The following is a 72,089-nucleotide window of genomic DNA, read 5'->3' on the forward strand; positions in this document are numbered from 1 at the left end:
AAAGATGTAACTCTGTGAGATGAATTAACAGAACACAGAGCAGTTTCTCAGAAAGCTTCTTTCCAGTTTTGAACGGAAGATATTTCCTTTTTCACCATAGCCCTCTATGGGCTTCCAAATATCCCTTTGCCAATTCCACAAGAACAGCCTTAGCGAAAGGCTTCTTGAAGGGAAAGATGTGACTCCGTGAGATGAATTCAGAGAACACAGAGCAGTTTCTCAGAAAGCTTCTTTCCAGTTTTGAACGGAAGATATTTCCTTTTTCACCTTGGGCCTCTATGGGCTTCCAAATATCCCTTTGCCAATTCCACAAGAACAGCCTTAGCGCAAGGCTTCTTGAAGGGAAAGATGTAACTCTGTGAGATGAATTCACAGAACACAGAGCAGTTTCTCAGAAAGCTTCTTTCCAGTTTTGAACGGAAGATATTTCCTTTTTCACCATAGCCCTCTATGGGCTTCCAAATATCCCTTTGCCAATTCCACAAGAACAGCCTTAGCGAAAAGCTTCTTGAAGGGAAAGATATAACTCCGTGAGATGAATTCAGAGAACACAGAGCAGTTTCTCAGAAAGCTTCTTTCCAGTTTTGAACGGAAGATATTTCCTTTTTCACCATAGGCCTCTATGGGCTTCCAAATATCCCTTTGCCAATTCCACAAGAACAGCCTTAGCGAAAGGCTTCTTGAAGGGAAAGATGTAACTCTGTGAGATGAATTCACAGAACACAGAGCAGTTTCTCAGAAAGCTTCTTTCCAGTTTTGAACGGAAGATATTTCCTTTTTCACCATAGCCCTCTATGGGCTTCCAAATATCCCTTTGCCAATTCCACAAGAACAGCCTTAGCGAAAGGCTTATTGAAGGGAAAGATGTACCTCCGTGAGATGAATTCAGAGAACACAGAGCAGTTTCTCAGAAAGCTTCTTTCCAGTTTTGAACGGAAGATATTTCCTTTTTCACCATAGGCCTCTATGGGCTTCCAAATATCCCTTTGCCAATTCCACAAGAACAGCCTTAGCGAAAGGCTTCTTGAAGGGAAAGATGTAACTCTGTGAGATGAATTCACAGAACACAGAGCAGTTTCTCAGAAAGCTTCTTTCCAGTTTTGAACGGAAGATATTTCCTTTTTCACCATAGCCGTCTATGGGCTTCCAAATATCCTTTGCCAATTCCACAAGAACAGCCTTAGCGAAAGGCTTCTTGAAGGGAAAGATGTAACTCTGTGAGATGAATTAACAGAACACAGAGCAGTTTCTCAGAAAGCTTCTTTCCAGTTGTGAACGGAAGATATTTCCTTTTTCACCATAGGCCTCTATGGGCTTCCAAATATCCCTTTGCCAATTCCACAAGAACAGCCTTAGCGAAAGGCTTCTTGAAGGGAAAGATGTAACTCTGTGAGATGAATTCACAGAACACAGAGCAGTTTCTGAGAATGCTTCTTTCCAGTTTTGAACGGAAGATATTTCCTTTTTCACCATAGGCCTCTATGGGCTTCCAAATATCCCTTTGCCAATTCCACAAGAACAGCCTTAGCGAAAGGCTTCTTGAAGGGAAAGATGTAACTCTGTGAGATGAATTCACAGAACACAGAGCAGTTTTTCAGAAAGCTTCTTTCCAGTTTTGAACGGAAGATATTTCCTTTTTCACCATAGCCCTCTGTGGGCTTCCAAATATCCCTTTGCCAATTCCACAAGAACAGCCTTAGCGAAAGGCTTCTTGAAGGGAAAGATGTAACTCTGTGAGATGAATTCACAGAAAACAGAGCAGTTTCTCAGAAAGCTTCTTTCCAGTTTTGAACGGAAGATATTTCCTTTTTCACCATAGCCCTCTATGGGTTTCCAAATATCGCTTTGCAAATTCCACAAGAACAGCCTTAGCGAAAGGCTTCTTGAAGGGAAAGATGTAACTCTGTGAGATGAATTTACAGAACACAGAGCAGTTTCTCAGAAAGCTTCTTTCCCGTTTTGAAAGGAAGATAATTCCTTCTTCACCATAGGCCTCTATGGGCTTCCAAATACCCCTTTGCCAATTCCACAAGAACAGCCTTAGCGAAAGGCTTCTTGAAGGGAAAGATGTAACTCTGTGAGATGAATTCACAGAACACAGAGCAGTTTCTCAGAAAGCTTCTTTCCAGTTTTGAACGGAAGATATTTCCTTTTTCACCATAGCCCTCTAAGGGCTTCCAAATATCCCTTTGCCAATTCCACAAGAACAGCCTTAGAGAAAGGATTCTTGAAGGGAAAGATGTGACTCCGTGAGATGAATTCAGAGAACACAGAGCAGTTTCTCAGAAAGCTTCTTTCCAGTTTTGAACGGAAGATATTTCCTTTTTCACCTTAGGCCTCTATGGGCTTCCAAATATCCCTTTGCCAATTCCACAAGAACAGCCTTAGCGCAAGGCTTCTTGAAGGGAAAGATGTAACTCTGTGAGATGAATTCACAGAACACAGAGCAGTTTCTCAGAAAGCTTCTTTCCAGTTTTGAACGGAAGATATTTCCTTTTTCACCATAGGCCTCTATGGGCTTCCAAATATCCCTTTGCCAATTCCACAAGAACAGCCTTAGCGAAAGGCTTCTTGAAGGGAAAGATATAACTCCGTGAGATGAATTCAGAGAACACAGAGCAGTTTCTCAGAAAGCTTCTTTCCAGTTTTGAACGGAAGATATTTCCTTTTTCACCATAGGACCCTTTGGGCTTCCAAATATCCCTTTGCCAATTCCACAAGAACAGCCTTAGCGAAAGGCTTCTTGAAGGGAAAGATGTAACTCTGTGAGATGAATTAACAGAACACAGAGCAGTTTCTCAGAAAGCTTCTTTCCAGTTTTGAACGGAAGATATTTCCTTTTTCACCGTAGCCCTCTATGGGCTTCCAAATATCCCTTTGCCAATTCCACAAGAACAGCCTTAGCGAAAGGCTTATTGAAGGGAAAGATGTAACTCCGTGAGATGAATTCAGAGAACACAGAGCAGTTTCTCAGAAAGCTTCTTTCCAGTTTTGAACGGAAGATATTTCCTTTTTCACCATAGGCCTCTATGGGCTTCCAAATATCTCTTTGCCAATTCCACAAGAACAGCCTTAGCGAAAGGCTTCTTGAAGGGAAAGATGTAACTCTGTGAGATGAATTCACAGAACACAGAGCAGTTTCTCAGAAAGCTTCTTTCCAGTTTTGAACGGAAGATATTTCCTTTTTCACCATAGCCGTCTATGGGCTTCCAAATATCCTTTGCCAATTCCACAAGAACAGCCTTAGAGAAAGGCTTCTTGAAGGGAAAGATGTAACTCTGTGATATGAATTAACAGAACACAGAGCAGTTTCTCAGAAAGCTTCTTTCCAGTTTTGAACAGAAGATATTTCCTTTTTCACCATAGGCCCCTATGGGCTTCCAAATATCCCTTTGCCAATTCCACAAGAACAGCCTTAGCGAAAGGCTTCTTGAATGGAAAGATATAACTCTGTGAGATGAATTAACAGGACACAGAGACGTTTCTCAGAAAGCTTCTTTCCAGTTTTGAACGGAAGATATTTCCTTTTTCACCATAGCCCTCTAAGGGCTTCCAAATATCCCTTTGCCAATTCCACAAGAACAGCCTTAGCGAAAGGCTTCTTGAAGGGAAAGATGTAACTCTGTGAGATGAATTCAGAGAACACAGAGCAGTTTCTCAGAAAGCTTCTTTCCAGTTTTGAACGGAAGATATTTCCTTTTTCACCATAGGCCTCTATGGGCTACCAAATATCCCTTTGCCAATTCCACAAGAACAGCCTTAGCGAAAGGCTTCTTGAAGGGAAAGATGTAACTCTGTGAGATGAATTCACAGAAAACAGAGCAGTTTCTCAGAAAGCTTCTTTCCAGTTTTGAACGGAAGATATTTCCTTTTTCACCATAGCCCTCTATGGGTTTCCAAATATCGGTTTGCAAATTCCACAAGAACAGCCTTAGCGAAAGGCTTCTTGAAGGGAAAGATGTAACTCTGTGAGATGAATTCACAGAACACAGAGCAGTTTCTCAGAAAGCTTCTTTCCAGTTTTGAACGGAAGATATTTCCTTTTTCACCATAGCCCTCTATGGGCTTCCGAATATCCCTTTGCCAATTCCACAAGAACAGCCTTAGCGAAAGGCTTCTTGAAGGGAAAGATGTAACTCTGTGAGATGAATTCACAGAACACAGAGCAGTTTCTCAGAGAGCTTCTTTCCAGTTTTGAACGGAAGATATTTCCTTTTTCACCATAGCCCTCTATGGGCTTCCAAATATCCCTTTGCCAATTCCACAAGAACAGCCTTAGCGAAAGGCTTCTTGAAGGGAAAGATGTAACTCTGTGAGAAGAATTCACAGAACACAGAGCAGTTTCTCAGAAAGCTTCTTTCCAGTTTTGAACGGAAGATATTTCCTTTTTCACCATAGGCCTCTATGGGCTTCCAAATATCCCTTTGCCAATTCCACAAGAACAGCCTTAGCGAAAGGCTTCTTGAAGGGAAAGATGTAACTCTGTGAGATAAATTAACAGAACACAGGGCAGTTTCTCAGAAAGCTTCTTTCCAGTTTTGAACGGAAGATATTTCCTTTTTCACCATAGCCGTCTATGGGCTTCCAAATATCCCTTTGCCAATTCCACAAGAACAGCCTTAGCGAAAGGCTTCTTGAAGGGAAAGATGTAACTCTGTGAGATGAATTCACAGAACACAGAGCAGTTTTTCAGAAAGCTTCTTTCCAGTTTTGAACGGAAGATATTTCCTTTTTCACCATAGCCCTCTGTGGGCTTCCAAATATCCCTATGCCAATTCCACAAGAACAGCCTTAGCGAAAGGCTTCTTGAAGGGAAAGATGTAACTCTGTGAGATGAATTAACAGAACACAGAGCAGTTTCTCAGAAAGCTTCTTTCCAGTTTTGAACGGAAGATATTTCCTTTTTCACCATAGCCCTCTATGGGCTTCCAAATATCCCTTTGCCAATTCCACAAGAACAGCCTTAGCGAAAGGCTTCTTGAAGGGAAAGATGTGACTCCGTGAGATGAATTCAGAGAACACAGAGCAGTTTCTCAGAAAGCTTCTTTCCAGTTTTGAACGGAAGATATTTCCTTTTTCACCTTGGGCCTCTATGGGCTTCCAAATATCCCTTTGCCAATTCCACAAGAACAGCCTTAGCGCAAGGCTTCTTGAAGGGAAAGATGTAACTCTGTGAGATGAATTCACAGAACACAGAGCAGTTTCTCAGAAAGCTTCTTTCCAGTTTTGAACGGAAGATATTTCCTTTTTCACCATAGCCCTCTATGGGCTTCCAAATATCCCTTTGCCAATTCCACAAGAACAGCCTTAGCGAAAAGCTTCTTGAAGGGAAAGATATAACTCCGTGAGATGAATTCAGAGAACACAGAGCAGTTTCTCAGAAAGCTTCTTTCCAGTTTTGAACGGAAGATATTTCCTTTTTCACCATAGGCCTCTATGGGCTTCCAAATATCCCTTTGCCAATTCCACAAGAACAGCCTTAGCGAAAGGCTTCTTGAAGGGAAAGATGTAACTCTGTGAGATGAATTCACAGAACACAGAGCAGTTTCTCAGAAAGCTTCTTTCCAGTTTTGAACGGAAGATATTTCCTTTTTCACCATAGCCCTCTATGGGCTTCCAAATATCCCTTTGCCAATTCCACAAGAACAGCCTTAGCGAAAGGCTTATTGAAGGGAAAGATGTACCTCCGTGAGATGAATTCAGAGAACACAGAGCAGTTTCTCAGAAAGCTTCTTTCCAGTTTTGAACGGAAGATATTTCCTTTTTCACCATAGGCCTCTATGGGCTTCCAAATATCCCTTTGCCAATTCCACAAGAACAGCCTTAGCGAAAGGCTTCTTGAAGGGAAAGATGTAACTCTGTGAGATGAATTCACAGAACACAGAGCAGTTTCTCAGAAAGCTTCTTTCCAGTTTTGAACGGAAGATATTTCCTTTTTCACCATAGCCGTCTATGGGCTTCCAAATATCCTTTGCCAATTCCACAAGAACAGCCTTAGCGAAAGGCTTCTTGAAGGGAAAGATGTAACTCTGTGAGATGAATTAACAGAACACAGAGCAGTTTCTCAGAAAGCTTCTTTCCAGTTGTGAACGGAAGATATTTCCTTTTTCACCATAGGCCTCTATGGGCTTCCAAATATCCCTTTGCCAATTCCACAAGAACAGCCTTAGCGAAAGGCTTCTTGAAGGGAAAGATGTAACTCTGTGAGATGAATTCACAGAACACAGAGCAGTTTCTGAGAATGCTTCTTTCCAGTTTTGAACGGAAGATATTTCCTTTTTCACCATAGGCCTCTATGGGCTTCCAAATATCCCTTTGCCAATTCCACAAGAACAGCCTTAGCGAAAGGCTTCTTGAAGGGAAAGATGTAACTCTGTGAGATGAATTCACAGAACACAGAGCAGTTTTTCAGAAAGCTTCTTTCCAGTTTTGAACGGAAGATATTTCCTTTTTCACCATAGCCCTCTGTGGGCTTCCAAATATCCCTTTGCCAATTCCACAAGAACAGCCTTAGCGAAAGGCTTCTTGAAGGGAAAGATGTAACTCTGTGAGATGAATTCACAGAACACAGAGCTGTTTCTCAGAAAGCTTCTTTCCAGTTTTGAACGGAAGATATTTCCTTTTTCACCATAGGACCCTTTGGGCTTCCAAATATCCCTTTGCCAATTCCACAAGAACAGCCTTAGCGAAAGGCTTCTTGAAGGGAAAGATGTAACTCTGTGAGATGAATTAACAGAACACAGAGCAGTTTCTCAGAAAGCTTCTTTCCAGTTTTGAACGGAAGATATTTCCTTTTTCACCATAGCCCTCTATGGGCTTCCAAATATCCCTTTGCCAATTCCACAAGAACAGCCTTAGCCAAAGGCTTATTGAAGGGAAAGATGTAACTCCGTGAGATGAATTCAGAGAACACAGAGCAGTTTCTCAGAAAGCTTCTTTCCAGTTTTGAACGGAAGATATTTCCTTTTTCACCATAGGCCTCTATGGGCTTCCAAATATCCCTTTGCCAATTCCACAAGAACAGCCTTAGCGAAAGGCTTCTTGAAGGGAAAGATGTAACTCTGTGAGATGAATTCACAGAACACAGAGCAGTTTCTCAGAAAGCTTCTTTCCAGTTTTGAACGGAAGATATTTCCTTTTTCACCATAGCCGTCTATGGGCTTCCAAATATCCTTTGCCAATTCCACAAGAACAGCCTTAGAGAAAGGCTTCTTGAAGGGAAAGATGTAACTCTGTGATATGAATTAACAGAACACAGAGCAGTTTCTCAGAAAGCTTCTTTCCAGTTTTGAACAGAAGATATTTCCTTTTTCACCATAGGCCTCTATGGGCTTCCAAATATCCCTTTGCCAATTCCACAAGAACAGCCTTAGCGAAAGGCTTCTTGAATGGAAAGATATAACTCTGTGAGATGAATTAACAGGACACAGAGAAGTTTCTCAGAAAGCTTCTTTCCAGTTTTGAACGGAAGATATTTCCTTTTTCACCATAGCCCTCTAAGGGCTTCCAAATATCCCTTTGCCAATTCCACAAGAACAGCCTTAGCGAAAGGCTTCTTGAAGGGAAAGATGTAACTCTGTGAGATGAATTCAGAGAACACAGAGCAGTTTCTCAGAAAGCTTCTTTCCAGTTTTGAACGGAAGATATTTCCTTTTTCACCATAGGCCTCTATGGGCTTCCAAATATCCCTTTGCCAATTCCACAAGAACAGCCTTAGCGAAAGGCTTCTTGAAGGGAAAGATGTAACTCTGTGAGATGAATTCACAGAAAACAGAGCAGTTTCTCAGAAAGCTTCTTTCCAGTTTTGAACGGAAGATATTTCCTTTTTCACCATAGCCCTCTATGGGTTTCCAAATATCGCTTTGCAAATTCCACAAGAACAGCCTTAGCGAAAGGCTTCTTGAAGGGAAAGATGTAACTCTGTGAGATGAATTCACAGAACACAGAGCAGTTTCTCAGAAAGCTTCTTTCCAGTTTTGAACGGAAGATATTTCCTTTTTCACCATAGCCCTCTATGGGCTTCCGAATATCCCTTTGCCAATTCCACAAGAACAGCCTTAGCGAAAGGCTTCTTGAAGGGAAAGATGTAACTCTGTGAGATGAATTCACAGAACACAGAGCAGTTTCTCAGAAAGCTTCTTTCCAGTTTTGAACGGAAGATATTTCCTTTTTCACCATAGCCCTCTATGGGCTTCCAAATATCCCTTTGCCAATTCCACAAGAACAGCCTTAGCGAAAGGCTTCTTGAAGGGAAAGATGTAACTCTGTGAGAAGAATTCACAGAACACAGAGCAGTTTCTCAGAAAGCTTCTTTCCACTTTTGAACGGAAGATATTTCCTTTTTCACCATTGGCCTCTATGGGCTTCCAAATATCCCTTTGCCAATTCCACAAGAACAGCCTTAGCGAAAGGCTTCTTGAAGGGAAAGATGTAACTCTGTGAGATAAATTAACAGAACACAGGGCAGTTTCTCAGAAAGCTTCTTTCCAGTTTTGAACGGAAGATATTTCCTTTTTCACCATAGCCGTCTATGGGCTTCCAAATATCCCTTTGCCAATTCCACAAGAACAGCCTTAGCGAAAGGCTTCTTGAAGGGAAAGATGTAACTCTGTGAGATGAATTCACAGAACACAGAGCAGTTTTTCAGAAAGCTTCTTTCCAGTTTTGAACGGAAGATATTTCCTTTTTCACCATAGCCCTCTGTGGGCTTCCAAATATCCCTATGCCAATTCCACAAGAACAGCCTTAGCGAAAGGCTTCTTGAAGGGAAAGATGTAACTCTGTGAGATGAATTAACAGAACACAGAGCAGTTTCTCAGAAAGCTTCTTTCCAGTTTTGAACGGAAGATATTTCCTTTTTCACCATAGCCCTCTATGGGCTTCCAAATATCCCTTTGCCAATTCCACAAGAACAGCCTTAGCGAAAGGCTTCTTGAAGGGAAAGATGTGACTCCGTGAGATGAATTCAGAGAACACAGAGCAGTTTCTCAGAAAGCTTCTTTCCAGTTTTGAACGGAAGATATTTCCTTTTTCACCTTAGGCCTCTATGGGCTTCCAAATATCCCTTTGCCAATTTCACAAGAACAGCCTTAGCGCAAGGCTTCTTGAAGGGAAAGATGTAACTCTGTGAGATGAATTCACAGAACACAGAGCAGTTTCTCAGAAAGCTTCTTTCCAGTTTTGAACGGAAGATATTTCCTTTTTCACCATAGCCCTCTATGGGCTTCCAAATATCCCTTTGCCAATTCCGCAAGAACAGCCTTAGCGAAAGGCTTCTTGAAGGGAAAGATATAACTCCGTGAGATGAATTCAGAGAACACAGAGCAGTTTCTCAGAAAGCTTCTTTCCAGTTTTGAACGGAAGATATTTCCTTTTTCACCATAGGCCTCTATGGGCTTCCAAATATCCCTTTGCCAATTCCACAAGAACAGCCTTAGCGAAAGGCTTCTTGAAGGGAAAGATGTAACTCTGTGAGATGAATTCACAGAACACAGAGCAGTTTCTCAGAAAGCTTCTTTCCAGTTTTGAACGGAAGATATTTCCTTTTTCACCATAGCCGTCTATGGGCTTCCAAATATCCCTTTGCCAATTCCACAAGAACAGCCTTAGCGAAAGGCTTCTTGAAGGGAAAGAAGTAACTCTGTGAGATGAATTCAGAGAACACAGAGCAGTTTCTCAGAAAGCTTCTTTCCAGTTTTGAACGGAAGATATTTCCTTTTTCACCATAGGCCTCTATGGGCTTCCAAATATCCCTTTACCAATTCCACAAGAACAGCCTTAGCGAAAGGCTTCTTGAAGGGAAAGATGTAACTCTGTGAGATGAATTCACAGAACACAGAGCAGTTTCTGAGAAAGCTTCTTTCCAGTTTTGAACGGAAGATATTTCCTTTTTCACCATAGGACCCTTTGGGCTTCCAAATATCCCTTTGCCAATTCCACAAGAACAGCCTTAGCGCAAGGCTTCTTGAAGGGAAAGATGTAACTCTGTGAGATGAATTCACAGAACACAGAGCAGTTTCTCAGAAAGCTTCTTTCCAGTTTTGAACGGAAGATATTTCCTTTTTCACCATAGCCCTCTATGGGCTTCCAAATATCCCTTTGCCAATTCCACAAGAACAGCCTTAGCGAAAGGCTTCTTGAAGGGAAAGATGTAACTCCGTGAGATGAATTCAGAGAACACAGAGCAGTTTCTCAGAAAGCTTCTTTCCAGTTTTGAACGGAAGATATTTCCTTTTTCACCATAGGCCTCTATGGGCTTCCAAATATCCCTTTGCCAATTCCACAAGAACAGCCTTAGCGAAAGGCTTCTTGAAGGGAAAGATGTAACTCTGTGAGATGAATTCACAGAACACAGAGCAGTTTCTCAGAAAGCTTCTTTCCAGTTTTGAACGGAAGATATTTCCTTTTTCACCATAGCCGTCTATGGGCTTCCAAATATCCCTTTGCCAATTCCACAAGAACAACCTTAGCGAAAGGCTTCTTGAAGGGAAAGATGTAACTCTGTGAGATGAATTCACAGAACACAGAGCAGTTTCTCAGAAAGCTTCTTTCCAGTTTTGAACGGAAGATATTTCCTTTTTCACCGTAGCCCTCTATGGTCATCCAAATATCGCTTTGCCAATTCCACAAGAACAGCCTTAGCGAAAGGCTTCTTGAAGGGAAAGATGTAACTCTGTGAGATGAATTCACAGAACACAGAGCAGTTTCTCAGAAAGCTTCTTTCCAGTTTTGAACGGAAGATATTTCCTTTTTCACCATAGGCCTCTATGGGCTTCCAAATATCCCTTTGCCAATTCCACAAGAACAGCCTTAGCCAAAGGCTTCTTGAAGGGAAAGATGTAACTCTGTGAGATAAATTAACAGAACACAGAGCAGTTTCTCAGAAAGCTTCTTTCCAGTTTTGAACGGAAGATATTTCCTTTTTCACCGTAGCCCTCTATGGGCTTCCAAATATCCCTTTGCCAATTCCACAAGAACAGCCTTAGTGAAAGGCTTCTTGAAGGGAAAGATGTAACTCTGTGAGATGAATTCACAGAACACAGAGCAGTTTTTCAGAAAGCTTCTTTCCAGTTTTGAACGGAAGATATTTCCTTTTTCACCATAGCCCTCTGTGGGCTTCCAAATATCCCTTTGCCAATTCCACAAGAACAGCCTTAGCGAAAGGCTTCTTGAAGGGAAAGATGTAACTCTGTGAGATGAATTCACAGAACACAGAGCTGTTTCTCAGAAAGCTTCTTTCCAGTTTTGAACGGAAGATATTTCCTTTTTCACCATAGGACCCTTTGGGCTTCCAAATATCCCTTTGCCAATTCCACAAGAACAGCCTTAGCGAAAGGCTTCTTGAAGGGAAAGATGTAACTCTGTGAGATGAATTAACAGAACACAGAGCAGTTTCTCAGAAAGCTTCTTTCCAGTTTTGAACGGAAGATATTTCCTTTTTCACCATAGCCCTCTATGGGCTTCCAAATATCCCTTTGCCAATTCCACAAGAACAGCCTTAGCGAAAGGCTTATTGAAGGGAAAGATGTACCTCCGTGAGATGAATTCAGAGAACACAGAGCAGTTTCTCAGAAAGCTTCTTTCCAGTTTTGAACGGAAGATATTTCCTTTTTCACCATAGGCCTCTATGGGCTTCCAAATATCCCTTTGCCAATTCCACAAGAACAGCCTTAGCGAAAGGCTTCTTGAAGGGAAAGATGTAACTCTGTGAGATGAATTCACAGAACATAGAGCAGTTTCTCAGAAAGCTTCTTTCCAGTTTTGAACGGAAGATATTTCCTTTTTCACCATAGCCGTCTATGGGCTTCCAAATATCCTTTGCCAATTCCACAAGAACAGCCTTAGCGAAAGGCTTCTTGAAGGGAAAGATGTAACTCTGTGAGATGAATTAACAGAACACAGAGCAGTTTCTCAGAAAGCTTCTTTCCAGTTTTGAACGGAAGATATTTGCTTTTTCACCATAGGCCTCTATGGGCTTCCAAATATCCCTTTGCCAATTCCACAAGAACAGCCTTAGCGAAAGGCTTCTTGAAGGGAAAGATGTAACTCTGTGAGATGAATTCACAGAACACAGAGCAGTTTCTGAGAAAGCTTCTTTCCAGTTTTGAACGGAAGATATTTCCTTTTTCACCATAGGCCTCTATGGGCTTCCAAATATCCCTTTGCCAATTCCACAAGAACAGCCTTAGCGAAAGGCTTCTTGAAGGGAAAGATGTAACTCTGTGAGATGAATTCACAGAACACAGAGCAGTTTTTCAGAAAGCTTCTTTCCAGTTTTGAACGGAAGATATTTCCTTTTTCACCATAGCCCTCTAGGGCTTCCAAATATCCCTTTGCCAATTCCACAAGAACAGCCTTAGCGAAAGGCTTCTTGAAGGGAAAGATGTAACTCTGTGAGATGAATTCACAGAACACAGAGCTGTTTCTCAGAAAGCTTCTTTCCAGTTTTGAACGGAAGATATTTCCTTTTTCACCATAGGACCCTTTGGGCTTCCAAATATCCCTTTGCCAATTCCACAAGAACAGCCTTAGCGAAAGGCTTCTTGAAGGGAAAGATGTAACTCTGTGAGATGAATTAACAGAACACAGAGCAGTTTCTCAGAAAGCTTCTTTCCAGTTTTGAACGGAAGATATTTCCTTTTTCACCATAGCCCTCTATGGGCTTCCAAATATCCCTTTGCCAATTCCACAAGAACAGCCTTAGCGAAAGGCTTATTGAAGGGAAAGATGTAACTCCGTGAGATGAATTCAGAGAACACAGAGCAGTTTCTCAGAAAGCTTCTTTCCAGTTTAGAACGGAAGATATTTCCTTTTTCACCATAGGCCTCTATGGGCTTCCAAATATCGCTTTGCCAATTCCACAAGAACAGCCTTAGCGAAAGGCTTCTGGAAGGGAAAGATATAACTCTGTGAGATGAATTCACAGAACACAGAGCAGTTTCTCAGAAAGCTTCTTTCCAGTTTTGAACGGAAGATATTTCCTTTTTCACCATAGCCGTCTATGGGCTTCCAAATATCCTTTGCCAATTCCACAAGAACAGCCTTAGCGAAAGGCTTCTTGAAGGGAAAGATGTAACTCTGTGAGATGAATTAACAGAACACAGAGCAGTTTCTCAGAAAGCTTCTTTCCAGTTTTGAACGGAAGATATTTCCTTTTTCACCATAGGCCTGTATGGGCTTCCAAATATCCCTTTGCCAATTCCACAAGAACAGCCTTAGCGAAAGGCTTCTTGAAGGGAAAGATGTAACTCTGTGAGATGAATTCACAGAACACAGAGCAGTTTCTGAGAAAGCTTCTTTCCAGTTTTGAACGGAAGATATTTCCTTTTTCACCATAGGCCTCTATGGGCTTCCAAATATCCCTTTGCCAATTCCACAAGAACAGCCTTAGCGAAAGGCTTCTTGAAGGGAAAGATGTAACTCTGTGAGATGAATTCACAGAACACAGAGCTGTTTCTCAGAAAGCTTCTTTCCAGTTTTGAACGGAAGATATTTCCTTTTTCACCATAGGACCCTTTGGGCTTCCAAATATCCCTTTGCCAATTCCACAAGAACAGCCTTAGCGAAAGGCTTCTTGAAGGGAAAGATGTAACTCTGTGAGATGAATTAACAGAACACAGAGCAGTTTCTCAGAAAGCTTCTTTCCAGTTTTGAACGGAAGATATTTCCTTTTTCACCATAGCCGTCTATGGGCTTCCAAATATCCCTTTGCCAATTCCACAAGAACAGCCTTAGCGAAAGGCTTCTTGAAGGGAAAGATGTAACTCTGTGAGATGAATTAACAGAACACAGAGCAGTTTCTCAGAAAGCTTCTTTCCAGTTTTGAACGGAAGATATTTCCTTTTTCACCATAGGCCTCTATGGGCTTCCAAATATCCCTTTGCCAATTCCACAAGAACAGCCTTAGCGAAAACCTTCTTGAAGGGAAAGATGTAACTCTGTGAGATGAATTCACAGAACACAGAGCAGTTTCTGAGAAAGCTTCTTTCCAGTTTTGAACGGAAGATATTTCCTTTTTCACCATAGGCCTCTATGGGCTTCCAAATATCCCTTTGCCAATTCCACAAGAACAGCCTTAGCCAAAGGCTTGTTGAAGGGAAAGATGTAACTCTGTGAGATGAATTAACAGAACACAGAGCAGTTTCTCAGAAAGCTTCTTTCCAGTTTTGAACGGAAGATATTTCCTTTTTCACCATAGCCCTCTATGGGCTTCCAAATATCCCTTTGCCAATTCCACAAGAACAGCCTTAGCGAAAGGCTTCTTGAAGGGAAAGATGTAACTCTGTGAGATGAATTCACAGAACACAGAGCAGTTTCTCAGAAAGCTTCTTTCCAGTTTTGAAGGGAAGATATTTCCTTTTTCACCGTAGCCCTCTATGGGCTTCCAAATATCGCTTTGCCAATTCCACAAGAACAGCCTTAGCGAAAGGCTTCTTGAAGGGAAAGATGTAACTCTGTGAGATGAATTAACAGAACACAGAGCAGTTTCTCAGAAAGCTTCTTTCCGGTTTTGAAAGGAAGATATTTCCTTTTTCACCATAGGACTCTATGGGCTTCCAAATATCCCTTTGCCAATTCCACAAGAACAGCCTTAACGAAAGGCTTCTTGAAGGGAAAGATGTAACTCTGTGAGATGAATTCACAGAACACAGAGCAGTTTCTCAGAAAGCTTCTTTCCAGTTTTGAACGGAAGATATTTCCTTTTTCACCATAGCCCTCTATGGGCTTCCAAATATCGCTTTGCCAATTCCACAAGAACAGCCTTAGCGAAAGGCTTCTTGAAGGGAAAGATGTAACTCTGTGAGATGAATTAACAGAACACAGAGCAGTTTCTCAGAAAGCTTCTTTCCAGTTTTGAACGGAAGATATTTCCTTTTTCACCATAGCCCTCTATGGGCTTCCAAATATCCCTTTGCCAATTCCACAAGAACAGCCTTAGAGAAAGGCTTCTTGAAGGGAAAGATGTAACTCTGTGAGATGAATTAACAGAACACAGAGCAGTTTCTCAGAAAGCTTCTTTCCAGTTTTGAACGGAAGATATTTCCTTTTTCACCATAGGCCTCTATGGGCTTCCAAATATCCCTTTGCCAATTCCACAAGAACAGCCTTAGCGAAAGGCTTCTTGAATGGAAAGATATAACTCTGTGAGATGAATTAACAGGACACAGAGAAGTTTCTCAGAAAGCTTCTTTCCAGTTTTGAACCGAAGATATTTCCTTTTTCACCATAGCCCTCTATGGGCTTCCAAATATCCCTTTGCCAATTCCACAAGAACAGCCTTAGCGAAAGGCTTCTTGAAGGGAAAGATGTAACTCTGTGAGATGAATTCACAGAACGCAGAGCAGTTTCTCAGAAAGCTTCTTTCCAGTTTTGAACGGAAGATATTTCCTTTTTCACCATAGCCCTCTAAGGGCTTCCAAATATCCCTTTGCCAATTCCACAAGAACAGCCTTAGCGAAAGGCTTCTTGAAGGGAAAGATGTAACTCTGTGAGATGAATTCAGAGAACACAGAGCAGTTTCTCAGAAAGCTTCTTTCCAGTTTTGAACGGAAGATATTTCCTTTTTCACCATAGGACCCTTAGGGCTTCCAAATATCCCTTTGCCAATTCCACAAGAACAGCCTTAGCGAAAGGCTTCTTGAAGGGAAAGATGTAACTCTGTGAGATGAATTCACAGAACACAGAGCAGTTTCTCAGAAAGCTTCTTTCCAATTTTGAACGGAAGATATTTCCTTTTTCACCATAGCCGTCTATGGGCTTCCAAATATCACTTTGCCAATTCCACAAGAACAGACTTAGCGAAAGGCTTCTTGAAGGGAAAGATGTAACTCTGTGAGATGAATTCACAGAAAACAGAGCAGTTTCTCAGAAAGCTTCTTTCCAGTTTTGAACGGAAGATATTTCCTTTTTCACCATAGCCCTCTATGGGCTTCCAAATATCGCTTTGCCAATTCCACAAGAACAGCCTTAGCGAAAGGCTTCTTGAAGGGAAAGATGTAACTCTGTGAGATGAATTAACAGAACACAGAGCAGTTTCTCAGAAAGCTTCTTTCCAGTTTTGAACGGAAGATATTTCCTTTTTCACCATAGCCCTCTATGGGCTTCCAAATATCCCTTTGCCAATTCCACAAGAACAGCCTTAGAGAAAGGCTTCTTGAAGGGAAAGATGTAACTCTGTGAGATGAATTAACAGAACACAGAGCAGTTTCTCAGAAAGCTTCTTTCCAGTTTTGAACGGAAGATATTTCCTTTTTCACCATAGGCCTCTATGGGCTTCCAAATATCCCTTTGCCAATTCCACAAGAACAGCCTTAGCGAAAGGCTTCTTGAATGGAAAGATATAACTCTGTGAGATGAATTAACAGGACACAGAGAAGTTTCTCAGAAAGCTTCTTTCCAGTTTTGAACCGAAGATATTTCCTTTTTCACCATAGCCCTCTATGGGCTTCCAAATATCCCTTTGCCAATTCCACAAGAACAGCCTTAGCGAAAGGCTTCTTGAAGGGAAAGATGTAACTCTGTGAGATGAATTCACAGAACGCAGAGCAGTTTCTCAGAAAGCTTCTTTCCAGTTTTGAACGGAAGATATTTCCTTTTTCACCATAGGACCCTTAGGGCTTCCAAATATCCCTTTGCCAATTCCACAAGAACAGCCTTAGCGAAAGGCTTCTTGAAGGGAAAGATGTAACTCTGTGAGATGAATTCACAGAACACAGAGCAGTTTCTCAGAAAGCTTCTTTCCAATTTTGAACGGAAGATATTTCCTTTTTCACCATAGCCGTCTATGGGCTTCCAAATATCACTTTGCCAATTCCACAAGAACAGACTTAGCGAAAGGCTTCTTGAAGGGAAAGATGTAACTCTGTGAGATGAATTAACAGAACACAGAGCAGTTTCTCAGAAAGCTTCTTTCCAGTTTTGAACGGAAGATATTTCCTTTTTCACCATAGGCCTCTATGGGCTTCCAAATATCCCTTTGCCAATTCCACAAGAACAGCCTTAGCGAAAGGCTTCTTGAAGGGAAAGATGTAACTCTGTGAGATGAATTCACAGAACACAGAGCTGTTTCTCAGAAAGCTTCTTTCCAGTTTTGAACGGAAGATATTTCCTTTTTCACCATAGGACCCTTTGGGCTTCCAAATATCCCTTTGCCAATTCCACAAGAACAGCCTTAGCGAAAGGCTTCTTGAAGGGAAAGATGTAACTCTGTGAGATGAATTAACAGAACACAGAGCAGTTTCTCAGAAAGCTTCTTTCCAGTTTTGAACGGAAGATATTTCCTTTTTCACCATAGCCGTCTATGGGCTTCCAAATATCCCTTTGCCAATTCCACAAGAACAGCCTTAGCGAAAGGCTTCTTGAAGGGAAAGATGTAACTCTGTGAGATGAATTAACAGAACACAGAGCAGTTTCTCAGAAAGCTTCTTTCCAGTTTTGAACGGAAGATATTTCCTTTTTCACCATAGGCCTCTATGGGCTTCCAAATATCCCTTTGCCAATTCCACAAGAACAGCCTTAGCGAAAGGCTTCTTGAAGGGAAAGATGTAACTCTGTGAGATGAATTCACAGAACACAGAGCAGTTTCTCAGAAAGCTTCTTTCCAGTTTTGAAGGGAAGATATTTCCTTTTTCACCGTAGCCCTCTATGGGCTTCCAAATATCGCTTTGCCAATTCCACAAGAACAGCCTTAGCGAAAGGCTTCTTGAAGGGAAATATGTAACTCTGTGAGATGAATTAACAGAACACAGAGCAGTTTCTCAGAAAGCTTCTTTCCAGTTTTGAAAGGAAGATATTTCCTTTTTCACCATAGGACTCTATGGGCTTCCAAATATCCCTTTGCCAATTCCACAAGAACAGCCTTAGCGAAAGGCTTCTTGAAGGGAAAGATGTAACTCTGTGAGATGAATTCACAGAACACAGATCAGTTTCTCAGAAAGCTTCTTTCCAGTTTTGAACGGAAGATATTTCCTTTTTCACCATAGCCCTCTATGGGCTTCCAAATATCGCTTTGCCAATTCCACAAGAACAGCCTTAGCGAAAGGCTTCTTGAAGGGAAAGATGTAACTCTGTGAGATGAATTAACAGAACACAGAGCAGTTTCTCAGAAAGCTTCTTTCCAGTTTTGAACGGAAGATATTTCCTTTTTCACCATAGCCCTCTATGGGCTTCCAAATATCCCTTTGCCAATTCCACAAGAACAGCCTTAGAGAAAGGCTTCTTGAAGGGAAAGATGTAACTCTGTGAGATGAATTAACAGAACACAGAGCAGTTTCTCAGAAAGCTTCTTTCCAGTTTTGAACGGAAGATATTTCCTTTTTCACCATAGGCCTCTATGGGCTTCCAAATATCCCTTTGCCAATTCCACAAGAACAGCTTTAGCGAAAGGCTTCTTGAATGGAAAGATATAACTCTGTGAGATGAATTAACAGGACACAGAGAAGTTTCTCAGAAAGCTTCTTTCCAGTTTTGAACCGAAGATATTTCCTTTTTCACCATAGCCCTCTATGGGCTTCCAAATATCCCTTTGCCAATTCCACAAGAACAGCCTTAGCGAAAGGCTTCTTGAAGGGAAAGATGTAACTCTGTGAGATGAATTCACAGAACGCAGAGCAGTTTCTCAGAAAGCTTCTTTCCAGTTTTGAACGGAAGATATTTCCTTTTTCACCATAGGACCCTTAGGGCTTCCAAATATCCCTTTGCCAATTCCACAAGAACAGCCTTAGCGAAAGGCTTCTTGAAGGGAAAGATGTAACTCTGTGAGATGAATTCACAGAACACAGAGCAGTTTCTCAGAAAGCTTCTTTCCAGTTTTGAACGGAAGATATTTCCTTTTTCACCATAGCCGTCTATGGGCTTCCAAATATCACTTTGCCAATTCCACAAGAACAGACTTAGCGAAAGGCTTCTTGAAGGGAAAGATGTAACTCTGTGAGATGAATTAACAGAACACAGAGCAGTTTCTCAGAAAGCTTCTTTCCAGTTTTGAACGGAAGATATTTCCTTTTTCACCATAGGCCTCTATGGGCTTCCAAATATCCCTTTGCCAATTCCACAAGAACAGCCTTAGCGAAAGGCTTCTTGAAGGGAAAGATGTAACTCTGTGAGATGAATTCACAGAACACAGAGCAGTTTCTCAGAAAGCTTCTTTCCAGTTTTGAACGGAAGATATTTCCTTTTTCACTATAGGCCTCTATGGGCTTCCAAATATCCCTTTTCCAATTCCACAAGAACAGCCTTAGCGAAAGGCTTCTTGAAGGGAAAGAAGTAACTCTGTGAGATGAATTCAGAGAACACAGAGCAGTTTCTCAGAAAGCTTCTTTCCAGTTTTGAACGGAAGATATTTCCTTTTTCACCATAGGCCTCTATGGGCTTCCAAATATCCCTTTGCCAATTCCACAAGAACAGCCTTAGCGAAAGGCTTCTTGAAGGGAAAGATGTAACTCTGTGAGATAAATTAACAGAACACAGAGCAGTTTCTCAGAAAGCTTCTTTCCAGTTTTGAACGGAAGATATTTCCTTTTTCACCATAGCCGTCTATGGGCTTCCAAATATCCCTTTGCCAATTCCACAAGAACAGCCTTAGCGAAAGGCTTCTTGAAGGGAAAGATGTAACTCTGTGAGATGAATTCACAGAACACAGAGCAGTTTTTCAGAAAGCTTCTTTCCAGTTTTGAACGGAAGATATTTCCTTTTTCACCATAGCCCTCTGTGGGCTTCCAAATATCCCTTTGCCAATTCCACAAGAACAGCCTTAGCGAAAGGCTTCTTGAAGGGAAAGATGTAACTCTGTGAGATGAATTCACAGAACACAGAGCTGTTTCTCAGAAAGCTTCTTTCCAGTTTTGAACGGAAGATATTTCCTTTTTCACCATAGGACCCTTTGGGCTTCCAAATATCCCTTTGCCAATTCCACAAGAACAGCCTTAGCGAAAGGCTTCTTGAAGGGAAAGATGTAACTCTGTGAGATGAATTCACAGAACACAGAGCAGTTTCTCAGAAAGCTTCTTTCCAGTTTTGAACGGAAGATATTTCCTTTTTCACCATAGCCCTCTATGGGCTTCCAAATATCCCTTTGCCAATTCCACAAGAACAGCCTTAGCGAAAGGCTTCTTGAAGGGAAAGATGTAACTCCGTGAGATGAATTCAGAGAACACAGAGCAGTTTCTCAGAAAGCTTCTTTCCAGTTTTGAACGGAAGATGTTTCCTTTTTCACCATAGGCCTCTATGGGCTTCCAAATATCCCTTTGCCAATTCCACAAGAACAGCCTTAGCGAAAGGCTTCTTGAAGGGAAAGATGTAACTCTGTGAGGTGAATTCACAGAACACAGAGCAGTTTCTCAGAAAGCTTCTTTCCTGTTTTGAACGGAAGATATTTCCTTTTTCACCATAGCCGTCTATGGGCTTCCAAATATCCCTTTGCCAATTCCACAAGAACAGCCTTAGCGAAAGGCTTCTTGAAGGGAAAGATGTAACTCTGTGAGATGAATTCACAGAACACAGAGCAGTTTCTCAGAAAGCTTCTTTCCAGTTTTGAACGGAAGATATTTCCTTTTTCACCATAGGCCTCTATGGGCTTCCAAATATCCCTTTGCCAATTCCACAAGAACAGCCTTAGCGAAAGGCTTCTTGAAGGGAAAGATGTAACTCTGTGAGATGAATTCACAGAACACAGAGCAGTTTCTCAGAAAGCTTCTTTCCAGTTTTGAACGGAAGATATTTCCTTTTTCACCATAGGCCTCTATGGGCTTCCAAATATCCCTTTGCCAATTCCACAAGAACAGCCTTAGCGAAAGGCTTCTTGAAGGGAAAGAAGTAACTCTGTGAGATGAATTCACAGAACACAGAGCAGTTTCTCAGAAAGCTTCTTTCCAGTTTTGAACGGAAGATATTTCCTTTTTCACCATAGCCCTCTATGGGCTTCCAAATATCCCTTTGCCAATTCCACAAGAACAGCCTTAGCGAAAGGCTTCTTGAAGGGAAAGATGTAACTCTGTGAGATGAATTAACAGAACACAAAGCAGTTTCTCAGAAAGCTTCTTTCCAGTTTTGAACGGAAGATATTTCCTTTTTCACCATAGCCCTCTATGGGCTTCCAAATATCCCATTGCCAATTCCACAAGAACAGCCTTAGCGAAAGGCTTCTTGAAGGGAAAGATGTAACTCTGTGAGATGAATTAACAGAACACAGAGCAGTTTCTCAGAAAGCTTCTTTCCAGTTTTGAACGGAAGATATTTCCTTTTTCACCATAGCCCTCTATGGGCTTCCAAATATCCCTTTGCCAATTCCACAAGAACAGCCTTAGCGAAAGGCTTCTTGAAGGGAAAGATGTAACTCTGTGAGATGAATTAACAGAACACAGAGCAGTTTCTGAGAAAGCTTCTTTCCAGTTTTGAACGGAAGATATTTCCTTTTTCACCATAGGCCTCTATGGGCTTCCAAATATCCCTTTGCCAATTCCACAACAACAGCCTTAGCGAAAGGCTTCTTGAAGGGAAAGAAGTAACTCTGTGAGATGAATTCACAGAACACAGAGCAGTTTCTCAGAAAGCTTCTTTCCAATTTTGAACGGAAGATATTTCCTTTTTCACCATAGCCGTCTATGGGCTTCCAAATATCCCTTTGCCAATTCCACAAGAACAGCCTTAGCCAAAGGCTTCTTGAAGGGAAAGATGTAACTCTGTGAGATGAATTAACAGAACACAGAGCAGTTTCTCAGAAAGCTTCTTTCCAGTTTTGAACGGAAGATATTTCCTTTTTCACTATAGCCCTCTATTGGCTTCCAAATATCCCTTTGCCAATTCCACAAGAACAGCCTTAGCGAAAGGCTTCTTGAAGGGAAAGATGTAACTCTGTGAGATGAATTCACAGAACACAGAGCAGTTTCTCAGAAAGCTTCTTTCCAGTTTTGAACGGAAGATATTTCCTTTTTCACCATAGGCCTCTATGGGCTTCCAAATATCCCTTTGCCAATTCCACAAGAACAGCCTTAGCGAAAGGCTTCTTGAATGGAAAGATATAACTCTGTGAGATGAATTAACAGGACACAGAGAAGTTTCTCAGAAAGCTTCTTTCCAGTTTTGAACCGAAGATATTTCCTTTTTCACCATAGCCCTCTATGGGCTTCCAAATATCCCTTTGCCAATTCCACAAGAACAGCCTTAGCGAAAGGCTTCTTGAAGGGAAAGATGTAACTCTGTGAGATGAATTCACAGAACGCAGAGCAGTTTCTCAGAAAGCTTCTTTCCAGTTTTGAACGGAAGATATTTCCTTTTTCACCATAGGACCCTTAGGGCTTCCAAATATCCCTTTGCCAATTCCACAAGAACAGCCTTAGCGAAAGGCTTCTTGAAGGGAAAGATGTAACTCTGTGAGATGAATTCACAGAACACAGAGCAGTTTCTCAGAAAGCTTCTTTCCAATTTTGAACGGAAGATATTTCCTTTTAAACCATAGCCGTCTATGGGCTTCCAAATATCACTTTGCCAATTCCACAAGAACAGACTTAGCGAAAGGCTTCTTGAAGGGAAAGATGTAACTCTGTGAGATGAATTAACAGAACACAGAGCAGTTTCTCAGAAAGCTTCTTTCCAGTTTTGAACGGAAGATATTTCCTTTTTCACCATAGGCCTCTATGGGCTTCCAAATATCCCTTTTCCAATTCCACAAGAACAGCCTTAGCCAAAGGCTTCTTGAAGGGAAAGATGTAACTCTGTGACATGAATTCACAGAACACAGAGCAGTTTCTCAGAAAGCTTCTTTCCAGTTTTGAACGGAAGATATTTCCTTTTTCACCATAGCCCTCTATGGTCATCCAAATATCGCTTTGCCAATTCCACAAGAACAGCCTTAGCGAAAGGCTTCTTGAAGGGAAAGATGTAACTCTGTGAGATGAATTAACAGAACACAGAGCAGTTTCTCAGAAAGCTTCTTTCCAGTTTTGAACGGAAGATATTTCCTTTTTCACCATAGGCCTCTATGGGCTACCAAATATCCCTTTGCCAATTCCACAAGAACAGCCTTAGCGAAAGGCTTCTTGAAGGGAAAGATGTAACTCTGTGAGATAAATTAACAGAACACAGAGCAGTTTCTCAGAAAGCTTCTTTCCAGTTTTGAACGGAAGATATTTCCTTTTTCACCATAGCCGTCTATGGGCTTCCAAATATCCCTTTGCCAATTCCACAAGAACAGCCTTAGCGAAAGGCTTCTTGAAGGGAAAGATGTAACTCTGTGAGATGAATTCACAGAACACAGAGCAGTTTTTCAGAAAGCTTCTTTCCAGTTTTGAACGGAAGATATTTCCTTTTTCACCGTAGCCCTCTATGGGCTTCCAAATATCCCTTTGCCAATTCCACAAGAACAGCCTTAGCGAAAGGCTTCTTGAAGGGAAAGATGTAACTCTGTGAGATGAATTCACAGAACACAGAGCTGTTTCTCAGAAAGCTTCTTTCCAGTTTTGAACGGAAGATATTTCCTTTTTCACCATAGGACCCTTTGGGCTTCCAAATATCCCGTTGCCAATTCCACAAGAACAGCCTTAGCGAAAGGCTTCTTGAAGGGAAAGATGTAACTCTGTGAGATGAATTCACAGAACACAGAGCAGTTTCTCAGAAAGCTTCTTTCCAGTTTTGAACGGAAGATATTTCCTTTTTCACCGTAGCCCTCTATGGGCTTCCAAATATCCCTTTGCCAATTCCACAAGAACAGCCTTAGCGAAAGGCTTCTTGAAGGGAAAGATGTAACTCTGTGAGATGAATTCACAGAACACAGAGCAGTTTCTCAGAAAGCTTCTTTCCAGTTTTGAACGGAAGATATTTCCTTTTTCACCATAGGCCTCTAAGGGCTTCCAGATATCCCTTTGCCAATTCCACAAGAACAGCCTTAGCGAAAGGCTTCTTGAAGGGAAAGATGTAACTCTGTGAGATGAATTCACAGAACACAGAGCAGTTTCTCAGAAAGCTTCTTTCCAGTTTTGAACGGAAGATATTTCCTTTTTCACCATAGGCCTCTATGGGCTTCCAAATATCCCTTTGCCAATTCCACAAGAACAGCCTTAGCGAAAGGCTTCTTGAAGGGAAAGAAGTAACTCTGTGAGATGAATTCACAGAACACAGAGCAGTTTCTCAGAAAGCTTCTTTCCAATTTTGAACGGAAGATATTTCCTTTTTCACCATAGCCCTTTATGGGCTTCCAAATATCCCTTTGCCAATTCCACAAGAACAGCCTTAGCCAAAGGCTTCTTGAAGGGAAAGATGTAACTCTGTGAGATGAATTAACAGAACACAGAGCAGTTTCTCAGAAAGCTTCTTTCCAGTTTTTAACGGAAGATATTTCCTTTTTCACCATAGCCCTCTATGGGCTTCCAAATATCCCTTTGCCAATTCCACAAGAACAGCCTTAGCGAAAGGCTTCTTGAAGGGAAAGATGTAACTCTGTGAGATGAATTCACAGAACACAGAGCAGTTTCTCAGAAAGCTTCTTTCCAGTTTTGAACGGAAGATATTTCCTTTTTCACCGTAGCCCTCTATGGTCATCCAAATATCGCTTTGCCAATTCCACAAGAACAGCCTTAGCGAAAGGCTTCTTGAAGGGAAAGATGTAACTCTGTGAGATGAATTAACAGAACACAGAGCAGTTTTTCAGAAAGCTTCTTTCCAGTTTTGAACCGAAGATATTTCCTTTTTCACCATAGCCCTCTATGGGCTTCCAAATATCCCTTTGCCAATTCCACAAGAACAGCCTTAGCGAAAGGCTTATTGAAGGGAAAGATGTAACTCCGTGAGATGAATTCAGAGAACACAGAGCAGTTTCTCAGAAAGCTTCTTTCCAGTTTTGAACGGAAGATATTTCCTTTTTCACCATAGTCCTCTATGGGCTTCCAAATATCCCTTTGCCAATTCCACAAGAACAGCCTTAGCGAAAGGCTTCTTGAAGGGAAAGAAGTAACTCTGTGAGATGAATTCACAGAACACAGAGCAGTTTCTCATAAAGCTTCTTTCCAATTTTGAACGGAAGATATTTCCTTTTTCACCATAGCCGTCTATGGGCTTCCAAATATCCCTTTGCCAATTCCACAAGAACAGCCTTAGCGAAAGGCTTCTTGAAGGGAAAGATGTAACTCTGTGAGATGAATTAACAGAACACAGAGCAGTTTCTCAGAAAGCTTCTTTCCAGTTTTGAACGGAAGATATTTCCTTTTTCACCATAGCCCTCTATGGGCTTCCAAATATCCCTTTGCCAATTCCACAAGAACAGCCTTAGCGAAAGGCTTCTTGAAGGGAAAGATGTAACTCTGTGAGATGAATTCACAGAACACAGAGCAGTTTCTCAGAAAGCTTCTTTCCAGTTTTGAACGGAAGATATTTCCTTTTTCACCGTAGCCCTCTAAGGGCTTCCAAATATCGCTTTTCCAATTCCACAAGAACAGCCTTAGCGAAAGGCTTCTTGAAGGGAAAGATGTAACTCTGTGAGATGAATTAACAGAACACAGAGCAGTTTCTCAGAAAGCTTCTTTTCAGTTTTGAACGGAAGATATTTCCTTTTTCACCATAGCCCTCTATGGGCTTCCAAATATCCCTTTGCCAATTCCACAAGAACAGCCTTAGCGAAAGGCTTCTTGAAGGGAAAGATGTAACTCTGTGAGATGAATTCACAGAACACAGAGCAGTTTCTCAGAAAGCTTCTTTCCAGTTTTGAACGGAAGATATTTCCTTTTTCACCATAGCCCTCTAAGGGCTTCCAAATATCGCTTTGCCAATTCCACAAGAACAGCCTTAGCGAAAGGCTTCTTGAAGGGAAAGATGTAACTCTGTGAGATGAATTCAGAGAACACAGAGCAGTTTCTCAGAAAGCTTCTTTCCAGTTTTGAACGGAAGATATTTCCTTTTTCACCATAGGCCTCTATGGGCTTCCAAATATCCCTTTGCCAATTCCACAAGAACAGCCTTAGCGAAAGGCTTCTTGAAGGGAAAGATGTAACTCTGTGAGATGAATTCACAGAAAACAGAGCAGTTTCTCAGAAAGCTTCTTTCCAGTTTTGAACGGAAGATATTTCCTTTTTCACCATAGCCCTCTATGGGTTTCCAAATATCGCTTTGCAAATTCCACAAGAACAGCCTTAGCGAAAGGCTTCTTGAAGGGAAAGATGTAACTCTGTGAGATGAATTTACAGAACACAGAGCAGTTTCTCAGAAAGCTTCTTTCCAGTTTTGAAAGGAAGATAATTCCTTCTTCACCATAGGCCTCTATGGGCTTCCAAATATCCCTTTGCCAATTCCACAAGAACAGCCTTAGCGAAAGGCTTCTTGAAGGGAAAGACGTAACTCTGTGAGATGAATTCACAGAACACAGAGCAGTTTCTCAGAAAGCTTCTTTCCAGTTTTGAACGGAAGATATTTCCTTTTTCACCATAGCCCTCTATGGGCTTCCAAATATCCCTTTGCCAGTTCCACAAGAACAGCCTTAGCGAAAGGCTTCTTGAAGGGAAAGATGTGACTCCGTGAGATGAATTCAGAGAACACAGAGCAGTTTCTCAGAAAGCTTCTTTCCAGTTTTGAACGGAAGATATTTCCTTTTTCACCATAGGACCCTTTGGGCTTCCAAATATCCCTTTGCCAATTCCACAAGAACAGCCTTAGCGAAAGGCTTCTTGAAGGGAAAGATGTAACTCTGTGAGATGAATTAACAGAACACAGAGCAGTTTCTCAGAAAGCTTCTTTCCAGTTTTGAACGGAAGATATTTCCTTTTTCACCATAGCCCTCTATGGGCTTCCAAATATCCCTTTGGAATTCCACAAGAACAGCCTTAGCGAAAGGCTTCTTGAAGGGAAAGATGTAACTCTGTGAGATGAATTCACAGAACACAGAGCAGTTTCTCAGAAAGCTTCTTTCCAGTTTTGAACGGAAGATATTTCCTTTTTCACCATAGCCCTCTATGGGCTTCCAAATATCCCTTTGCCAATTCCACAAGAACAGCCTTAGCGAAAGGCTTCTTGAAGGGAAAGATGTGACTCCGTGAGATGAATTCAGAGAACACAGAGCAGTTTCTCAGAAAGCTTCTTTCCAGTTTTGAACGGAAGATATTTCCTTTTTCACCTTAGGCCTCTATGGGCTTCCAAATATCCCTTTGCCAATTCCACAAGAACAGCCTTAGCGCAAGGCTTCTTGAAGGGAAAGATGTAACTCTGTGAGATGAATTCACAGAACACAGAGCAGTTTCTCAGAAAGCTTCTTTCCAGTTTTGAACGGAAGATATTTCCTTTTTCACCATAGGCCTCTATGGGCTTCCAAATATCCCTTTGCCAATTCCACAAGAACAGCCTTAGCGAAAGGCTTCTTGAAGGGAAAGATATAACTCCGTGAGATGAATTCAGAGAACACAGAGCAGTTTCTCAGAAAGCTTCTTTCCAGTTTTGAACGGAAGATATTTCCTTTTTCACCATAGGACCCTTTGGGCTTCCAAATATCCCTTTGCCAATTCCACAAGAACAGCCTTAGCGAAAGGCTTCTTGAAGGGAAAGATGTAACTCTGTGAGATGAATTAACAGAACACAGAGCAGTTTCTCAGAAAGCTTCTTTCCAGTTTTGAACGGAAGATATTTCCTTTTTCACCATAGCCCTCTATGGGCTTCCAAATATCCCTTTGCCAATTCCACAAGAACAGCCTTAGCGAAAGGCTTCTTGAAGGGAAAGATGTAACTCCGTGAGATGAATTCAGAGAACACAGAGCAGTTTCTCAGAAAGCTTCTTTCCAGTTTTGAACGGAAGATATTTCCTTTTTCACCATAGGCCTCTATGGGCTTCCAAATATCCCTTTGCCAATTCCACAAGAACAGCCTTAGCGAAAGGCTTCTTGAAGGGAAAGATGTAACTCTGTGAGATGAATTCACAGAACACAGAGCAGTTTCTCAGAAAGCTTCTTTCCAGTTTTGAACGGAAGATATTTCCTTTTTCACCATAGCCGTCTATGGGCTTCCAAATATCCTTTGCCAATTCCACAAGAACAGCCTTAGAGAAAGGCTTCTTGAAGGGAAAGATGTAACTCTGTGATATGAATTAACAGAACACAGAGCAGTTTCTCAGAAAGCTTCTTTCCAGTTTTGAACAGAAGATATTTCCTTTTTCACCATAGGCCTCTATGGGCTTCCAAATATCCCTTTGCCAATTCCACAAGAACAGCCTTAGCGAAAGGCTTCTTGAATGGAAAGATATAACTCTGTGAGATGAATTAACAGGACACAGAGACGTTTCTCAGAAAGCTTCTTTCCAGTTTTGAACGGAAGATGTTTCCTTTTTCACCATAGCCCTCTATGGGCTTCCAAATATCCTTTGCCAATTCCACAAGAACAGCCTTAGCGAAAGGCTTCTTGAAGGGAAAGATGTAACTCTGTGAGATGAATTCAGAGAACACAGAGCAGTTTCTCAGAAAGCTTCTTTCCAGTTTTGAACGGAAGATATTTCCTTTTTCACCATAGGCCTCTATGGGCTTCCAAATATCCCTTTGCCAATTCCACAAGAACAGCCTTAGCGAAAGGCTTCTTGAAGGGAAAGATGTAACTCTGTGAGATGAATTCACAGAAAACAGAGCAGTTTCTCAGAAAGCTTCTTTCCAGTTTTGAACGGAAGATATTTCCTTTTTCACCATAGCCCTCTATGGGTTTCCAAATATCGCTTTGCAAATTCCACAAGAACAGCCTTAGCGAAAGGCTTCTTGAAGGGAAAGATGTAACTCTGTGAGATGAATTCACAGAACACAGAGCAGTTTCTCAGAAAGCTTCTTTCCAGTTTTGAACGGAAGATATTTCCTTTTTCACCATAGCCCTCTATGGGCTTCCGAATATCCCTTTGCCAATTCCACAAGAACAGCCTTAGCGAAAGGCTTCTTGAAGGGAAAGATGTAACTCTGTGAGATGAATTCACAGAACACAGAGCAGTTTTTCAGAAAGCTTCTTTCCAGTTTTGAACGGAAGATATTTCCTTTTTCACCATAGCCCTCTGTGGGCTTCCAAATATCCCTATGCCAATTCCACAAGAACAGCCTTAGCGAAAGGCTTCTTGAAGGGAAAGATGTAACTCTGTGAGATGAATTAACAGAACACAGAGCAGTTTCTCAGAAAGCTTCTTTCCAGTTTTGAACGGAAGATATTTCCTTTTTCACCGTAGCCCTCTATGGGCTTCCAAATATCCCTTTGCCAATTCCACAAGAACAGCCTTAGCGAAAGGCTTCTTGAAGGGAAAGATGTGACTCCGTGAGATGAATTCAGAGAACACAGAGCAGTTTCTCAGAAAGCTTCTTTCCAGTTTTGAACGGAAGATATTTCCTTTTTCACCTTGGGCCTCTATGGGCTTCCAAATATCCCTTTGCCAATTCCACAAGAACAGCCTTAGCGCAAGGCTTCTTGAAGGGAAAGATGTAACTCTGTGAGATGAATTCACAGAACACAGAGCAGTTTCTCAGAAAGCTTCTTTCCAGTTTTGAACGGAAGATATTTCCTTTTTCACCATAGCCCTCTATGGGCTTCCAAATATCCCTTTGCCAATTCCACAAGAACAGCCTTAGCGAAAGGCTTCTTGAAGGGAAAGATATAACTCCGTGAGATGAATTCAGAGAACACAGAGCAGTTTCTCAGAAAGCTTCTTTCCAGTTTTGAACGGAAGATATTTCCTTTTTCACCATAGGCCTCTATGGGCTTCCAAATATCCCTTTGCCAATTCCACAAGAACAGCCTTAGCGAAAGGCTTCTTGAAGGGAAAGATGTAACTCTGTGAGATGAATTCACAGAACACAGAGCAGTTTCTCAGAAAGCTTCTTTCCAGTTTTGAACGGAAGATATTTCCTTTTTCACCATAGCCCTCTATGGGCTTCCAAATATCCCTTTGCCAATTCCACAAGAACAGCCTTAGCGAAAGGCTTATTGAAGGGAAAGATGTACCTCCGTGAGATGAATTCAGAGAACACAGAGCAGTTTCTCAGAAAGCTTCTTTCCAGTTTTGAACGGAAGATATTTCCTTTTTCACCATAGGCCTCTATGGGCTTCCAAATATCCCTTTGCCAATTCCACAAGAACAGCCTTAGCGAAAGGCTTCTTGAAGGGAAAGATGTAACTCTGTGAGATGAATTCACAGAACACAGAGCAGTTTCTCAGAAAGCTTCTTTCCAGTTTTGAACGGAAGATATTTCCTTTTTCACCATAGCCGTCTATGGGCTTCCAAATATCCTTTGCCAATTCCACAAGAACAGCCTTAGCGAAAGGCTTCTTGAAGGGAAAGATATAACTCCGTGAGATGAATTCAGAGAACACAGAGCAGTTTCTCAGAAAGCTTCTTTCCAGTTTTGAACGGAAGATATTTCCTTTTTCACCATAGGCCTCTATGGGCTTCCAAATATCCCTTTGCCAATTCCACAAGAACAGCCTTAGCGAAAGGCTTCTTGAAGGGAAAGATGTAACTCTGTGAGATGAATTCACAGAACACAGAGCAGTTTCTCAGAAAGCTTCTTTCCAGTTTTGAACGGAAGATATTTCCTTTTTCACCATAGCCCTCTATGGGCTTCCAAATATCCCTTTGCCAATTCCACAAGAACAGCCTTAGCGAAAGGCTTATTGAAGGGAAAGATATAACTCCGTGAGATGAATTCAGAGAACACAGAGCAGTTTCTCAGAAAGCTTCTTTCCAGTTTTGAACGGAAGATATTTCCTTTTTCACCATAGGACCCTTTGGGCTTCCAAATATCCCTTTGCCAATTCCACAAGAACAGCCTTAGCGAAAGGCTTCTTGAAGGGAAAGATGTAACTCTGTGAGATGAATTCACAGAACACAGAGCAGTTTCTCAGAAAGCTTCTTTCCAGTTTTGAACGGAAGATATTTCCTTTTTCACCATAGCCCTCTAAGGGCTTCCAAATATCCCTTTGCCAATTCCACAAGAACAGCCTTAGCGAAAGGCTTCTTGAAGGGAAAGATGTAACTCCGTGAGATGAATTCAGAGAACACAGAGCAGTTTCTCAGAAAGCTTCTTTCCAGTTTTGAACGGAAGATATTTCCTTTTTCACCATAGGCCTCTATGGGCTTCCAAATATCCCTTTGCCAATTCCACAAGAACAGCCTTAGCGAAAGGCTTCTTGAAGGGAAAGATGTAACTCTGTGAGATGAATTCAGAGAACACAGAGTAGTTTCTCAGAAAGCTTCTTTCCAGTTTTGAACGGAAGATATTTCCTTTTTCACCATAACCCTCTATGGGCTTCCAAATATCCCTTTGCCAATTCCACAAGAACAGCCTTAGAGAAAGGCTTCTTGAAGGGAAAGATGTAACTCTGTGATATGAATTAACAGAACACAGAGCAGTTTCTCATAAAGCTTCTTTCCAGTTTTGAACAGAAGATATTTCCTTTTTCACCATAGGCCTCTATGGGCTTCCAAATATCCCTTTGCCAATTCCACAAGAACAGCCTTAGCGAAAGGCTTCTTGAATGGAAAGATATAACTCTGTGAGATGAATTAACAGGACACAGAGAAGTTTCTCAGAAAGCTTCTTTCCAGTTTTGAACGGAAGATATTTCCTTTTTCACCATAGCCCTCTAAGGGCTTCCAAATATCCCTTTGCCAATTCCACAAGAACAGCCTTAGCGAAAGGCTTCTTGAAGGGAAAGATGTAACTCTGTGAGATGAATTCACAGAACACAGAGCAGTTTCTCAGAAAGCTTCTTTCCAGTTTTGAACGGAAGATATTTCCTTTTTCACCATAGGCCTCTATGGGCTTCCAAATATCCCTTTGCCAATTCCACAAGAACAGCCTTAGCGAAAGGCTTCTTGAAGGGAAAGATGTAACTCTGTGAGATGAATTCACAGAAAACAGAGCAGTTTCTCAGAAAGCTTCTTTCCAGTTTTGAACGGAAGATATTTCCTTTTTCACCATAGCCCTCTATGGGTTTCCAAATATCGCTTTGCAAATTCCACAAGAACAGCCTTAGCGAAAGGCTTCTTGAAGGGAAAGATGTAACTCTGTGAGATGAATTTACAGAACACAGAGCAGTTTCTCAGAAAGCTTCTTTCCAGTTTTGAAAGGAAGATAATTCCTTCTTCACCATAGGCCTCTATGGGCTTCCAAATATCCCTTTGCCAATTCCACAAGAACAGCCTTAGCGAAAGGCTTCTTGAAGGGAAAGACGTAACTCTGTGAGATGAATTCACAGAACACAGAGCAGTTTCTCAGAAAGCTTCTTTCCAGTTTTGAACGGAAGATATTTCCTTTTTCACCATAGCCCTCTATGGGCTTCCAAATATCCCTTTGCCAGTTCCACAAGAACAGCCTTAGCGAAAGGCTTCTTGAAGGGAAAGATGTGACTCCGTGAGATGAATTCAGAGAACACAGAGCAGTTTCTCAGAAAGCTTCTTTCCAGTTTTGAACGGAAGATATTTCCTTTTTCACCATAGGACCCTTTGGGCTTCCAAGTATCCCTTTGCCAATTCCACAAGAACAGCCTTAGCGAAAGGCTTCTTGAAGGGAAAGATGTAACTCTGTGAGATGAATTAACAGAACACAGAGCAGTTTCTCAGAAAGCTTCTTTCCAGTTTTGAACGGAAGATATTTCCTTTTTCACCATAGCCCTCTATGGGCTTCCAAATATCCCTTTGGAATTCCACAAGAACAGCCTTAGCGAAAGGCTTCTTGAAGGGAAAGATGTAACTCTGTGAGATGAATTCACAGAACACAGAGCAGTTTCTCAGAAAGCTTCTTTCCAGTTTTGAACGGAAGATATTTCCTTTTTCACCATAGCCCTCTATGGGCTTCCAAATATCCCTTTGCCAATTCCACAAGAACAGCCTTAGCGAAAGGCTTCTTGAAGGGAAAGATGTGACTCCGTGAGATGAATTCAGAGAACACAGAGCAGTTTCTCAGAAAGCTTCTTTCCAGTTTTGAACGGAAGATATTTCCTTTTTCACCTTAGGCCTCTATGGGCTTCCAAATATCCCTTTGCCAATTCCACAAGAACAGCCTTAGCGCAAGGCTTCTTGAAGGGAAAGATGTAACTCTGTGAGATGAATTCACAGAACACAGAGCAGTTTCTCAGAAAGCTTCTTTCCAGTTTTGAACGGAAGATATTTCCTTTTTCACCATAGGCCTCTATGGGCTTCCAAATATCCCTTTGCCAATTCCACAAGAACAGCCTTAGCGAAAGGCTTCTTGAAGGGAAAGATATAACTCCGTGAGATGAATTCAGAGAACACAGAGCAGTTTCTCAGAAAGCTTCTTTCCAGTTTTGAACGGAAGATATTTCCTTTTTCACCATAGGACCCTTTGGGCTTCCAAATATCCCTTTGCCAATTCCACAAGAACAGCCTTAGCGAAAGGCTTCTTGAAGGGAAAGATGTAACTCTGTGAGATGAATTAACAGAACACAGAGCAGTTTCTCAGAAAGCTTCTTTCCAGTTTTGAACGGAAGATATTTCCTTTTTCACCATAGCCCTCTATGGGCTTCCAAATATCCCTTTGCCAATTCCACAAGAACAGCCTTAGCGAAAGGCTTCTTGAAGGGAAAGATGTAACTCCGTGAGATGAATTCAGAGAACACAGAGCAGTTTCTCAGAAAGCTTCTTTCCAGTTTTGAACGGAAGATATTTCCTTTTTCACCATAGGCCTCTATGGGCTTCCAAATATCCCTTTGCCAATTCCACAAGAACAGCCTTAGCGAAAGGCTTCTTGAAGGGAAAGATGTAACTCTGTGAGATGAATTCACAGAACACAGAGCAGTTTCTCAGAAAGCTTCTTTCCAGTTTTGAACGGAAGATATTTCCTTTTTCACCATAGCCGTCTATGGGCTTCCAAATATCCTTTGCCAATTCCACAAGAACAGCCTTAGAGAAAGGCTTCTTGAAGGGAAAGATGTAACTCTGTGATATGAATTAACAGAACACAGAGCAGTTTCTCAGAAAGCTTCTTTCCAGTTTTGAACAGAAGATATTTCCTTTTTCACCATAGGCCTCTATGGGCTTCCAAATATCCCTTTGCCAATTCCACAAGAACAGCCTTAGCGAAAGGCTTCTTGAATGGAAAGATATAACTCTGTGAGATGAATTAACAGGACACAGAGACGTTTCTCAGAAAGCTTCTTTCCAGTTTTGAACGGAAGATGTTTCCTTTTTCACCATAGCCCTCTAAGGGCTTCCAAATATCCCTTTGCCAATTCCACAAGAACAGCCTTAGCGAAAGGCTTCTTGAAGGGAAAGATGTAACTCTGTGAGATGAATTCAGAGAACACAGAGCAGTTTCTCAGAAAGCTTCTTTCCAGTTTTGAACGGAAGATATTTCCTTTTTCACCATAGGCCTCTATGGGCTTCCAAATATCCCTTTGCCAATTCCACAAGAACAGCCTTAGCGAAAGGCTTCTTGAAGGGAAAGATGTAACTCTGTGAGATGAATTCACAGAAAACAGAGCAGTTTCTCAGAAAGCTTCTTTCCAGTTTTGAACGGAAGATATTTCCTTTTTCACCATAGCCCTCTATGGGTTTCCAAATATCGCTTTGCAAATTCCACAAGAACAGCCTTAGCGAAAGGCTTCTTGAAGGGAAAGATGTAACTCTGTGAGATGAATTCACAGAACACAGAGCAGTTTCTCAGAAAGCTTCTTTCCAGTTTTGAACGGAAGATATTTCCTTTTTCACCATAGCCCTCTATGGGCTTCCGAATATCCCTTTGCCAATTCCACAAGAACAGCCTTAGCGAAAGGCTTCTTGAAGGGAAAGATGTAATTCTGTGAGATGAATTCACAGAACACAGAGCAGTTTTTCAGAAAGCTTCTTTCCAGTTTTGAACGGAAGATATTTCCTTTTTCACCATAGCCCTCTGTGGGCTTCCAAATATCCCTATGCCAATTCCACAAGAACAGCCTTAGCGAAAGGCTTCTTGAAGGGAAAGATGTAACTCTGTGAGATGAATTAACAGAACACAGAGCAGTTTCTCAGAAAGCTTCTTTCCAGTTTTGAACGGAAGATATTTCCTTTTTCACCATAGCCCTCTATGGGCTTCCAAATATCCCTTTGCCAATTCCACAAGAACAGCCTTAGCGAAAGGCTTCTTGAAGGGAAAGATGTGACTCCGTGAGATGAATTCAGAGAACACAGAGCAGTTTCTCAGAAAGCTTCTTTCCAGTTTTGAACGGAAGATATTTCCTTTTTCACCTTGGGCCTCTATGGGCTTCCAAATATCCCTTTGCCAATTCCATAAGAACAGCCTTAGCGCAAGGCTTCTTGAAGGGAAAGATGTAACTCTGTGAGATGAATTCACAGAACACAGAGCAGTTTCTCAGAAAGCTTCTTTCCAGTTTTGAACGGAAGATATTTCCTTTTTCACCATAGCCCTCTATGGGCTTCCAAATATCCCTTTGCCAATTCCACAAGAACAGCCTTAGCGAAAGGCTTCTTGAAGGGAAAGATATAACTCCGTGAGATGAATTCAGAGAACACAGAGCAGTTTCTCAGAAAGCTTCTTTCCAGTTTTGAACGGAAGATATTTCCTTTTTCACCATAGGCCTCTATGGGCTTCCAAATATCCCTTTGCCAATTCCACAAGAACAGCCTTAGCGAAAGGCTTCTTGAAGGGAAAGATGTAACTCTGTGAGATGAATTCACAGAACACAGAGCAGTTTCTCAGAAAGCTTCTTTCCAGTTTTGAACGGAAGATATTTCCTTTTTCACCATAGCCCTCTATGGGCTTCCAAATATCCCTTTGCCAATTCCACAAGAACAGCCTTAGCGAAAGGCTTATTGAAGGGAAAGATGTACCTCCGTGAGATGAATTCAGAGAACACAGAGCAGTTTCTCAGAAAGCTTCTTTCCAGTTTTGAACGGAAGATATTTCCTTTTTCACCATAGGCCTCTATGGGCTTCCAAATATCCCTTTGCCAATTCCACAAGAACAGCCTTAGCGAAAGGCTTCTTGAAGGGAAAGATGTAACTCTGTGAGATGAATTCACAGAACACAGAGCAGTTTCTCAGAAAGCTTCTTTCCAGTTTTGAACGGAAGATATTTCCTTTTTCACCATAGCCGTCTATGGGCTTCCAAATATCCTTTGCCAATTCCACAAGAACAGCCTTAGCGAAAGGCTTCTTGAAGGGAAAGATATAACTCCGTGAGATGAATTCAGAGAACACAGAGCAGTTTCTCAGAAAGCTTCTTTCCAGTTTTGAACGGAAGATATTTCCTTTTTCACCATAGGCCTCTATGGGCTTCCAAATATCCCTTTGCCAATTCCACAAGAACAGCCTTAGCGAAAGGCTTCTTGAAGGGAAAGATGTAACTCTGTGAGATGAATTCACAGAACACAGAGCAGTTTCTCAGAAAGCTTCTTTCCAGTTTTGAACGGAAGATATTTCCTTTTTCACCATAGCCCTCTATGGGCTTCCAAATATCCCTTTGCCAATTCCACAAGAACAGCCTTAGCGAAAGGCTTATTGAAGGGAAAGATATAACTCCGTGAGATGAATTCAGAGAACACAGAGCAGTTTCTCAGAAAGCTTCTTTCCAGTTTTGAACGGAAGATATTTCCTTTTTCACCATAGGACCCTTTGGGCTTCCAAATATCCCTTTGCCAATTCCACAAGAACAGCCTTAGCGAAAGGCTTCTTGAAGGGAAAGATGTAACTCTGTGAGATGAATTAACAGAACACAGAGCAGTTTCTCAGAAAGCTTCTTTCCAGTTTTGAACGGAAGATATTTCCTTTTTCACCATAGCCCTCTATGGGCTTCCAAATATCCCTTTGCCAATTCCACAAGAACAGCCTTAGCGAAAGGCTTCTTGAAGGGAAAGATGTAACTCCGTGAGATGAATTCAGAGAACACAGAGCAGTTTCTCAGAAAGCTTCTTTCCAGTTTTGAACGGAAGATATTTCCTTTTTCACCATAGGCCTCTATGGGCTTCCAAATATCCCTTTGCCAATTCCACAAGAACAGCCTTAGCGAAAGGCTTCTTGAAGGGAAAGATGTAACTCTGTGAGATGAATTCACAGAACACAGAGCAGTTTCTCAGAAAGCTTCTTTCCAGTTTTGAACGGAAGATATTTCCTTTTTCACCATAGCCGTCTATGGGCTTCCAAATATCCTTTGCCAATTCCACAAGAACAGCCTTAGAGAAAGGCTTCTTGAAGGGAAAGATGTAACTCTGTGATATGAATTAACAGAACACAGAGCAGTTTCTCAGAAAGCTTCTTTCCAGTTTTGAACAGAAGATATTTCCTTTTTCACCATAGGCCTCTATGGGCTTCCAAATATCCCTTTGCCAATTCCACAAGAACAGCCTTAGCGAAAGGCTTCTTGAATGGAAAGATATAACTCTGTGAGATGAATTAACAGGACACAGAGACGTTTCTCAGAAAGCTTCTTTCCAGTTTTGAACGGAAGATGTTTCCTTTTTCACCATAGCCCTCTAAGGGCTTCCAAATATCCCTTTGCCAATTCCACAAGAACAGCCTTAGCGAAAGGCTTCTTGAAGGGAAAGATGTAACTCTGTGAGATGAATTCAGAGAACACAGAGCAGTTTCTCAGAAAGCTTCTTTCCAGTTTTGAACGGAAGATATTTCCTTTTTCACCATAGGCCTCTATGGGCTTCCAAATATCCCTTTGCCAATTCCACTAGAACAGCCTTAGCGAAAGGCTTCTTGAAGGGAAAGATGTAACTCTGTGAGATGAATTCACAGAAAACAGAGCAGTTTCTCAGAAAGCTTCTTTCCAGTTTTGAACGGAAGATATTTCCTTTTTCACCATAGCCCTCTATGGGTTTCCAAATATCGCTTTGCAAATTCCACAAGAACAGCCTTAGCGAAAGGCTTCTTGAAGGGAAAGATGTAACTCTGTGAGATGAATTCACAGAACACAGAGCAGTTTCTCAGAAAGCTTCTTTCCAGTTTTGAACGGAAGATATTTCCTTTTTCACCATAGCCCTCTATGGGCTTCCGAATATCCCTTTGCCAATTCCACAAGAACAGCCTTAGCGAAAGGCTTCTTGAAGGGAAAGATGTAACTCTGTGAGATGAATTCACAGAACACAGAGCAGTTTTTCAGAAAGCTTCTTTCCAGTTTTGAACGGAAGATATTTCCTTTTTCACCATAGCCCTCTGTGGGCTTCCAAATATCCCTATGCCAATTCCACAAGAACAGCCTTAGCGAAAGGCTTCTTGAAGGGAAAGATGTAACTCTGTGAGATGAATTAACAGAACACAGAGCAGTTTCTCAGAAAGCTTCTTTCCAGTTTTGAACGGAAGATATTTCCTTTTTCACCATAGCCCTCTATGGGCTTCCAAATATCCCTTTGCCAATTCCACAAGAACAGCCTTAGCGAAAGGCTTCTTGAAGGGAAAGATGTGACTCCGTGAGATGAATTCAGAGAACACAGAGCAGTTTCTCAGAAAGCTTCTTTCCAGTTTTGAACGGAAGATATTTCCTTTTTCACCTTGGGCCTCTATGGGCTTCCAAATATCCCTTTGCCAATTCCACAAGAACAGCCTTAGCGCAAGGCTTCTTGAAGGGAAAGATGTAACTCTGTGAGATGAATTCACAGAACACAGAGCAGTTTCTGAGAAAGCTTCTTTCCAGTTTTGAACGGAAGATATTTCCTTTTTCACCATAGCCCTCTATGGGCTTCCAAATATCCCTTTGCCAATTCCACAAGAACAGCCTTATCGAAAGGCTTCTTGAAGGGAAAGATATAACTCCGTGAGATGAATTCAGAGAACACAGAGCAGTTTCTCAGAAAGCTTCTTTCCAGTTTTGAACGGAAGATATTTCCTTTTTCACCATAGGCCTCTATGGGCTTCCAAATATCCCTTTGCCAATTCCACAAGAACAGCCTTAGCGAAAGGCTTCTTGAAGGGAAAGATGTAACTCTGTGAGATGAATTCACAGAACACAGAGCAGTTTCTCAGAAAGCTTCTTTCCAGTTTTGAACGGAAGATATTTCCTTTTTCACCATAGCCCTCTATGGGCTTCCAAATATCCCTTTGCCAATTCCACAAGAACAGCCTTAGCGAAAGGCTTATTGAAGGGAAAGATGTACCTCCGTGAGATGAATTCAGAGAACACAGAGCAGTTTCTCAGAAAGCTTCTTTCCAGTTTTGAACGGAAGATATTTCCTTTTTCACCATAGGCCTCTATGGGCTTCCAAATATCCCTTTGCCAATTCCACAAGAACAGCCTTAGCGAAAGGCTTCTTGAAGGGAAAGATGTAACTCTGTGAGATGAATTCACAGAACACAGAGCAGTTTCTCAGAAAGCTTCTTTCCAGTTTTGAACGGAAGATATTTCCTTTCTCACCATAGCCGTCTATGGGCTTCCAAATATCCTTTGCCAATTCCACAAGAACAGCCTTAGCGAAAGGCTTCTTGAAGGGAAAGATATAACTCCGTGAGATGAATTCAGAGAACACAGAGCAGTTTCTCAGAAAGCTTCTTTCCAGTTTTGAACGGAAGATATTTCCTTTTTCACCATAGGCCTCTATGGGCTTCCAAATATCCCTTTGCCAATTCCACAAGAACAGCCTTAGCGAAAGGCTTCTTGAAGGGAAAGATGTAACTCTGTGAGATGAATTCACAGAACACAGAGCAGTTTCTCAGAAAGCTTCTTTCCAGTTTTGAACGGAAGATATTTCCTTTTTCACCATAGCCCTCTATGGGCTTCCAAATATCCCTTTGCCAATTCCACAAGAACAGCCTTAGCGAAAGGCTTATTGAAGGGAAAGATGTACCTCCGTGAGATGAATTCAGAGAACACAGAGCAGTTTCTCAGAAAGCTTCTTTCCAGTTTTGAACGGAAGATATTTCCTTTTTCACCATAGGCCTCTATGGGCTTCCAAATATCCCTTTGCCAATTCCACAAGAACAGCCTTAGCGAAAGGCTTCTTGAAGGGAAAGATGTAACTCTGTGAGATGAATTCACAGAACACAGAGCAGTTTCTCAGAAAGCTTCTTTCCAGTTTTGAACGGAAGATATTTCCTTTTTCACCATAGCCATCTATGGGCTTCCAAATATCCTTTGCCAATTCCACAAGAACAGCCTTAGCGAAAGGCTTCTTGAAGGGAAAGATGTAACTCTGTGAGATGAATTAACAGAACACAGAGCAGTTTCTCAGAAAGCTTCTTTCCAGTTGTGAACGGAAGATATTTCCTTTTTCACCATAGGCCTCTATGGGCTTCCAAATATCCCTTTGCCAATTCCACAAGAACAGCCTTAGCGAAAGGCTTCTTGAAGGGAAAGATGTAACTCTGTGAGATGAATTCACAGAACACAGAGCAGTTTCTGAGAATGCTTCTTTCCAGTTTTGAACGGAAGATATTTCCTTTTTCACCATAGGCCTCTATGGGCTTCCAAATATCCCTTTGCCAATTCCACAAGAACAGCCTTAGCGAAAGGCTTCTTGAAGGGAAAGATGTAACTCTGTGAGATGAATTCACAGAACACAGAGCAGTTTTTCAGAAAGCTTCTTTCCAGTTTTGAACGGAAGATATTTCCTTTTTCACCATAGCCCTCTGTGGGCTTCCAAATATCCCTTTGCCAATTCCACAAGAACAGCCTTAGCGAAAGGCTTCTTGAAGGGAAAGATGTAACTCTGTGAGATGAATTCACAGAACACAGAGCTGTTTCTCAGAAAGCTTCTTTCCAGTTTTGAACGGAAGATATTTCCTTTTTCACCATAGGACCCTTTGGGCTTCCAAATATCCCTTTGCCAATTCCACAAGAACAGCCTTAGCGAAAGGCTTCTTGAAGGGAAAGATGTAACTCTGTGAGATGAATTAACAGAACACAGAGCAGTTTCTCAGAAAGCTTCTTTCCAGTTTTGAACGGAAGATATTTAATTTTTCACCATAGCCCTCTATGGGCTTCCAAATATCCCTTTGCCAATTCCACAAGAACAGCCTTAGCCAAAGGCTTATTGAAGGGAAAGATGTAACTCCGTGAGATGAATTCAGAGAACACAGAGCAGTTTCTCAGAAAGCTTCTTTCCAGTTTTGAACGGAAGATATTTCCTTTTTCACCATAGGCCTCTATGGGCTTCCAAATATCCCTTTGCCAATTCCACAAGAACAGCCTTAGCGAAAGGCTTCTTGAAGGGAAAGATGTAACTCTGTGAGATGAATTCACAGAACACAGAGCAGTTTCTCAGAAAGCTTCTTTCCAGTTTTGAACGGAAGATATTTCCTTTTTCACCATAGCCCTCTATGGGCTTCCAAATATCCTTTGCCAATTCCACAAGAACAGCCTTAGAGAAAGGCTTCTTGAAGGGAAAGATGTAACTCTGTGATATGAATTAACAGAACGCAGAGCAGTTTCTCAGAAAGCTTCTTTCCAGTTTTGAACGGAAGATATTTCCTTTTTCACCATAGCCCTCTATGGGCTTCCAAATATCCCTTTGCCAATTCCACAAGAACAGCCTTAGCGAAAGGCTTCTTGAAGGGAAAGATGTAACTCTGTGAGAAGAATTCACAGAACACAGAGCAGTTTCTCAGAAAGCTTCTTTCCAGTTTTGAACGGAAGATATTTCCTTTTTCACCATAGGCCTCTATGGGCTTCCAAATATCCCTTTGCCAATTCCACAAGAACAGCCTTAGCGAAAGGCTTCTTGAAGGGAAAGATGTAACTCTGTGAGATAAATTAACAGAACACAGGGCAGTTTCTCAGAAAGCTTCTTTCCAGTTTTGAACGGAAGATATTTCCTTTTTCACCATAGCCGTCTATGGGCTTCCAAATATCCCTTTGCCAATTCCACAAGAACAGCCTTAGCGAAAGGCTTCTTGAAGGGAAAGATGTAACTCTGTGAGATGAATTCACAGAACACAGAGCAGTTTTTCAGAAAGCTTCTTTCCAGTTTTGAACGGAAGATATTTCCTTTTTCACCATAGCCCTCTGTGGGCTTCCAAATATCCCTATGCCAATTCCACAAGAACAGCCTTAGCGAAAGGCTTCTTGAAGGGAAAGATGTAACTCTGTGAGATGAATTAACAGAACACAGAGCAGTTTCTCAGAAAGCTTCTTTCCAGTTTTGAACGGAAGATATTTCCTTTTTCACCATAGCCCTCTATGGGCTTCCAAATATCCCTTTGCCAATTCCACAAGAACAGCCTTAGCGAAAGGCTTCTTGAAGGGAAAGATGTGACTCCGTGAGATGAATTCAGAGAACACAGAGCAGTTTCTCAGAAAGCTTCTTTCCAGTTTTGAACGGAAGATATTTCCTTTTTCACCTTAGGCCTCTATGGGCTTCCTAATATCCCTTTGCCAATTCCACAAGAACAGCCTTAGCGCAAGGCTTCTTGAAGGGAAAGATGTAACTCTGTGAGATGAATTCACAGAACACAGAGCAGTTTCTCAGAAAGCTTCTTTCCAGTTTTGAACGGAAGATATTTCCTTTTTCACCATAGCCCTCTATGGGCTTCCAAATATCCCTTTGCCAATTCCACAAGAACAGCCTTAGCGAAAGGCTTCTTGAAGGGAAAGATATAACTCCGTGAGATGAATTCAGAGAACACAGAGCAGTTTCTCAGAAAGCTTCTTTCCAGTTTTGAACGGAAGATATTTCCTTTTTCACCATAGGCCTCTATGGGCTTCCAAATATCCCTTTGCCAATTCCACAAGAACAGCCTTAGCGAAAGGCTTCTTGAAGGGAAAGATGTAACTCTGTGAGATGAATTCACAGAACACAGAGCAGTTTCTCAGAAAGCTTCTTTCCAGTTTTGAACGGAAGATATTTCCTTTTTCACCATAGCCGTCTATGGGCTTCCAAATATCCCTTTGCCAATTCCACAAGAACAGCCTTAGCGAAAGGCTTCTTGAAGGGAAAGAAGTAACTCTGTGAGATGAATTCAGAGAACACAGAGCAGTTTCTCAGAAAGCTTCTTTCCAGTTTTGAACGGAAGATATTTCCTTTTTCACCATAGGCCTCTATGGGCTTCCAAATATCCCTTTACGAATTCCACAAGAACAGCCTTAGCGAAAGGCTTCTTGAAGGGAAAGATGTAACTCTGTGAGATGAATTCACAGAACACAGAGCAGTTTCTGAGAAAGCTTCTTTCCAGTTTTGAACGGAAGATATTTCCTTTTTCACCATAGGACCCTTTGGGCTTCCAAATATCCCTTTGCCAATTCCACAAGAACAGCCTTAGCGCAAGGCTTCTTGAAGGGAAAGATGTAACTCTGTGAGATGAATTCACAGAACACAGAGCAGTTTCTCAGAAAGCTTCTTTCCAGTTTTGAACGGAAGATATTTCCTTTTTCACCATAGCCCTCTATGGTCATCCAAATATCGCTTTGCCAATTCCACAAGAACAGCCTTAGCGAAAGGCTTCTTGAAGGGAAAGATGTAACTCTGTGAGATGAATTCACAGAACACAGAGCAGTTTCTCAGAAAGCTTCTTTCCAGTTTTCAACGGAAGATATTTCCTTTTTCACCGTAGGCCTCTATGGGCTTCCAAATATCCCTTTGCCAATTCCACAAGAACAGCCTTAGCCAAAGGCTTCTTGAAGGGAAAGATGTAACTCTGTGAGATAAATTAACAGAACACAGAGCAGTTTCTCAGAAAGCTTCTTTCCAGTTTTGAACGGAAGATATTTCCTTTTTCACCATAGCCCTCTATGGGCTTCCAAATATCCCTTTGCCAATTCCACAAGAACAGCCTTAGTGAAAGGCTTCTTGAAGGGAAAGATGTAACTCTGTGAGATGAATTCACAGAACACAGAGCAGTTTTTCAGAAAGCTTCTTTCCAGTTTTGAACGGAAGATATTTCCTTTTTCACCATAGGCCTCTATGGGCTTCCAAATATCCCTTTGCCAATTCCACAAGAACAGCCTTAGAGAAAGGCTTCTTGAAGGGAAAGATGTAACTCTGTGAGATGAATTCACAGAACACAGAGCTGTTTCTCAGAAAGCTTCTTTCCAGTTCTGAACGGAAGATATTTCCTTTTTCACCATAGGACCCTTTGGGCTTCCAAATATCCCTTTGCCAATTCCACAAGAACAGCCTTAGCGAAAGGCTTCTTGAAGGGAAAGATGTAACTCTGTGAGATGAATTAACAGAACACAGAGCAGTTTCTCAGAAAGCTTCTTTCCAGTTTTGAACGGAAGATATTTCCTTTTTCACCATAGCCCTCTATGGGCTTCCAAATATCCCTTTGCCAATTCCACAAGAACAGCCTTAGCGAAAGGCTTATTGAAGGGAAAGATGTAACTCCGTGAGATGAATTCAGAGAACACAGAGCAGTTTCTCAGAAAGCTTCTTTCCAGTTTTGAACGGAAGATATTTCCTTTTTCACCATAGGCCTCTATGGGCTTCCAAATATCCCTTTGCCAATTCCACAAGAACAGCCTTAGCGAAAGGCTTCTTGAAGGGAAAGATGTAACTCTGTGAGATGAATTCACAGAACACAGAGCAGTTTCTCAGAAAGCTTCTTTCCAGTTTTGAACGGAAGATATTTCCTTTTTCACCATAGCCGTCTATGGGCTTCCAAATATCCTTTGCCAATTCCACAAGAACAGCCTTAGCGAAAGGCTTCTTGAAGGGAAAGATGTAACTCTGTGAGATGAATTAACAGAACACAGAGCAGTTTCTCAGAAAGCTTCTTTCCAGTTTTGAACGGAAGATATTTGCTTTTTCACCATAGGCCTCTATGGGCTTCCAAATATCCCTTTGCCAATTCCACAAGAACAGCCTTAGCGAAAGGCTTCTAGAAGGGAAAGATGTAACTCTGTGAGATGAATTCACAGAACACAGAGCAGTTTCTGAGAAAGCTTCTTTCCAGTTTTGAACGGAAGATATTTCCTTTTTCACCATAGGCCTCTATGGGCTTCCAAATATCCCTTTGCCAATTCCACAAGAACAGCCTTAGCGAAAGGCTTCTTGAAGGGAAAGATGTAACTCTGTGAGATGAATTCAAAGAACACAGAGCAGTTTTTCAGAAAGCTTCTTTCCAGTTTTGAACGGAAGATATTTCCTTTTTCACCATAGCCCTCTATGGGCTTCCAAATATCCCTTTGCCAATTCCACAAGAACAGCCTTAGCGAAAGGCTTCTTGAAGGGAAAGATGTAACTCTGTGAGATGAATTCACAGAACACAGAGCTGTTTCTCAGAAAGCTTCTTTCCAGTTTTGAACGGAAGATATTTCCTTTTTCACCATAGGACCCTTTGGGCTTCCAAATATCCCTTTGCCAATTCCACAAGAACAGCCTTAGCGAAAGGCTTCTTGAAGGGAAATATGTAACTCTGTGAGATGAATTCACAGAACACAGAGCAGTTTCTCAGAAAGCTTCTTTCCAGTTTTGAACGGAAGATATTTCCTTTTTCACCATAGCCCTCTATGGGCTTCCAAATATCCCTTTGCCAATTCCACAAGAACAGCCTTAGCGAAAGGCTTCTTGAAGGGAAAGATGTAACTCCGTGAGATGAATTCAGAGAACACAGAGCAGTTTCTCAGAAAGCTTCTTTCCAGTTTAGAACGGAAGATATTTCCTTTTTCACCATAGGCCTCTATGGGATTCCAAATATCGCTTTGCCAATTCCACAAGAACAGCCTTAGCGAAAGGCTTCTTGAAGGGAAAGATATAACTCTGTGAGATGAATTCACAGAACACAGAGCAGTTTCTCAGAAAGCTTCTTTCCAGTTTTGAACGGAAGATATTTCCTTTTTCACCATAGCCGTCTATGGGCTTCCAAATATCCTTTGCCAATTCCACAAGAACAGCCTTAGCGAAAGGCTTCTTGAAGGGAAAGATGTAACTCTGTGAGATGAATTAACAGAACACAGAGCAGTTTCTCAGAAAGCTTCTTTCCAATTTTGAACGGAAGATATTTCCTTTTTCACCATAGGCCTGTATGGGCTTCCAAATATCCCTTTTCCAATTCCACAAGAACAGCCTTAGCGAAAGGCTTCTTGAAGGGAAAGATGTAACTCTGTGAGATGAATTCACAGAACACAGAGCAGTTTCTGAGAAAGCTTCTTTCCAGTTTTGAACGGAAGATATTTCCTTTTTCACCATAGGCCTCTATGGGCTTCCAAATATCCCTTTGCCAATTCCACAAGAACAGCCTTAGCGAAAGGCTTCTTGAAGGGAAAGATGTAACTCTGTGAGATGAATTCACAGAACACAGAGCTGTTTCTCAGAAAGCTTCTTTCCAGTTTTGAACGGAAGATATTTCCTTTTTCACCATAGGACCCTTTGGGCTTCCAAATATCCCTTTGCCAATTCCACAAGAAGAGCCTTAGCGAAAGGCTTCTTGAAGGGAAAGATGTAACTCTGTGAGATGAATTAACAGAACACAGAGCAGTTTCTCAGAAAGCTTCTTTCCAGTTTTGAACGGAAGATATTTCCTTTTTCACCATAGCCGTCTATGGGCTTCCAAATATCCCTTTGCCAATTCCACAAGAACAGCCTTAGCGAAAGGCTTCTTGAAGGGAAAGATGTAACTCTGTGAGATGAATTAACAGAACACAGAGCAGTTTCTCAGAAAGCTTCTTTCCAGTTTTGAACGGAAGATATTTCCTTTTTCACCATAGGCCTCTATGGGCTTCCAAATATCCCTTTGCCAATTCCACAAGAACAGCCTTAGCGAAAGGCTTCTTGAAGGGAAAGATGTAACTCTGTGAGATGAATTCACAGAACACAGAGCAGTTTCTGAGAAAGCTTCTTTCCAGTTTTGAACGGAAGATATTTCCTTTTTCACCATAGGCCTCTATGGGCTTCCAAATATCCCTTTGCCAATTCCACAAGAACAGCCTTAGCCAAAGGCTTCTTGAAGGGAAAGATGTAACTCTGTGAGATGAATTAACAGAACACAGAGCAGTTTCTCAGAAAGCTTCTTTCCAGTTTTGAACGGAAGATATTTCCTTTTTCACCATAGCCCTCTATGGGCTTCCAAATATCCCTTTGCCAATTCCACAAGAACAGCCTTAGCGAAAGGCTTCTTGAAGGGAAAGATGTAACTCTGTGAGATGAATTCACAGAACACAGAGCAGTTTCTCAGAAAGCTTCTTTCCAGTTTTGAAGGGAAGATATTTCCTTTTTCACCGTAGCCCTCTATGGGCTTCCAAATATCGCTTTGCCAATTCCACAAGAACAGCCTTAGCGAAAGGCTTCTTGAAGGGAAAGATGTAACTCTGTGAGATGAATTAACAGAACACAGAGCAGTTTCTCAGAAAGCTTCTTTCCAGTTTGAAAGGAAGATATTTCCTTTTTCACCATAGGACTCTATGGGCTTCCAAATATCCCTTTGCCAATTCCACAAGAACAGCCTTAGCGAAAGGCTTCTTGAAGGGAAAGGTGTAACTCTGTGAGATGAATTCACAGAACACAGAGCAGTTTCTCAGAAAGCTTCTTTCCAGTTTTGAACCGAAGATATTTCCTTTTTCACCATAGCCCTCTATGGGCTTCCAAATATCCCTTTGCCAATTCCACAAGAACAGCCTTAGCGAAAGGCTTCTTGAGGGGAAAGATGTAACTCTGTGAGATGAATTCACAGAACACAGAGCAGTTTCTCAGAAAGCTTCTTTCCAGTTTTGAACGGAAGATATTTCCTTTTTCACCATAGCCCTCTATGGGTTTCCAAATATCGCTTTGCCAATTCCACAAGAACAGCCTTAGCGAAAGGCTTCTTGAAGGGAAAGATGTAACTCTGTGAGATGAATTAACAGAACACAGAGCAGTTTCTCAGAAAGCTTCTTTCCAGTTTTGAACGGAAGATATTTCCTTTTTCACCATAGCCCTCTATGGGCTTCCAAATATCCCTTTGCCAATTCCACAAGAACAGCCTTAGAGAAAGGCTTCTTGAAGGGAAAGATGTAACTCTGTGAGATGAATTAACAGAACACAGAGCAGTTTCTCAGAAAGCTTCTTTCCAGTTTTGAACGGAAGATATTTCCTTTTTCACCATAGGCCTCTATGGGCTTCCAAATATTCCTTTGCCAATTCCACAAGAACAGCCTTAGCGAAAGGCTTCTTGAATGGAAAGATATAACTCTGTGAGATGAATTAACAGGACACAGAGAAGTTTCTCAGAAAGCTTCTTTCCAGTTTTGAACCGAAGATATTTCCTTTTTCACCATAGCCCTCTAAGGGCTTCCAAATATCCCTTTGCCAATTCCACAAGAACAGCCTTAGAGAAAGGCTTCTTGAAGGGAAAGATGTAACTCTGTGAGATGAATTCAGAGAACACAGAGCAGTTTCTCAGAAAGTTTTTTCCAGTTTTGAACGGAAGATATTTCCTTTTTCACCATAGGCCTCTAAGGGCTTCCAAATATCCCTTTGCCAATTCCACAAGAACAGCCTTAGCGAAAGGCTTCTTGAAGGGAAAGATGTAACTCTGTGAGATGAATTCACAGAAAACAGAGCAGTTTCTCAGAAAGCTTCTTTCCAGTTTTGAACGGAAGATATTTCCTTTTTCACCGTAGCCCTCTATGGGCTTCCAAATATCCCTATGCCAGTTTCACAAGAACAGCCTTAGCGAAAGGCTTCTTGAAGGGAAAGATGTAACTCTGTGAGATGAATTAACAGAACACAGAGCAGTTTCTCAGAAAGCTTCTTTCCAGTTTTGAAAGGAAGATATTTCCTTTTTCACCATAGGCCTCTATGGGCTTCCAAATATCCCTTTGCCAATTCCACAAGAACAGCCTTAGCGAAAGGCTTCTTGAAGGGAAAGGTGTCACGCTGTGAGATGAATTCACAGAACACAGAGCAGTTTGTCAGAAAGCTTCTTTCCAGTTTTGAACCGAAGATATTTCCTTTTTCACCATAGCCCTCTATGGGCTTCCAAATATCCCTTTGCCAATTCCACAAGAACAGCCTTAGCGAAAGGCTTCTTGAAGGGAAAGATGTAACTCTGTGAGATGAATTCACAGAACGCAGAGCAGTTTCTCAGAAAGCTTCTTTCCAGTTTTGAACGGAAGATATTTCCTTTTTCACCATAGGACCCTTAGGGCTTCCAAATATCCCTTTGCCAATTCCACAAGAACAGCCTTAGCGAAAGGCTTCTTGAAGGGAAAGATGTAACTCTGTGAGATGAATTCACAGAACACAGAGCAGTTTCTCAGAAAGCTTCTTTCCAGTTTTGAACGGAAGATATTTCCTTTTTCACCATAGCCGTCTATGGGCTTCCAAATATCACTTTGCCAATTCCACAAGAACAGACTTAGCGAAAGGCTTCTTGAAGGGAAAGATGTAACTCTGTGAGATGAATTAACAGAACACAGAGCAGTTTCTCAGAAAGCTTCTTTCCAGTTTTGAACGGAAGATATTTCCTTTTTCACCATAGGCCTCTATGGGCTTCCAAATATCCCTTTGCCAATTCCACAAGAACAGCCTTAGCGAAAGGCTTCTTGAAGGGAAAGATGTAACTCTGTGAGATGAATTCACAGAACACAGAGCAGTTTCTCAGAAAGCTTCTTTCCAGTTTTGAACGGAAGATATTTCCTTTTTCACTATAGGCCTCTATGGGCTTCCAAATATCCCTTTTCCAATTCCACAAGAACAGCCTTAGCGAAAGGCTTCTTTAAGGGAAAGAAGTAACTCTGTGAGATGAATTCAGAGAACACAGAGCAGTTTCTCAGAAAGCTTCTTTCCAGTTTTGAACGGAAGTTATTTCCTTTTTCACCATAGGCCTCTATGGGCTTCCAAATATCCCTTTGCCAATTCCACAAGAACAGCCTTAGCGAAAGGCTTCTTGAAGGGAAAGATGTAACTCTGTGAGATAAATTAACAGAACACAGAGCAGTTTCTCAGAAAGCTTCTTTCCAGTTTTGAACGGAAGATATTTCCTTTTTCACCATAGCCGTCTATGGGCTTCCAAATATCCCTTTGCCAATTCCACAAGAACAGCCTTAGCGAAAGGCTTCTTGAAGGGAAAGATGTAACTCTGTGAGATGAATTCACAGAACACAGAGCAGTTTTTCAGAAAGCTTCTTTCCAGTTTTGAACGGAAGATATTTAATTTTTCACCATAGCCCTCTGTGGGCTTCCAAATATCCCTTTGCCAATTCCACAAGAACAGCCTTAGCGAAAGGCTTCTTGAAGGGAAAGATGTAACTCTGTGAGATGAATTCACAGAACACAGAGCTGTTTCTCAGAAAGCTTCTTTCCAGTTTTGAACGGAAGATATTTCCTTTTTCACCATAGGACCCTTTGGGCTTCCAAATATCCCTTTGCCAATTCCACAAGAACAGCCTTAGCGAAAGGCTTCTTGAAGGGAAAGATGTAACTCTGTGAGATGAATTCACAGAACACAGAGCAGTTTTTCAGAAAGCTTCTTTCCAGTTTTGAACGGAAGATATTTCCTTTTTCACCATAGCCCTCTATGGGCTTCCAAATATCCCTTTGCCAATTCCACAAGAACAGCCTTAGCGAAAGGCTTCTTGAAGGGAAAGATGTAACTCCGTGAGATGAATTCAGAGAACACAGAGCAGTTTCTCAGAAAGCTTCTTTCCAGTTTTGAACGGAAGATGTTTCCTTTTTCACCATAGGCCTCTATGGGCTTCCAAATATCCCTTTGCCAATTCCACAAGAACAGCCTTAGCGAAAGGCTTCTTGAAGGGAAAGATGTAACTCTGTGAGGTGAATTCACAGAACACAGAGCAGTTTCTCAGAAAGCTTCTTTCCTGTTTTGAACGGAAGATATTTCCTTTTTCACCATAGCCGTCTATGGGCTTCCAAATATCCCTTTGCCAATTCCACAAGAACAGCCTTAGCGAAAGGCTTCTTGAAGGGAAAGATGTAACTCTGTGAGATGAATTCACAGAACACAGAGCAGTTTCTCAGAAAGCTTCTTTCCAGTTTTGAACGGAAGATATTTCCTTTTTCACCATAGGCCTCTATGGGCTTCCAAATATCCCTTTGCCAATTCCACAAGAACAGCCTTAGCGAAAGGCTTCTTGAAGGGAAAGATGTAACTCTGTGAGATGAATTCACAGAAAACAGAGCAGTTTCTCAGAAAGCTTCTTTCCAGTTTTGAACGGAAGATATTTCCTTTTTCACCATAGGCCTCTATGGGCTTCCAAATATCCCTTTGCCAATTCCACAAGAACAGCCTTAGCGAAAGGCTTCTTGAAGGGAAAGAAGTAACTCTGTGAGATGAATTCACAGAACACAGAGCAGTTTCTCAGAAAGCTTCTTTCCAGTTTTGAACGGAAGATATTTCCTTTTTCACCATAGGACCCTCAGGGCTTCCAAATATCCCTTTGCCAATTCCACAAGAACAGCCTTAGCGAAAGGCTTCTTGAAGGGAAAGATGTAACTCTGTGAGATGAATTCACAGAACACAGAGCAGTTTCTCAGAAAGCTTCTTTCCAGTTTTGAACGGAAGATATTTCCTTTTTCACCATAGCCGTCTATGGGCTTCCAAATATCACTTTGCCAATTCCACAAGAACAGACTTAGCGAAAGGCTTCTTGAAGGGAAAGATGTAACTCTGTGAGATGAATTCAGAGAACACAGAGCAGTTTCTCAGAAAGCTTCTTTCCAGTTTTGAACGGAAGATATTTCCTTTTTCACCACAGGCCTCTATGGGCTTCCAAATATCCCTTTGCCAATTCCACAAGAACAGCCTTAGCGAAAGGCTTCTTGAAGGGAAAGATGTAACTCTGTGAGATGAATTCACAGAACACAGAGCAGTTTCTCAGAAAGCTTCTTTCCAGTTTTGAACGGAAGATATTTCCTTTTTCACTATAGGCCTCTATGGGCTTCCAAATATCCCTTTTCCAATTCCACAAGAACAGCCTTAGCGAAAGGCTTCTTGAAGGGAAAGAAGTAACTCTGTGAGATGAATTCAGAGAACACAGAGCAGTTTCTCAGAAAGCTTCTTTCCAGTTTTGAACGGAAGATATTTCCTTTTTCACCATAGGCCTCTATGGGCTTCCAAATATCCCTTTGCCAATTCCACAAGAACAGCCTTAGCGAAAGGCTTCTTGAAGGGAAAGATGTAACTCTGTGAGATAAATTCACAGAACACAGAGCAGTTTCTCAGAAAGCTTCTTTCCAGTTTTGAACGGAAGATATTTCCTTTTTCACCATAGCCGTCTATGGGCTTCCAAATATCCCTTTTCCAATTCCACAAGAACAGCCTTAGCGAAAGGCTTCTTGAAGGGAAAGAAGTAACTCTGTGAGATGAATTCAGAGAACACAGAGCAGTTTCTCAGAAAGCTTCTTTCCAGTTTTGAACGGAAGATATTTCCTTTTTCACCATAGGCCTCTATGGGCTTCCAAATATCCCTTTGCCAATTCCACAAGAACAGCCTTAGCGATAGGCTTCTTGAAGGGAAAGATGTAACTCTGTGAGATAAATTAACAGAACACAGAGCAGTTTCTCAGAAAGCTTCTTTCCAGTTTTGAACGGAAGATATTTCCTTTTTCACCATAGCCCTCTGTGGGCTTCCAAATATCCCTTTGCCAATTCCACAAGAACAGCCTTAGCGAAAGGCTTCTTGAAGGGAAAGATGTAACTCTGTGAGATGAATTCACAGAACACAGAGCTGTTTCTCAGAAAGCTTCTTTCCAGTTTTGAACGGAAGATATTTCCTTTTTCACCATAGGACCCTTTGGGCTTCCAAATATCCCTTTGCCAATTCCACAAGAACAGCCTTAGCGAAAGGCTTCTTGAAGGGAAAGATGTAACTCTGTGAGATGAATTCACAGAACACAGAGCAGTTTCTCAGAAAGCTTCTTTCCAGTTTTGAACGGAAGATATTTCCTTTTTCACCATAGCCCTCTATGGGCTTCCAAATATCCCTTTGCCAATTCCACAAGAACAGCCTTAGAGAAAGGCTTCTTGAAGGGAAAGATGTAATTCCGTGAGATGAATTCAGAGAACACAGAGCAGTTTCTCAGAAAGCTTCTTTCCAGTTTTGAACGGAAGATGTTTCCTTTTTCACCATAGGCCTCTATGGGCTTCCAAATATCCCTTTGCCAATTCCACAAGAACAGCCTTAGCGAAAGGCTTCTTGAAGGGAAAGATGTAACTCTGTGAGGTGAATTCACAGAACACAGAGCAGTTTCTCAGAAAGCTTCTTTCCTGTTTTGAACGGAAGATATTTCCTTTTTCACCATAGCCGTCTATGGGCTTCCAAATATCCCTTTGCCAATTCCACAAGAACAGCCTTAGCGAAAGGCTTCTTGAAGGGAAAGATGTAACTCTGTGAGATGAATTCACAGAACACAGAGCAGTTTCTCAGAAAGCTTCTTTCCAGTTTTGAACGGAAGATATTTCCTTTTTCACCATAGGCCTCTATGGGCTTCCAAATATCCCTTTGCCAATTCCACAAGAACAGCCTTAGCGAAAGGCTTCTTGAAGGGAAAGATGTAACTCTGTGAGATGAATTCACAGAACACAGAGCAGTTTCTCAGAAAGCTTCTTTCCAGTTTTGAACGGAAGATATTTCCTTTTTCACCATAGGCCTCTATGGGCTTCCAAATATCCCTTTGCCAATTCCACAAGAACAGCCTTAGCGAAAGGCTTCTTGAAGGGAAAGAAGTAACTCTGTGAGATGAATTCACAGAACACAGAGCAGTTTCTCAGAAAGCTTCTTTCCAGTTTTGAACGGAAGATATTTCCTTTTTCACCATAGCCCTCTATGGGCTTCCAAATATCCCTTTGCCAATTCCACAAGAACAGCCTTAGCGAAAGGCTTCTTGAAGGGAAAGATGTAACTCTGTGAGGTGAATTCACAGAACACAGAGCAGTTTCTCAGAAAGCTTCTTTCCTGTTTTGAACGGAAGATATTTCCTTTTTCACCATAGCCGTCTATGGGCTTCCAAATATCCCTTTGCCAATTCCACAAGAACAGCCTTAGCGAAAGGCTTCTTGAAGGGAAAGATGTAACTCTGTGAGATGAATTCACAGAACACAGAGCAGTTTCTCAGAAAGCTTCTTTCCTGTTTTGAACGGAAGATATTTCCTTTTTCACCGTAGGCCTCTATGGGCTTCCAAATATCCCTTTGCCAATTCCACAAGAACAGCCTTAGCGAAAGGCTTCTTGAAGGGAAAGATGTAACTCTGTGAGATGAATTCACAGAACACAGAGCAGTTTCTCAGAAAGCTTCTTTCCAGTTTTGAACGGAAGATATTTCCTTTTTCACCATAGGCCTCTATGGGCTTCCAAATATCCCTTTGCCAATTCCACAAGAACAGCCTTAGCGAAAGGCTTCTTGAAGGGAAAGAAGTAACTCTGTGAGATGAATTCACAGAACACAGAGCAGTTTCTCAGAAAGCTTCTTTCCAGTTTTGAACGGAAGATATTTCCTTTTTCATCATAGCCCTCTATGGGCTTCCAAATATCCCTTTGCCAATTCCACAAGAACAGCCTTAGCGAAAGGCTTCTTGAAGGGAAAGATGTAACTCTGTGAGATGAATTAACAGAACACAGAGCAGTTTCTCAGAAAGCTTCTTTCCAGTTTTGAACGGAAGATATTTCCTTTTTCACCATAGCCCTCTATGGGCTTCCAAATATCCCTTTGCCAATTCCACAAGAACAGCCTTAGCGAAAGGCTTCTTGAAGGGAAAGATGTAACTCTGTGAGATGAATTAACAGAACACAGAGCAGTTTCTCAGAAAGCTTCTTTCCAGTTTTGAACGGAAGATATTTCCTTTTTCACCATAGCCCTCTATGGGCTTCCAAATATCCCTTTGCCTATTCCACAAGAACAGCCTTAGCGAAAGGCTTCTTGAAGGGAAAGATGTAACTCTGTGAGATGAATTAACAGAACACAGAGCAGTTTCTGAGAAAGCTTCTTTCCAGTTTTGAACGGAAGATATTTCCTTTTTCACCATAGGCCTCTATGGGCTTCCAAATATCCCATTGCCAATTCCACAAGAACAGCCTTAGCGAAAGGCTTCTTGAAGGGAAAGAAGTAACTCTGTGAGATGAATTCACAGAACACAGAGCAGTTTCTCAGAAAGCTTCTTTCCAATTTTGAACGGAAGATATTTCCTTTTTCACCATAGCCGTTTATGGGCTTCCAAATGTCCCTTTGCCAATTCCACAAGAACAGCCTTAGCGAAAGGCTTCTTGAAGGGAAAGATGTAACTCTGTGAGATGAATTAATAGAACACAGAGCAGTTTCTCAGAAAGCTTCTTTCCAGTTTTGAACGGAAGATATTTCCTTTTTCACCATAGCCCTCTATTGGCTTCCAAATATCCCTTTGCCAATTCCACAAGAACAGCCTTAGCGAAAGGCTTCTTGAAGGGAAAGATGTAACTCTGTGAGATGAATTCACAGAACACAGAGCAGTTTCTCAGAAAGCTTCTTTCCAGTTTTGAACGGAAGATAATTCCTTTTTCACCGTAGCCCTCTATGGGCTTCCAAATATCGCTTTGCCAATTCCACAAGAACAGCCTTAGCGAAAGGCTTCTTGAAGGGAAAGATGTAACTCTGTGAGATGAATTAACAGAACACAGAGCAGTTTCTCAGAAAGCTTCTTTCCAGTTTTGAACCGAAGATATTTCCTTTTTCACCATAGCCCTCTATGGGCTTCCAAATATCCCTTTGCCAATTCCACAAGAACAGCCTTAGCGAAAGGCTTATTGAAGGGAAAGATGTAACTCCGTGAGATGAATTCAGAGAACACAGAGCAGTTTCTCAGAAAGCTTCTTTCCAGTTTTGAACGGAAGATATTTCCTTTTTCACCATAGGCCTCTATGGGCTTCCAAATATCCCTTTGCCAATTCCACAAGAACAGCCTTAGCGAAAGGTTTCTTGAAGGGAAAGATGTAACTCTGTGAGATGAATTCACAGAACACAGAGCAGTTTCTCAGAAAGCTTCTTTCCAGTTTTGAACGGAAGATATTTCCTTTTTCACCATAGCCGTCTATGGGCTTCCAAATATCCTTTGCCAATTCCACAAGAACAGCCTTAGCGAAAGGCTTCTTGAAGGGAAAGATGTAACTCTGTGAGATGAATTCACAGAACACAGAGCAGTTTCTCAGAAAGCTTCTTTCCAGTTTTGAACGGAAGATATTTCCTTTTTCACCATAGGACCCTCAGGGCTTCCAAATATCCCTTTGCCAATTCCACAAGAACAGCCTTAGCGAAAGGCTTCTTGAAGGGAAAGATGTAACTCTGTGAGATGAATTCACAGAACACAGAGCAGTCTCTCAGAAAGCTTCTTTCCAGTTTTGAACGGAAGATATTTCCTTTTTCACCATAGCCGTCTATGGGCTTCCAAATATCACTTTGCCAATTCCACAAGAACAGACTTAGCGAAAGGCTTCTTGAAGGGAAAGATGTAACTCTGTGAGATGAATTCAGAGAACACAGAGCAGTTTCTCAGAAAGCTTCTTTCCAGTTTTGAACGGAAGATATTTCCTTTTTCACCACAGGCCTCTATGGGCTTCCAAATATCCCTTTGCCAATTCCACAAGAACAGCCTTAGCGAAAGGCTTCTTGAAGGGAAAGATGTAACTCTGTGAGATGAATTCACAGAACACAGAGCAGTTTCTCAGAAAGCTTCTTTCCAGTTTTGAACGGAAGATATTTCCTTTTTCACTATAGGCCTCTATGGGCTTCCAAATATCCCTTTTCCAATTCCACAAGAACAGCCTTAGCGAAAGGCTTCTTGAAGGGAAAGAAGTAACTCTGTGAGATGAATTCAGAGAACACAGAGCAGTTTCTCAGAAAGCTTCTTTCCAGTTTTGAACGGAAGATATTTCCTTTTTCACCATAGGCCTCTATGGGCTTCCAAATATCCCTTTGCCAATTCCACAAGAACAGCCTTAGCGAAAGGCTTCTTGAAGGGAAAGATGTAACTCTGTGAGATAAATTCACAGAACACAGAGCAGTTTCTCAGAAAGCTTCTTTCCAGTTTTGAACGGAAGATATTTCCTTTTTCACCATAGCCGTCTATGGGCTTCCAAATATCCCTTTTCCAATTCCACAAGAACAGCCTTAGCGAAAGGCTTCTTGAAGGGAAAGAAGTAACTCTGTGAGATGAATTCAGAGAACACAGAGCAGTTTCTCAGAAAGCTTCTTTCCAGTTTTGAACGGAAGATATTTCCTTTTTCACCATAGGCCTCTATGGGCTTCCAAATATCCCTTTGCCAATTCCACAAGAACAGCCTTAGCGATAGGCTTCTTGAAGGGAAAGATGTAACTCTGTGAGATAAATTAACAGAACACAGAGCAGTTTCTCAGAAAGCTTCTTTCCAGTTTTGAACGGAAGATATTTCCTTTTTCACCATAGCCCTCTGTGGGCTTCCAAATATCCCTTTGCCAATTCCACAAGAACAGCCTTAGCGAAAGGCTTCTTGAAGGGAAAGATGTAACTCTGTGAGATGAATTCACAGAACACAGAGCTGTTTCTCAGAAAGCTTCTTTCCAGTTTTGAACGGAAGATATTTCCTTTTTCACCATAGGACCCTTTGGGCTTCCAAATATCCCTTTGCCAATTCCACAAGAACAGCCTTAGCGAAAGGCTTCTTGAAGGGAAAGATGTAACTCTGTGAGATGAATTCACAGAACACAGAGCAGTTTCTCAGAAAGCTTCTTTCCAGTTTTGAACGGAAGATATTTCCTTTTTCACCATAGCCCTCTATGGGCTTCCAAATATCCCTTTGCCAATTCCACAAGAACAGCCTTAGCGAAAGGCTTCTTGAAGGGAAAGATGTAACTCCGTGAGATGAATTCAGAGAACACAGAGCAGTTTCTCAGAAAGCTTCTTTCCAGTTTTGAACGGAAGATGTTTCCTTTTTCACCATAGGCCTCTATGGGCTTCCAAATATCCCTTTGCCAATTCCACAAGAACAGCCTTAGCGAAAGGCTTCTTGAAGGGAAAGATGTAACTCTGTGAGGTGAATTCACAGAACACAGAGCAGTTTCTCAGAAAGCTTCTTTCCTGTTTTGAACGGAAGATATTTCCTTTTTCACCATAGCCGTCTATGGGCTTCCAAATATCCCTTTGCCAATTCCACAAGAACAGCCTTAGCGAAAGGCTTCTTGAAGGGAAAGATGTAACTCTGTGAGATGAATTCACAGAACACAGAGCAGTTTCTCAGAAAGCTTCTTTCCAGTTTTGAACGGAAGATATTTCCTTTTTCACCATAGGCCTCTATGGGCTTCCAAATATCCCTTTGCCAATTCCACAAGAACAGCCTTAGCGAAAGGCTTCTTGAAGGGAAAGATGTAACTCTGTGAGATGAATTCACAGAACACAGAGCAGTTTCTCAGAAAGCTTCTTTCCAGTTTTGAACGGAAGATATTTCCTTTTTCACCATAGGCCTCTATGGGCTTCCAAATATCCCTTTGCCAATTCCACAAGAACAGCCTTAGCGAAAGGCTTCTTGAAGGGAAAGAAGTAACTCTGTGAGATGAATTCACAGAACACAGAGCAGTTTCTCAGAAAGCTTCTTTCCAATTTTGAACGGAAGATATTTCCTTTTTCACCATAGCCCTCTATGGGCTTCCAAATATCCCTTTGCCAATTCCACAAGAACAGCCTTAGCGAAAGGCTTCTTGAAGGGAAAGATGTAACTCTGTGAGGTGAATTCACAGAACACAGAGCAGTTTCTCAGAAAGCTTCTTTCCTGTTTTGAACGGAAGATATTTCCTTTTTCACCATAGCCGTCTATGGGCTTCCAAATATCCCTTTGCCAATTCCACAAGAACAGCCTTAGCGAAAGGCTTCTTGAAGGGAAAGATGTAACTCTGTGAGATGAATTCACAGAACACAGAGCAGTTTCTCAGAAAGCTTCTTTCCAGTTTTGAACGGAAGATATTTCCTTTTTCACCGTAGGCCTCTATGGGCTTCCAAATATCCCTTTGCCAATTCCACAAGAACAGCCTTAGCGAAAGGCTTCTTGAAGGGAAAGATGTAACTCTGTGAGATGAATTCACAGAACACAGAGCAGTTTCTCAGAAAGCTTCTTTCCAGTTTTGAACGGAAGATATTTCCTTTTTCACCATAGGCCTCTATGGGCTTCCAAATATCCCTTTGCCAATTCCACAAGAACAGCCTTAGCGAAAGGCTTCTTGAAGGGAAAGAAGTAACTCTGTGAGATGAATTCACAGAACACAGAGCAGTTTCTCAGAAAGCTTCTTTCCAGTTTTGAACGGAAGATATTTCCTTTTTCATCATAGCCCTCTATGGGCTTCCAAATATCCCTTTGCCAATTCCACAAGAACAGCCTTAGCGAAAGGCTTCTTGAAGGGAAAGATGTAACTCTGTGAGATGAATTAACAGAACACAGAGCAGTTTCTCAGAAAGCTTCTTTCCAGTTTTGAACGGAAGATATTTCCTTTTTCACCATAGCCCTCTATGGGCTTCCAAATATCCCTTTGCCAATTCCACAAGAACAGCCTTAGCGAAAGGCTTCTTGAAGGGAAAGATGTAACTCTGTGAGATGAATTAACAGAACACAGAGCAGTTTCTCAGAAAGCTTCTTTCCAGTTTTGAACGGAAGATATTTCCTTTTTCACCATAGCCCTCTATGGGCTTCCAAATATCCCTTTGCCAATTCCACAAGAACAGCCTTAGCGAAAGGCTTCTTGAAGGGAAAGATGTAACTCTGTGAGATGAATTAACAGAACACAGAGCAGTTTCTCAGAAAGCTTCTTTCCAGTTTTGAACGGAAGATAATTCCTTTTTCACCGTAGCCCTCTATGGGCTTCCAAATATCGCTTTGCCAATTCCACAAGAACAGCCTTAGCGAAAGGCTTCTTGAAGGGAAAGATGTAACTCTGTGAGATGAATTAACAGAACACAGAGCAGTTTCTCAGAAAGCTTCTTTCCAGTTTTGAACCGAAGATATTTCCTTTTTCACCATAGCCCTCTATGGGCTTCCAAATATCCCTTTGCCAATTCCACAAGAACAGCCTTAGCGAAAGGCTTATTGAAGGGAAAGATGTAACTCCGTGAGATGAATTCAGAGAACACAGAGCAGTTTCTCAGAAAGCTTCTTTCCAGTTTTGAACGGAAGATATTTCCTTTTTCACCATAGGCCTCTATGGGCTTCCAAATATCCCTTTGCCAATTCCACAAGAACAGCCTTAGCGAAAGGTTTCTTGAAGGGAAAGATGTAACTCTGTGAGATGAATTCACAGAACACAGAGCAGTTTCTCAGAAAGCTTCTTTCCAGTTTTGAACGGAAGATATTTCCTTTTTCACCATAGCCGTCTATGGGCTTCCAAATATCCTTTGCCAATTCCACAAGAACAGCCTTAGCGAAAGGCTTCTTGAAGGGAAAGATGTAACTCTGTGAGATGAATTAACAGAACACAGAGCAGTTTCTCAGAAAGCTTCTTTCCAGTTTTGAACGGAAGATATTTCCTTTTTCACCATAGGCCTCTATGGGCTTCCAAATATCCCTTTGCCAATTCCACAAGAACAGCCTTAGCGAAAGGCCTCTTGAAGGGAAAGATGTAACTCTGTGAGATGAATTCACAGAACACAGAGCAGATTCTGAGAAAGCTTCTTTCCAGTTTTGAACGGAAGATATTTCCTTTTTCACCATAGGCCTCTATGGGCTTCCAAATATCCCTTTGCCAATTCCACAAGAACAGCCTTAGCGAAAGGCTTCTTGAAGGGAAAGATGTAACTCTGTGAGATGAATTCACAGAACACAGAGCAGTTTTTCAGAAAGCTTCTTTCCAGTTTTGAACGGAAGATATTTCCTTTTTCACCATAGCCCTCTGTGGGCTTCCAAATATCCCTTTGCCAATTCCACAAGAACAGCCTTAGCGAAAGGCTTCTTGAAGGGAAAGATGTAACTCTGTGAGATGAATTCACAGAACACAGAGCTGTTTCTCAGAAAGCTTCTTTCCAGTTTTGAACGGAAGATATTTCCTTTTTCACCATAGGACCCTTTGGGCTTCCAAATATCCCTTTGCCAATTCCACAAGAACAGCCTTAGCGAAAGGCTTCTTGAAGGGAAAGATGTAACTCTGTGAGATGAATTAACAGAACACAGAGCAGTTTCTCAGAAAGCTTCTTTCCAGTTTTGAACGGAAGATATTTCCTTTTTCACCATAGCCCACTATGGGCTTCCAAATATCCCTTTGCCAATTCCACAAGAACAGCCTTAGCGAAAGGCTTCTTGAAGGGAAAGATGTAACTCCGTGAGATGAATTCAGAGAACACAGAGCAGTTTCTCAGAAAGCTTCTTTCCAGTTTTGAACGGAAGATATTTTCTTTTTCACCATAGGCCTCTATGGGCTTCCAAATATCCCTTTGCCAATTCCACAAGAACAGCCTTAGCGAAAGGCTTCTTGAAGGGAAAGATGTAACTCTGTGAGATGAATTCACAGAACACAGAGCAGTTTCTCAGAAAGCTTCTTTCCAGTTTTGAACGGAAGATATTTCCTTTTTCACCATAGCCGTCTATGGGCTTCCAAATATCCTTTGCCAAGTCCACAAGAACAGCCTTAGCGAAAGGCTTCTTGAAGGGAAAGATGTAACTCTGTGAGATGAATTAACAGAACACAGAGCAGTTTCTCAGAAAGCTTCTTTCCAGTTTTGAACGGAAGATATTTCCTTTTTCACCATAGGCCTCTATGGGCTTCCAAATATCCCTTTGCCAATTCCACAAGAACAGCCTTAGCGAAAGGCTTCTTGAAGGGAAAGATGTAACTCTGTGAGATGAATTCACAGAACACAGAGCAGTTTCTCAGAAAGCTTCTTTCCAATTTTGAACGGAAGTTATTTCCTTTTTCACCATAGCCCTCTATGGGCTTCCAAATATCCCTTTGCCAATTCCACAAGAACAGCCTTAGCCAAAGGCTTCATGAAGGGAAAGATGTAACTCTGTGAGATGAATTAACAGAACACAGAGCAGTTTCTCAGAAAGCTTCTTTCCAGTTTTGAACGGAAGATATTTCCTTTTTCACCATAGCCCTCTATGGGCTTCCAAATATCCCTTTGCCAATTCCACAAGAACAGCCTTAGCGAAAGGCTTCTTGAAGGGAAAGATGTAACTCTGTGAGATGAATTCACAGAACACAGAGCAGTTTCTCAGAAAGCTTCTTTCCAGTTTTGAACGGAAGATATTTCCTTTTTCACCGTAGCCCTCTATGGTCATCCAAATATCGCTTTGCCAATTCCACAAGAACAGCCTTAGCGAAAGGCTTCTTGAAGGGAAAGATGTAACTCTGTGAGATGAATTAACAGAACACAGAGCAGTTTCTCAGAAAGCTTCTTTCCAGTTTTGAACGGAAGATATTTCCTTTTTCACCATAGGCCTCTAAGGGCTTCCAAATATCCCTTTGCCAATTCCAAAAGAACAGCCTTAGCGAAAGGCTTCTTGAAGGGAAAGATGTAACTCTGTGAGATAAATTAACAGAACACAGAGCAGTTTCTCAGAAAGCTTCTTTCCAGTTTTGAACGGAAGATATTTCCTTTTTCACCATAGCCGTCTATGGGCTTCCAAATATCCCTTTGCCAATTCCACAAGAACAGCCTTAGCGAAAGGCTTCTTGAAGGGAAAGATGTAACTCTGTGAGATGAATTCACAGAACACAGAGCAGTTTTTCAGAAAGCTTCTTTCCAGTTTTGAACGGAAGATATTTCCTTTTTCACCATAGCCCTCTGTGGGCTTCCAAATATCCCTTTGCCAATTCCACAAGAACAGCCTTAGCGAAAGACTTCTTGAAGGGAAAGATGTGACTCTGTGAGATGAATTCACAGAACACAGAGCTGTTTCTCAGAAAGCTTCTATCCAGTTTTGAACGGAAGATATTTCCTTTTTCACCATAGGACCCTTTGGGCTTCCAAATATCCCTCTGCCAAATCCACAAGAACAGCCTTAGCGAAAGGCTTCTTGAAGGGAAAGATGTAACTCTGTGACATGAATTAACAGAACACAGAGCAGTTTCTCAGAAAGCTTCTTTCCAGTTTTGAACGGAAGATATTTCCTTTTTCACCATAGCCCTCTATGGGCTTCCAAATATCCCTTTGCCAATTCCACAAGAACAGCCTTAGCGAAAGGCTTCTTGAAGGGAAAGATGTAACTCTGTGAGATGAATTAACAGAACACAGAGCAGTTTCTCAGAAAGCTTCTTTCCAGTTTTGAACGGAAGATATTTCCTTTTTCACCATAGGCCTCTATGCCTTCCAAATATCCCTTTGCCAATTCCACAAGAACAGCCTTAGCGAAAGGCTTCTTGAAGGGAAAGATGTAACTCTGTGAGATGAATTCACAGAACACAGAGCAGTTTCTGAGAAAGCTTCTTTCCAGTTTTGAACGGAAGATATTTCCTTTTTCACCATAGGCCTCTATGGGCTTCCAAATATCCCTTTGCCAATTCCACAAGAACAGCCTTAGCGAAAGGCTTCTTGAAGGGAAAGATGTAACTCTGTGAGATGAATTCACAGAACACAGAGCTGTTTCTCAGAAAGCTTCTTTCCAGTTTTGAACGGAAGATATTTCCTTTTTCACCATAGGACCCTTTGGGCTTCCAAATATCCCTTTGCCAATTCCACAAGAACAGCCTTAGCGAAAGGCTTCTTGAAGGGAAAGATGTAACTCTGTGAGATGAATTAACAGAACACAGAGCAGTTTCTCAGAAAGCTTCTTTCCAGTTTTGAACGGAAGATATTTCCTTTTTCACCATAGCCCTCTATGGGCTTCCAAATATCCCTTTGCCAATTCCACAAGAACAGCCTTAGCGAAAGGCTTCTTGAAGGGAAAGATGTAACTCCGTGAGATGAATTCAGAGAACACAGAGCTGTTTCTCAGAAAGCTTCTTTCCAGTTTTGAACGGAAGATATTTCCTTTTTCACCATAGGACCCTTTGGGCTTCCAAATATCCCTTTGCCAATTCCACAAGAACAGCCTTAGCGAAAGGCTTCTTGAAGGGAAAGATGTAACTCTGTGAGATGAATTCACAGAACACAGAGCAGTTTCTCAGAAAGCTTCTTTCCAGTTTTGAACGGAAGATATTTCCTTTTTCACCATAGCCCTCTATGGGCTTCCAAATATCCCTTTGCCAATTCCACAAGAACAGCCTTAGCGAAAGGCTTCTTGAAGGGAAAGATGTAACTCTGTGAGATGAATTCACAGAACACAGAGCAGTTTCTCAGAAAGCTTCTTTCCAGTTTTGAACGGAAGATATTTCCTTTTTCACCGTAGCCCTCTATGGTCATCCAAATATCGCTTTGCCAATTCCACAAGAACAGCCTTAGCGAAAGGCTTCTTGAAGGGAAAGATGTAACTCTGTGAGATGAATTAACAGAACACAGAGCAGTTTCTCAGAAAGCTTCTTTCCAGTTTTGAACGGAAGGTATTTCCTTTTTCACCATAGGCCTCTATGGGCTTCCAAATATCCCTTTGCCAATTCCACAATAACAGCCTTAGCGAAAGGCTTCTTGAAGGGAAAGATGTAAGTCTGTGAGATAAATTAACAGAACACAGAGCAGTTTCTCAGAAAGCTTCTTTCCAGTTTTGAACGGAAGATATTTCCTTTTTCACCATAGCCGTCTATGGGCTTCCAAATATCCCTTTGCCAATTCCACAAGAACAGCCTTAGCGAAAGGCTTCTTGAAGGGAAAGATGTAACTCTGTGAGATGAATTCACAGAACACAGAGCAGTTTCTCAGAAAGCTTCTTTCCAGTTTTGAACGGAAGATATTTCCTTTTTCACCATAGCCCTCTGTGGGCTTCCAAATATCCCTTTGCCAATTCCACAAGAACAGCCTTAGCGAAAGGCTTCTTGAAGAAAAAGATGTAACTCTGTGAGATGAATTCACAGAACACAGAGCAGTTTCTGAGAAAGCTTCTTTCCAGTTTTGAACGGAAGATATTTCCTTTTTCACCATAGGACCCTTTGGGCTTCCAAATATCCCTTTGCCAATTCCACAAGAACAGCCTTAGCGAAAGGCTTCTTGAAGAGAAAGATGTAACTCTGTGAGATGAATTAACAGAACACAGAGCAGTTTCTCAGAAAGCTTCTTTCCAGTTTTGAACGGAAGATATTTCCTTTTTCACCATAGCCCTCTATGGGCTTCCAAATATCCCTTTGCCAATTCCACAAAAGAGCCTTAGCCAAAGGCTTCTTGAAGGGAAAGATGTAACTCTGTGAGATGAATTAACAGAACACAGAGCAGTTTCTCAGAAAGCTTCTTTCCAGTTTTGAACGGAAGATATTTCCTTTTTCACCATAGCCCTCTATGGGCTTCCAAATATCCCTTTGCCAATTCCACAAGAACAGCCTTAGCGAAAGGCTTCTTGAAGGGAAAGATGTAACTCTATGAGATAAATTAACAGAACACAGAGCAGTTTTTCAGAAAGCTTCTTTCCAGTTTTGAACGGAAGATATTTCCTTTTTCACCATAGCCCTCTATGGTCATCCAAATATCGCTTTGCCAATTCCACAAGAACAGCCTTAGCGAAAGGCTTCTTGAAGGGAAAGATGTAACTCTGTGAGATGAATTAACAGAACACAGAGCAGTTTCTCAGAAAGCTTCTTTCCAGTTTTGAACGGAAGATATTTCCTTTTTCACCATAGGCCTCTATGGGCTTCCAAATATCCCTTTGCCAATTCCACAAGAACAGCCTTAGCGAAAGGCTTCTTGAAGGGAAAGATGTAACTCTGTGAGATAAATTAACAGAACACAGAGCAGTTTCTCAGAAAGCTTCTTTCCAGTTTTGAACGGAAGATATTTCCTTTTTCACCATAGCCGTCTATGGGCTTCCAAATATCCCTTTGCCAATTCCACAAGAACAGCCTTAGCGAAAGGCTTCTTGAAGGGAAAGATGTAACTCTGTGAGATGAATTCACAGAACACAGAGCAGTTTTTCAGAAAGCTTCTTTCCAGTTTTGAACGGAAGATATTTCCTTTTTCACCATAGCCCTCTGTGGGCTTCCAAATATCCCTTTGCCAATTCCACAAGAACAGCCTTAGCGAAAGGCTTCTTGAAGGGAAAGATGTAACTCTGTGAGATGAATTCACAGAACACAGAGCTGTTTCTCAGAAAGCTTCTTTCCAGTTTTGAACGGAAGATATTTCCTTTTTCACCATAGGACCCTTTGGGCTTCCAAATATCCCTTTGCCAATTCCACAAGAACAGCCTTAGCGAAAGGCTTCTTGAAGGGAAAGATGTAACTCTGTGAGATGAATTCACAGAACACAGAGCAGTTTCTGAGAAAGCTTCTTTCCAGTTTTGAATGGAAGATATTTCCTTTTTCACCATAGGCCTCTATGGGCTTCCAAATATCCCTTTGCCAGTTCCACAAGAACAGCCTTAGCGAAAGGCTTCTTGAAGGGAAAGAAGTAACTCTGTGAGATGAATTCACAGAACACAGAGCAGTTTCTCAGAAAGCTTCTTTCCAATTTTGAACGGAAGATATTTCCTTTATCACCATAGCCGTCTATGGGCTTCCAAATATCCCTTTGCCAATTCCACAAGAACAGCCTTAGCCAAAGGCTTCTTGAAGGGAAAGATGTAACTCTGTGAGATGAATTAACAGAACACAGAGCAGTTTCTCAGAAAGCTTCTTTCCAGTTTTGAACGGAAGATATTTCCTTTTTCACCATAGCCCTCTATGGGCTTCCAAATATCCCTTTGCCAATTCCACAAGAACAGCCTTAGCGAAAGGCTTCTTGAAGGGAAAGATGTAACTCTGTGAGATGAATTCAAAGAACACAGAGCAGTTTCTCAGAAAGCTTCTTTCCAGTTTTGAACGGAAGATATTTCCTTTTTCACCGTAGCCCTCTATGGGCTTCCAAATATCGCTTTGCCAATTCCACAAGAACAGCCTTAGCGAAAGGCTTCTTGAAGGGAAAGATGTAACTCTGTGAGATGATTTAACAGAACACAGAGCAGTTTCTCAGAAAGCTTCTTTCCACTTTTGAAAGGAAGATATTTCCTTTTCACCATAGACCTCTATGGGCTTCCAAATATCCCTTTGCCAATTCCACAAGAACAGCCTTAGCGAAAGGCTTCTTGAAGGGAAAGATGTAACTCTGTGAGATGAATTCACAGAACACAGAGCAGTTTCTCAGAAAGCTTCTTTCCTGTTTTGAACGGAAGATATTTCCTTTTTCACCATAGCCGTCTATGGGCTTCCAAATATCCCTTTGCCAATTCCACAAGAACAGCCTTAGCGAAAGGCTTCTTGAAGGGAAAGATGTAACTCTGTGAGATGAATTCACAGAACACAGAGCAGTTTCTCAGAAAGCTTCTTTCCAGTTTTGAACGGAAGATATTTCCTTTTTCACCATAGGCCTCTATGGGCTTCCAAATATCCCTTTGCCAATTCCACAAGAACAGCCTTAGCGAAAGGCTTCTTGAAGGGAAAGATGTAACTCTGTGAGATGAATTCACAGAACACAGAGCAGTTTCTCAGAAAGCTTCTTTCCAGTTTTGAACGGAAGATATTTCCTTTTTCACCGTAGCCCTCTATGGTCATCCAAATATCGCTTTGGCAATTCCACAAGAACAGCCTTAGCGAAAGGCTTCTTGAAGGGAAAGATGTAACTCTGTGAGATGAATTAACAGAACACAGAGCAGTTTCTCAGAAAGCTTCTTTCCAGTTTTGAACGGAAGGTATTTCCTTTTTCACCATAGGCCTCTATGGGCTTCCAAATATCCCTTTGCCAATTCCACAATAACAGCCTTAGCGAAAGGCTTCTTGAAGGGAAAGATGTAAGTCTGTGAGATAAATTCACAGAACACAGAGCAGTTTCTCAGAAAGCTTCTTTCCAGTTTTGAACGGAAGATATTTCCTTTTTCACCATAGCCGTCTATGGGCTTCCAAATATCCCTTTGCCAATTCCACAAGAACAGCCTTAGCGAAAGGCTTCTTGAAGGGAAAGATGTAACTCTGTGAGATGAATTCACAGAACACAGAGCAGTTTTTCAGAAAGCTTCTTTCCAGTTTTGTACGGAAGATATTTCCTTTTTCACCATAGCCCTCTGTGGGCTTCCAAATATCCCTTTGCCAATTCCACAAGAACAGCCTTAGCGAAAGGCTTCTTGAAGAAAAAGATGTAACTCTGTGAGATGAATTCACAGAACACAGAGCTGTCTCTCAGAAAGCTTCTTTCCAGTTTTGAACGGAAGATATTTCCTTTTTCACCATAGGACCCTTTGGGCTTCCAAATATCCCTTTGCCAATTCCACAAGAACAGCCTTAGCGAAAGGCTTCTTGAAGAGAAAGATGTAACTCTGTGAGATGAATTAACAGAACACAGAGCAGTTTCTCAGAAAGCTTCTTTCCAGTTTTGAACGGAAGATATTTCCTTTTTCACCATAGGCCTCTATGGGCTTCCAAATATCCCTTTGCCAATTCCACAAAAGAGCCTTAGCCAAAGGCTTCTTGAAGGGAAAGATGTAACTCTGTGAGATGAATTAACAGAACACAGAGCAGTTTCTCAGAAAGCTTCTTTCCAGTTTTGAACGGAAGATATTTCCTTTTTCACCATAGCCCTCTATGGGCTTCCAAATATCCCTTTGCCAATTCCACAAGAACAGCCTTAGCGAAAGGCTTCTTGAAGGGAAAGATGTAACTCTGTGAGATGAATTCACAGAACACAGAGCAGTTTCTCAGAAAGCTTCTTTCCTGTTTTGAACGGAAGATATTTCCTTTTTCACCATAGCCGTCTATGGGCTTCCAAATATCCCTTTGCCAATTCCACAAGAACAGCCTTAGCGAAAGGCTTCTTGAAGGGAAAGATGTAACTCTGTGAGATGAATTCACAGAACACAGAGCAGTTTTTCAGAAAGCTTCTTTCCAGTTTTGTACGGAAGATATTTCCTTTTTCACCATAGCCCTCTGTGGGCTTCCAAATATCCCTTTGCCAATTCCACAAGAACAGCCTTAGCGAAAGGCTTCTTGAAGAAAAAGATGTAACTCTGTGAGATGAATTCACAGAACACAGAGCTGTCTCTCAGAAAGCTTCTTTCCAGTTTTGAACGGAAGATATTTCCTTTTTCACCATAGGACCCTTTGGGCTTCCAAATATCCCTTTGCCAATTCCACAAGAACAGCCTTAGCGAAAGGCTTCTTGAAGAGAAAGATGTAACTCTGTGAGATGAATTAACAGAACACAGAGCAGTTTCTCAGAAAGCTTCTTTCCAGTTTTGAACGGAAGATATTTCCTTTTTCACCATAGCCCTCTATGGGCTTCCAAATATCCCTTTGCCAATTCCACAAAAGAGCCTTAGCCAAAGGCTTCTTGAAGGGAAAGATGTAACTCTGTGAGATGAATTAACAGAACACAGAGCAGTTTCTCAGAAAGCTTCTTTCCAGTTTTGAACGGAAGATATTTCCTTTTTCACCATAGCCCTCTATGGTCATCCAAATATCGCTTTGCCAATTCCACAAGAACAGCCTTAGCGAAAGGCTTCTTGAAGGGAAAGATGTAACTCTGTGAGATGAATTCACAGAACACAGAGCAGTTTCTCAGAAAGCTTCTTTCCAGTTTTGAACGGAAGATATTTCCTTTTTCACCATAGGCCTCTATGGGCTTCCAAATATCCCTTTGCCAATTCCACAAGAACAGCCTTAGCGAAAGGCTTCTTGAAGGGAAAGATGTAACTCTGTGAGATAAATTAACAGAACACAGAGCAGTTTCTCAGAAAGCTTCTTTCCAGTTTTGAACGGAAGATATTTCCTTTTTCACCATAGCCGTCTATGGGCTTCCAAATATCCCTTTGCCAATTCCACAAGAACAGCCTTAGCGAAAGGCTTCTTGAAGGGAAAGATGTAACTCTGTGAGATGAATTCACAGAACACAGAGCAGTTTTTCAGAAAGCTTCTTTCCAGTTTTGAACGGAAGATATTTCCTTTTTCACCATAGCCCTCTGTGGGCTTCCAAATATCCCTTTGCCAATTCCACAAGAACAGCCTTAGCGAAAGGCTTCTTGAAGGGAAAGATGTAACTGTGTGAGATGAATTCACAGAACACAGAGCTGTTTCTCAGAAAGCTTCTTTCCAGTTTTGAACGGAAGATATTTCCTTTTTCACCATAGGACCCTTTGGGCTTCCAAATATCCCTTTGCCAATTCCACAAGAACAGCCTTAGCGAAAGGCTTCTTGAAGGGAAAGATGTAACTCTGTGAGATGAATTCACAGAACACAGAGCAGTTTCTGAGAAAGCTTCTTTCCAGTTTTGAATGGAAAATATTTCCTTTTTCACCATAGGCCTCTATGGGCTTCCAAATATCCCTTTGCCAATTCCACAAGAACAGCCTTAGCGAAAGGCTTCTTGAAGGGAAAGAAGTAACTCTGTGAGATGAATTCACAGAACACAGAGCAGTTTCTCAGAAAGCTTCTTTCCAATTTTGAACGGAAGATATTTCCTTTTTCACCATAGCCGTCTATGGGCTTCCAAATATCCCTTTGCCAATTCCACAAGAACAGCCTTAGCCAAAGGCTTCTTGAAGGGAAAGATGTAACTCTGTGAGATGAATTAACAGAACACAGAGCAGTTTCTCAGAAAGCTTCTTTCCAGTTTTGAACGGAAGATATTTCCTTTTTCACCATAGCCCTCTATGGGCTTACAAATATCCCTTTGCCAATTCCACAAGAACAGCCTTAGCGAAAGGCTTCTTGAAGGGAAAGATGTAACTCTGTGAGATGAATTCAAAGAACACAGAGCAGTTTCTCAGAAAGCTTCTTTCCAGTTTTGAACTGAAGATATTTCCTTTTTCACCGTAGCCCTCTATGGGCTTCCAAATATCGCTTTGCCAATTCCACAAGAACAGCCTTAGCGAAAGGCTTCTTGAAGGGAAAGATGTAACTCTGTGAGATGAATTCACAGAACACAGAGCAGTTTCTCAGAAAGCTTCTTTCCACTTTTGAAAGGAAGATATTTCCTTTTTCACCATAGACCTCTATGGGCTTCCAAATATCCCTTTGCCAATTCCACAAGAACAGCCTTAGCGAAAGGCTTCTTGAAGGGAAAGATGTAACTCTGTGAGATGAATTCACAGAACACAGAGCAGTTTCTCAGAAAGCTTCTTTCCAGTTTTGAACGGAAGATATTTCCTTTTTCACCGTAGCCCTCTATGGTCATCCAAATATCGCTTTGCCAATTCCACAAGAACAGCCTTAGCGAAAGGCTTCTTGAAGGGAAAGATGTAACTCTGTGAGATGAATTAACAGAACACAGAGCAGTTTCTCAGAAAGCTTCTTTCCAGTTTTGAACGGAAGGTATTTCCTTTTTCACCATAGGCCTCTATGGGCTTCCAAATATCCCTTTGCCAATTCCACAATAACAGCCTTAGCGAAAGGCTTCTTGAAGGGAAAGATGTAAGTCTGTGAGATAAATTAACAGAACACAGAGCAGTTTCTCAGAAAGCTTCTTTCCAGTTTTGAACGGAAGATATTTCCTTTTTCACCATAGCCGTCTATGGGCTTCCAAATATCCCTTTGCCAATTCCACAAGAACAGCCTTAGCGAAAGGCTTCTTGAAGGGAAAGATGTAACTCTGTGAGATGAATTCACAGAACACAGAGCAGTTTCTCAGAAAGCTTCTTTCCAGTTTTGAACGGAAGATATTTCCTTTTTCACCATAGCCCTCTGTGGGCTTCCAAATATCCCTTTGCCAATTCCACAAGAACAGCCTTAGCGAAAGGCTTCTTGAAGAAAAAGATGTAACTCTGTGAGATGAATTCACAGAACACAGAGCAGTTTCTGAGAAAGCTTCTTTCCAGTTTTGAACGGAAGATATTTCCTTTTTCACCATAGGACCCTTTGGGCTTCCAAATATCCCTTTGCCAATTCCACAAGAACAGCCTTAGCGAAAGGCTTCTTGAAGAGAAAGATGTAACTCTGTGAGATGAATTAACAGAACACAGATCAGTTTCTCAGAAAGCTTCTTTCCAGTTTTGAACGGAAGATATTTCCTTTTTCACCATAGCCCTCTATGGGCTTCCAAATATCCCTTTGCCAATTCCACAAAAGAGCCTTAGCCAAAGGCTTCTTGAAGGGAAAGATGTAACTCTGTGAGATGAATTAACAGAACACAGAGCAGTTTCTCAGAAAGCTTCTTTCCAGTTTTGAACGGAAGATATTTCCTTTTTCACCATAGCCCTCTATGGGCTTCCAAATATCCCTTTGCCAATTCCACAAGAACAGCCTTAGCGAAAGGCTTCTTGAAGGGAAAGATGTAACTCTATGAGATAAATTAACAGAACACAGAGCAGTTTTTCAGA

This window comes from Chlorocebus sabaeus, chromosome 6 (assembly GCF_047675955.1).
Source record: "Chlorocebus sabaeus isolate Y175 chromosome 6, mChlSab1.0.hap1, whole genome shotgun sequence".
Classification (NCBI taxonomy): domain Eukaryota; kingdom Metazoa; phylum Chordata; class Mammalia; order Primates; family Cercopithecidae; genus Chlorocebus; species Chlorocebus sabaeus.